The 72,089-nt window shown below is 39.7% G+C and overlaps 2 protein-coding genes across 3 annotated transcripts in view; both read left to right on the forward strand.

Annotated features, from left to right (window-relative positions):
* The first annotated feature begins 8,288 nt into the window (after nt 1–8,288).
* LOC131900566 (zinc finger protein 431-like) lies at nt 8,289–38,914 on the forward strand. Its single transcript, XM_059251840.1, has 4 exons — nt 8,289–8,377; nt 35,088–35,214; nt 35,406–35,466; nt 36,205–38,914. Exons 1-4 carry the CDS (start codon nt 8,375–8,377, stop codon nt 37,844–37,846), a joined length of 1,833 nt encoding a protein of 610 aa, XP_059107823.1. The 5' UTR covers nt 8,289–8,374; the 3' UTR covers nt 37,847–38,914.
* A 25,371-nt stretch (nt 38,915–64,285) lies between these two features.
* Nucleotides 64,286–72,089, forward strand: part of LOC131900624 (zinc finger protein 431-like) — an 18,368-nt gene continuing 10,564 nt past the window's right edge. For both annotated transcript variants that reach the window (XM_059251925.1, XM_059251926.1), the window contains exon 1: nt 64,286–64,374. In XM_059251925.1, the coding sequence (XP_059107908.1) occupies nt 64,315–64,374 (60 nt within the window). In that variant the 5' untranslated portion in view covers nt 64,286–64,314. The remainder of the gene's footprint in view (nt 64,375–72,089) is intronic.

The following is a 72,089-nucleotide window of genomic DNA, read 5'->3' on the forward strand; positions in this document are numbered from 1 at the left end:
TTTTTTTCTTCCTGGGCTTTTATTCCTAACCCTCCCTTAAGCCCAGTGGTACATTGGCAGGGGCGCTGGGTATGTGTGTGTGTGTGTGTGTGTGTGTGTGTGTGTGTGTGTGTATTCCAGTCTTTTAATTTATCCTAATGACTCTAATTGGATTCAAGGAACCTATGACAGTGAAGGTTCTTTGCTGTCCAATGAAGAGTGTTTAAATTTAATTTCATCTTATGATATAAAATAGAAGGACTTCCTATTTCTTTTGGGCATGAAGTTCATTGTTTAAAATTTTATTTAGTGGAAAGTTATCTATTATTCATAATGGAACAAAAAATGAAGAGAAGAAAACCATGTTCATTTTAGTAGCTAAAGGGTTTAAAGGAAATATTACTAGAGATCTTTTCATTCCACCTTATTTTCTCCCTTGCCTCACTCCTATTGTCTCAGAGGTAAGTGAATAGATATATCGGAAACAACGTTGGGGACCAGTGGTGCAAGTTCTTGTTATACTTCTGATGATAGTGTCATTGGTTGGAGCCTTGTAGTTTCTGCTCACACCAAATTGCAAGGCAAAGAATTCAGATGGTTCTGTAATAATAATACCATCACCACCCATAGTAATGGTTCTGAGGTGTTAGTATGGCAAGAGCCAGGATGTTCCCCACCTCTCCTCATTTAAAATAAGGAGCTATGCAAAAATATCTATGGAAACTAGCATTGGGTAACATTTTGGCTTGGAAGGAGAATCTATGAAGAAATATTTCTAACAATGAAACTATGTTCCCTTGCACACACACAAAAAAAATGTAGCTCATAATACTCTGGCATGTTTTCATCTTCCTTATTTATTTATGATTGGGAAAACTACTTGAAATCAATCTTAAGGATATATATCTTGTTGCAATTTTTCTTTATATACATGTTTAAATGTTAGTACTCCTACCATTTTGAGCTCCCAGAGCATTTTTATGCTTTGAGCCCAAATTGGTGTTTGAATGGCTGTACAGATGGATCAAGCCTGAGAAGAACCTTTCTCCATGTTTATGCTTCATCATGTATTGGATTAAATGAAGAAAAAGTAGTCCTTTATCAAAGCATGCGAAATGTACATTAAATTCAAAGATGGCATTCTAATTTAGAAAAAGAAATTATGGACCAATCAAAGACATATAGATAGTATATTGCATACTGAAATCACTGATATAGAATCTGCTGTGGTTATGTTAGGTGATGAAACTGTTAACTTACAAAGACAATTATCATTAAGATGTGATTGGATTGTGACTCAGTTCTGTTACTCATGTGCATTGGCATGGGACCTTGTTCCCTTGGGACAAGGATAGAAAACATTTATTAAATCTTGGTAATATGACTCAAGAAATGAAATAATCACATATTGGCAGAACATTGCATGGACTACCATGGATAGTATATTGGCTGTGCATATTGAAGGGTATTGCTAATGGGTTGGGGAAGTTAAATCCATTTCATCAACTTAAGTTTCAAGCCCTTCCTATCTATAATGTTTATATTGATTGTTTGCTTGCCTTTGTTATTTTTAACAGTCTGCAACAATACCTCTCAACATCAAGAAATGACTCCACATCGAGCAGCTCTATTCAACATAACTTTATAAAATTTGGCTATTCAAAAAGGGGGAAATGAAGGAGATTTGCTGAACTGACACCAGCCCAGGACAATGCACTGGCCAGAAGTTCCTTGAAAACAAGAGGATGTATTTAGAGTTATGGCAGAATACTGCCTTTACAGTCCAACAAATATTCTCTTGGCCAGAATTCAGGTTCTTCACAATTATCTCTGGGAGAAAGTGCAATCAGACATACAAAATTCTGTTCTTTGTCCAGCAAGAAAGAAGTGAACATTAGAGATTAGAGAGGGTGTCACTGCAGGTGTCAGGGAAGCCAACCACAGGAAGAGATGAGAGTGAAAACCTGGCTCAGATTGGCTTGTCAACCTGGATCAGACTCTGGGGAATCTAGTACCAGGTGTGGTAATTTGAATGCAATGGCCCCCAATAAGCTCATAGGGAGGTGAACTATTAGGTGTGGCTGTGTTGGAGTAGGTATGGCCTTGTTAGAGGAAGTGTTTCACCATAGAGTCAGGCTTTGAGGTCTCATATATGCTCAAGCCATGCCCAGTGTCTCAGACCACCTCCTGTTGTCTGGAAGTCTAGATGTAAGGACTCATCTCCTACTCTAGCACCATGTGTGCCCGCATACTGCTTTGCTTCTCTCCATGATCTTAATGGACTAAACCTCTGCAGTGTAAGGGAGGCACCGCAGTTAAATGTTTCTCTTTATATGACTTGCTGTCATCTTAGTGTCCCTTCACAGCAATGAAACCCTAACTAAGACACCAGGCATTTTATTTTAGCCTTATTTAAATATAATAGAACTTGGAAAAGTGTCTCCAGGTAATAATGATTCCACAATCATTCCAATTCCAGTGTACAATGAACCTTAAGGTGTGACTACATAGAAACTCTTTTCCAAGTCCATGTGACCATGAGGGTGAATTCTATAGCTAAAAGTCCCAGAATCAAATGTGGTCTCTGAATGATAGTATAGAGGTCAGCAGGCCATAAAGTACCCTAAGGATGGGTAATGGTCTAGGAAGGGAAGAGTCTGGAATAATCATTCTGGGAAATTAGGGTAAGATCTGTCTCTATGGAAAGCAAAAGTGTCACCAGGTCATTAACAAAATCCACTCTCAGCTTTCTGGACTGAATGCAGGTATTTGATCTCCTCACCTCCATTGAGGGGACACCCCTGCATGATTAACATTCCTGGTTCTCTTAGTGCTTCTCTGTGAATACAAGGCCCTAGTGCATTCTACATCTCCCCATTTCTAAGATTTTAATAGAAAAATAGGCCACAATAGGAGCAGAGATTTGCTGAGTGAAATGGGTGTCATATGACTTATTGCACATAAACATTTATAACCCACAGGAAGGGAAGCGTAAGTAGTGCTCCCCTCCCCCCCAAAAAAGGGTCGATCCAAGATCTGTTGCTTACCATAGAGAAGGTTGTAAACAGAAGTGAAATTGCAATAAGGAAAGATATAATCACATTTGAGTTATAACAATGTGATAGAAAAACACCATTAACAGGAATATCAGGGAAGCCCTATATATATACATAGGGGAGGATTGTATATTGTCCCGTGTTATTTGTGCACAGTACTTATGGGTGACTCTTATGCCAAATAAATTTCTTTTAGGAGTCCTTGTCAGGTGCATCCTAACTGGAGCCATTTGGGACTTTGTTCATATTTTGGAAAGACATAAGCATTACCTTGCCCTGATGTTAATTCCTTTGTTTTGTCTCTAGATCTTTCCATCTAACATATTCTTTAGACGCTGTCTCCTTTAGGAGACAAAATGGTTTTGTGCAGTAGCAGAAGCATTATGCAGCATAGTGTGGGAGATTTTGATGGGTATCTACACACCCTTTTCATTTTAAGTTTTTGTCATTTAAGTATTTGATGATATAGTCCTCAATAGTTTGACCTTCTGGATTGTAAGTGATTTCAGTAACATGATTAATATTTCATAAGCAGCAAAATTCTCTAAAGTATTTGCTGCTATAAGCAGAGCTATTGTCAGTTTTTATTTGTTGTGGTAATCCTAAAAAGGGGAAAGTATAATAAACGACCAATGGCATCTGAAGTTGTTTCACCTCTGTGAGCAGAAGCAATGATCATATTTGGAAAGGTATCAGTTGTTATGTGAACATAAACAACCAAATTCTAAGATATGGGTAATATCTTTTTGCCAAATGGTGTTGTATTTTCGCCCCTGAGGATTAATTCTGCCAGCAGATGACAGCAGAGTAAAAGAACAAGAAGGATGGGGCATGATAATTTGCTGAGCTTGCTCACAAGCCAAGGAAAATTTTACCTGTAAAGGTTTTGCTTTTTGATGAGGAAGTTCATTAGATTCTTGAGTGGCCTAGAAAAAAAAGGCTAGAGTTGAGGAAAAGGGCAGACAATTGGTTTGAGCATTGGTGGGTGTTAATGAACCTGGCAAATTAGAATGAGCACGAATATTAGTTATGCAAAAATGCTGAGTTCATTTTTGTATAGATATCTAAAGGGACAGAAATAATTGTGAAGTCACACTAGTAATGTGGTAGATCTTGCAGTTTCTAATAGAGGAACTGATTGAGTACAATATGCAGAGTCCGTTAAAATATTCAATGGTTGGGAGATATCTAATAAAAGCTGGTTGATTACAGCAAGTTCAGACAGTTGAACTGTACAACCAGGGTATACGATTTTTTTTTTTGTGTGTGTGTGAAGCATGTGGAATTTCCTTTTTTTTTTTTTAAGGTGTAGCCTTTTTTCTTTTTCTTTTCTTTTCTTTTTTCTTTCTTTCTTTTTTTTTTTAAAGATTTATTTATTTATTATGTATACAGCATATATGACTGCAGGCCAGAAGAGGGCACCAGATCTCATTACAGATGGTTGTGAGCCACCATGTGGTTGCTGGGAATTGAATTCAGGATCTCTGGAAGAGCAGTCAGTGGAATTTCCATGTAACATGTATGCTCCATGTATTCTTAAAGAGCCATCTATAAAAGCATTGACAGCACTCTCTATAAGATTTTTAGGGGCTGGAGAGAGATGCCCAAAGGTTAAGAGCACTGGCATTTCTTCCAGAGGTCTTGAGTTCAATTCCCAGCAACCACATGGTGGCTCACACCCGTTCATAATGAGATCTGGTGCCCTCTTCTGGTCTGCAGGTGTATATGCAGACAGAACACTGTATTCATAATAAATAAATAAATCTTAAGAAAAAAGTTTTTAGATGTAGCTTTAGGCAATACCCATGGATTATCTTTAAAAATGTCTTAAAAGGGATCTTTTAGATAATGATTAGCTTTGGATCCCAAATAACATGCTAATACAGCCTGCCAATTATTATCTGCATGAAACAAATAATCAACTTGCATTTTTTTTTCATTGTACAAGAATTTTTGCAGGCTCTTTATCCATAAGTTTTTTAAGACATACCCTTCTCATCATTATTAAGTCTATAATTTCTTATAAATAAGGAGCTGCAAATCACCATGGAGAATCAAGATAGTCAAATTAATTTCTTTCCTTAAGTTTGTAATATTATTCACACAATGGGCTTTCGATATTCTTAGGTTCCAGGAGAAGCTTCAGTAACTGAAGAGGCTTTGATAATTATAAGTGCTGGCAGATTTAATAAGCCTATTCAAGACACTTGAAAGATTCATCCTTATAGTTCTGATGTTCTAGAACTACTTCTAGTATCAAAATCTGCATTAGCCTCGATTCCCTAGATACCCTAGAGTGAAAAAACTTATAGAATGAATACATGCACACAGAGAGAGAGAGAGAGAGAGAGAGAGAGAGAGAGAGAGAGAGAGAGAGAGAGAGAGAAGGGGGGCAGTATTTGAATGACCAAACAAAAGTACAAGTCATTCAACAATGGCTGGCTGTGAGTGGAAAGTCCAAGAATCCAGAAGTTGCTCAGTCCATGACTGTCTATGTCTCTTATGGTCTTCAGTAAACACTTCAATCTGGAAGAAGTACTCTAATGCCAGTGAAGGAACTGAATTGCTACCAAGCAGGTGAAGAGCGAAAGCTTCCTTCCTCCTTGTCCTTATATAGGCTTCCCGCAGAAGGTGTGGCCCATAATAAGGTGTGTCTTCTGAGTTCAGGAAGCAGATTAAAGGCTTATGTTTTTCTACCTCAAAGATTCAGATTAGGAGTGGGTCTACATACTTCAAATCAAGCAGAAACCCCTCACAGGTGAGCCCTCCATTTTTGTATTTTAGTTCATTCCAAATGTATTCACTTGAACAACCAATAATAGCCCTCACAGGGAGATAAGACACAGGGACTGAGTCAGGATTCACTCAGTGGATATACAATGTTGAACATGGGGTCATGCTTTGAACAATAAGGGTGTTTTTCTCTGTGAGCATCTCCCAGCTCCTGATCTTTTACAGCTTATTTACATAATACCCACCATTTCTGTTTTCTCCTAGGCTTTTCTTATACATGCCATTTGTTGCATGGTGTCCAGGTGGAAAAGGTCTCCATTCATTCTCTGCCAACTGACATTTCTTGTTTTTTTCTTTTTTTCTATGTTGTTTGTTTTTGTTCTAAGATGGGTTCTGATGTAACCCAGGGTGTACTCAACTCTTCTTTGTAGCTGAGGATGACATCAAATTCCACAGCCTCCCACTGCTGCCTTCTGAGTGCTGAGATGGAAGGTATCAGCCATCATGCCTGGTTTATGCCATACTGAGAATGGAACCCATGGCTTTGCACATCCTAGCCAAGCAGTCTACCAACTAAGCCTCCGCCCCAGTCCCTGTATTCTTTATATGTTAATCTTGATGCCTCTCTCTGCATATCCCTCTGTTCCTCACCCAATGTTAATGTACCACACTTGGCCAGGAAGAGGATTATGAAAAAATTGTCATTGACATTCTAAGTTCATTTTAGGAAATACATAATTGAAAATATCTAGAAGTAGTCCTACCTCAGGCTATTAGTCCATTTTTTTTGTTGTTGTTTTTGTTTTGTTTTCGAGACAGGGTTTCTCTGTGTAGCTTTGGAGCCTGTCCTGGAACTCACTCTGTAGCCAGGCTGGCCTCGAACTCACAGAGATCCGCCTGGCTCTGCCTCCCGAGTGCTGGGATTAATGGCGTGTGCCACCACCGTCCGGGCCTTTTTTTTTTTTTAAAGGAGATCAAAACTTGGCATCAGGACTCCTGCCTGTAATATCACAATGTAGAACAATAAGGCAAGACGATTCCATGAAGTACAACCCAGTCAGTAGTACATTGCAAATTCAGGTTTATTTATTTATTTATTTATTTATTTATTTATTTATTTATTTTTACTACAGTGTGATAACCTTCATACAAATAAATGAACAAGTGGGTAAAATGTAGAGTCCAGCCTTTCTGAATGATGAGCTCAGAATTTGTATCACTCTGGTGCATTGGGGTAGGTGTGTCAGGACTATTGGTACTAACTGGAGTAAGAGCATTGTCATGACTGAACACAGGGCTAGAAACTTGACAGTTTGACATTCATGTATGTATATGTGTTTTTATTCTGGGTGGGCACATGTGTGCACACATGCAGCAGGTTGGGAAATGGCTCTGTATGCAACAATGCACATGTGGAGTTCAGAGGAAAGTGTGCTTGAGTTGGTACTGTATTCAAGTGCCTTTAAGCAATCTTCCTGGCACAGGCGTTGAAACTTCAAAATTCATGAGCAATGAGTTTGTGTGAAAAATATTAAGGTCAGTGATTCATCATGGTATTTTTTTAAACCTTATTAAAATATAATTGACACAAGTGAAAGTCCCCATTTTAAACTGTTTTGTTCACCATTGACACTACTTTATATAGCCACCACTGCTCTAATTCCAAAAGTGTTGGATTGTGTGAGACTCTATCTTTTAAAACAAAAGTTTGGAGGTTGTGTTGACACACTCCTGTGACCCCACTAGAGGCAATGGAACGGGGGGGGGGGGGGGGAGACAAGGAGCAGGTGAATGAGGTGGACTAAAGTCTCATTCAATAGCCAACTCTATTCGTAGCCCCAGACAACTTAATCGGAGGGTTAAGAAAGTTTACATGAGTAAAGTTCTCATGAGTTCAAGCTGTATACAATCAACAGGACAGTCCAGACACGGAAAACATGTTTTTCCATAGTGGCATATACATTTAATTAAATAATAGAAACAAGCACTAGTGAGTAATTGAAAGTAAAAGCACTCCAATCCTTACACAGAAAGTTGGGAAAGTGTTCCTGTTTTGGAAAGCAATATGCAGCTGAGAGAGGTGTGAGCAATCCTAGTCCTGCCTTATTGAAATTGCTAATACCTCGTGAATATACATCAGGTGGTTTAAATTTGATGTGGGTGGTCTGGGGCACCTTTCAACTTTGAGGCAGGAGAATCACTCCACTGCACATTGAGTAATGATCTGTATGTGCTAGATTTGTATATGCCCAGAAGGAAGAAAGGGAAGTGCCCAGTATGGGCAAGAATACCGCGGGGAAGACTTTGCAGTCCAGATGCAAGTTTTGCCGCAACGCTAATCTCTGCAGGTCTGGGATAGTTCTGTGCTTAGGGTGGGAACCACTGTGCTGTGTCTTTTGACTGCACTCTGTCCCAAAGGGAGCTGCTCCTGTCACTCAGGCCTCATTAGCAAATCAGCACCTATAGAGCCACCCTCCAGTCAGTGTGGGGAGGGCATTTCCGGCCCGCCATGCTGCAGGCTCGGGAGGTTCTTGTGAATCCGTGTGCTGCGCTGTCACCCACTACCGAGAGCTGTGAAGAGAACCGACAAGCTCGGAATCTACGCCATGGTGAGTGAAGGGATGCTGCCTTTACGAGTGGAGGATCGGTGGGATCCCAGGTCTGTGGAAACCGGAGCCTCGTGAGGTCCCGTGAGTTCTGCGAGGTCCCTGCTGTCCCTACAACTCCCAGGTCCTGGTGCCTCTGAATAACTTCCATCCGAGGTCTGCAGCTGCATAGGACATGATGGGGAGTGGGGCTCGGAGGAGGAAGGATGACTGTGGCTAGAAACATCCTTGTTGAAACCACCAGGAAATAGCAGGCATGTGCTGTGTTTATTCTTGTCAGGGAAGTGAATTTTGCTGAACTTGGAGAGCCCTGGTTTCTGCAGTATGTTCTAGAAGTTCTGCACTTGACACGGAACATTCAGGTGTAGGATCCGTCTGCAGTTAATTCTATGCAGGGAGTAAAAAATCTGTCATTAACACATTTGCATGTGGATGTCAGGATGGTCCAGTCACGTGTTCCAGTAAGGCCAGACTTACTGGGTTTCCTGGCCTCATGTGTCAAAATTGACTGTATATTGTGGTTTTTTTTTTTTTTTCCTAACTTTTCTATTAGATTTTGTCGATCTCTTTATTCTTTCCCAGACAGTAGTACAGTGTTTATCGCAGGTGTATGAGAAAATTTGAAGTCCTATGGTGTCACTGTATGTGCTATTTATTCAGTCTTGTGTTGATCTTTTTTTTTTTTATTCATGATTACCTTTTGTTATCGATTTTATGTACTTTTTAGTATAAATCGTTAGACTTTGTGTTAGACTTTTATTGAATCTTTAACTCATATTCTGTACTGGTATGATATTGAGTCCACAATCCTGGAATTTCTCTCCTTTTATTGAGTTTCCTGATTCTTATTAACTACAAAAAGGCATTTGCTAGATCAATAGCTCCATACCAAGAAACAGGAGAGGTGTTTATCTGCTCACAGAAGGACAGCACAAGTGGTACAGCAGCTGCTATCAAGATCGCTACCTGGTTGACTGTTCCATAGTCAGCTGTCATTCTCCATGATCCGTTGTCTTCTGCACTGGTAGATAGGAGAGTTAAAGGAGATTGTGCTGGGAACCACACTCCTGCATCTTTTCCTTGATGTTGCCACTAATTTCTGCAACTGGTTTTGATTCATTCATTTTCTTGTCAGAAGCAACTCTAAAGGCTTCCACTTAGCTTATGCAATCATAATAGCCCTTACACAACAGGTCAGGGAACCAGTGTGAGAATTCTGCCAACTTCTAAATATGTCTATCCCAAGTATACATTTTAGGACTGGGAAAATACCAACAGGATGAGTGTGGGGACCCACTAGTCCAGGGTTTCTCAACCTTGCTAATGCTGTGACCCTTATGTTATAGTGACCTCATATCAGAAAATAATTTTTGTTGTGGCTTCAAAGTGTAATTTTGCTAATGTTATGAATCATAATGTAAGTAGCTGATATCCAGGATGGTCTTAGGCGACCCCTGTGAAATGGTCATCTGGCCCCCAAAGGGTTGCAACTCACAGGTTGAGAACCAGTGCATCAGACCTTCTATGGGTCAGACTTCAGCCAAAATGCCATTAATTACCTGACCATAAGCCACTCCTTTAACTGCAGAGCAGCAATGTTTCTTGGGGTCTCCTAGAATCAACATTAATTCAATGGATCCCGGAAGGTCTGATTGTTTCCTTTGCCCCAGTGTAAAGTTGCTCTCTTGAAGGGTCATAGGTCCCTCTGCAAAAAATTGGAGTAGGCTAATAACAGTAAAATTTTTTTTATTATTATTATTATTTTTGTTTGGTTTTTCGAGACAGGGTTTCTCTGTGTAGCTTTGTGCCTTTCCTGGAACTCACTTGGTAGCCCAGGCTGGCCTCGAACTCACAGAGATCCGCCTGGCTCTGCCTCCCGAGTGCTGGGATTAAAGGCGTGCGCCACCACCGCCCGGCTAACAGTAAAATTTTAAGTATTTTTTATCAAGGTCCTTCCTCAGGGAAGCTGGCCATCCCTTCATACAAAGGGTTTAGGGTCTCCAAACTGGCTCAACCTGGAAGCTGATTCATGGGCCAAGATTCCATTTTGCCCCAATCAAATGTTGCCTTTCTTTCAATTGTTTGAGAATTTTACTGCCTATATAGATCAAACAAAAGCTCAGTAGGCTTCTTGTCTATTTCATGCCTGGAAACATCATGATCGATTAGCCAGTACCAAAGGTCCATATTAGTTATGTCACCATGAAATTTACTTTGCCTCTGCTGACTATTAGGGGCTAGACCATTATGGACATTACTTTGTCTGTCCTGCCCATTACAGTAACTATGATCACCTTGCCTTTGGAGATTCAGTGCTGCCACCTGGGCCTTGCTACCTTGGCGCCCAGTTAAACCCATTGCATTTAACTCATGAGCTGAGCAATAACATCTACAACCTAAGTTCTGGCACAAGAAAAAGGATGACGACAAAACTCTTCAAATGTGCAGGTGCTCTGCTCAACAATTGGCATCTTATAGGATCAGCGAAGGGCTTGTCTTCTGGGCCTTCCCATTGTGGAGAATTAGGTTTCACACAGCATACTCACTCTAGCATTGCAGTTTGCCTGAGCTCTACAATCCCTTCATCAACACTAAGCCCCAGGATATCAGAAGTCTCTAACTCCTTTTCAGTAGGCTATCTTTTGACAAATGTTTCAGCCAACCATTTAATCAAACTTTTGTCACTTTTTAAAGAAAACTGCACAAGCTTCCATATTAAACCTAGAATCTCCTCTCATCTCACATTAATAAACTCTACCTGATAAGTTTTATGTCCCTTCCACCATTATCTAATACCTTTAAAATCCATTTCCACACATATTCCCCAAACTTCTGCTTGAATGAATTAGTGAACTCATTAAGCTCTTTAGTGGTATAATACTTTTCCTTATGGAATACTCCTTCTAACTCCCCTCTAGAAACCTGCTTTGCCTTAAGTCTGGTTAGACTTACAAGAGGTCTTGTACAATGACAGGAAGCACTGCCTCCTTCAGGCCCTATATCCCAAGGTCATGGGTGGAGCAAATACACTAAATTTTGCCACTCAGAATTGGTAAATCAGGGTAATCAAATGTGTTTATCTCCTTAAGTTTGTAATATAGTTCACACCATGAGCTTTCAGTACTCTCTAGGCTCCAAGGAGAGGTTTCAGTAACTGGAGAGGCTTCAGTAATAGTAGATGTTGGCAAACTGAAAAGCTTATTCCAGATACTTAAAATATTCATCCTTACACTTTTGTTGTTCTAGAACAGTAGTTCTCAGCCTGTGGGTTGTGACCACTTTTACATACTTCTATCTCCAAATATATTTATTTTATAACAGTCAAAATTATAGTTTTGAAGTAACAACAAAAGTAATTTTATAGATGAGTGGTCACTACAATGTGAAGTATTAAAGGGTTGCAGCATTATGATGGTTGAGAATTATCATTCTAGAACTAGTTCTGGTGCCAAAATATGTATTAGTCAGAGCTCTCTAGAGGAACAAAACTTATGTAATGAATATATGTATACTTATATATAACATATACATATATAATAATACTTAAAATATATTTCATATATATATTTATATATATAACTTATTAGAAATTCTTACAGGCTACACTTCCAGCTAATCCAACAATGGCTGTCTGTAAACAGAAAGTCTCCAAGAATACAATATTTGCTCAGTTCATAAAGCTCTATATATCGGTTGGTTTTCAGTATAGACTGGAGTTCTAAAGAAGTAGGCTTTAATTCATGTGAAGAAATTGACTTGCTAGCAAGGCAAACATAAGCAGGCAGATAGCAAAAACTTCCTTTATTTTTATATCAGCTTCCAGCAGATGTTGCCCTGTCTTTAGATGGGATTAACAGTTCCATCCCCAGAATGACAAATTCAAAATTTGTCTTCCTACCTCAAAGATAAAGATGAGTGTATCTACCTATTTCAAATTAGGCAAAAAACCCTCACAGGTGTGCCCTCCATTTTTGGAATTTATTAATTCCAGATGTAGTCAAGTTGATAACCAAGAATAGCCATCACAGGGAGGTAGGTCATGGGGGCCAGGACAGGATCTACTCAGCCTACTCAGTGTTGGACTCAGGGCCTCATGCTTTGCACAGTAAGCGTGATTTTCCCTGTGAGCCTGCTCTCCCCCCAGCTCTGGTCCTTTATAGGTTATTTACATAATGCCTGTCATCTCCCATTTATCTTGGGGATTTTTTTACATGTGTGGTTTGTTACATGGTGTAACATGTCCTGGTGGGGAAAGATTACCAGTCTTTCTCTTCCAACTGGTTTTTCTTCTTTGTTTGTTCTGAGACAGGTCTGAGGTAACCCAGGGTGGCCTCAAACTCAGGATAACCTCAAATTTCAAAGCCTCCCACTGCTGTTTCCTCTTGTTGGGATGGCAGGCATGAGCTGCCATACCTAGTTTATGTCATTCTGGGGATGGAACTGTTAATCCCATCTAAAGACAGAAAAGACTGTTACCCAGCTTATTTGGTCTAATTAAGTAAGCTGTATTTTCTGTTAGACAGGGCTATCTCCCTAAAGCTGGCTTTGAGAAAATAGCATCAAACACAGGAGAAGGAGTTCAGAAAACTGCAAGACCAGGGGGTGTGGAGTCCTTGATTGGGGAATTTCCAGGGGCATTTCTTTACTTAGGAACTTGGCTGAACATTCCAAAATTATTTGATAGAACATTTTGTCAGGATACAATCAAGGTGTCAGCCAAAGTCCATAGAGTGAGGAGCATGTCAAGTTCCAGACACAGGTTAAAGCTTGGTCAACTGGAAAGTTGCTGCTAACACATTAACTTATGCTGACCTTATAACAAAGATGCTTCCATTCTTAAGATGGAGTCAGGCTGGTCTCTCAGAAACGAGGATGCTGTGCATCCTAGGCCAGCAGTCTACCACAGGGCCTCAGCCCCCACCCATGGCTTATATTAAATGTTAGCCTTGATGCCTGTCTCTGCATATCCCTCTGTTGCTGAAACAATGTTAATGTGCATCACTTGGCCATCAAGGGGTTCATGCCAAAATTGATATTGGCTATCTGGGGTCTTTTAGGAAATACATAATGATAAAATCTATTAGTTTGTTTCAAGAGATGGAAACTGCACATTTTGGTTCAAGCCTGTAATCTTACCACTTAGAACACCGAGGCAGGATGATTCTATGAGATCCAACCAGTCAGGAGTATATTGGAAATTCAGGACACTTTAGATTACACTGTGATGTCCTTTGTAAAAATAAATGAACAAATGGATAAAAGGAAAAGAGTCCAGACTTTCTGAACATTGAGTTCAGAATTCATCTTGGTGCGTTGGGGTTGATGTGTCAGGAATGTTAGTATTAACGACAGTAATTAGTACAGGGGTAAGAATTTTATATATTTATATTTATTAATTTATTCTAGGTGGGCATATATGTGTACACACATGTTGCAGGGTGGGAAATAGCTGTACATGCAACAGTGCACATATAGAGGTCAGAGGAGAGTGTCCATGAGTTGGTACGCTATGAATTACAAGAGTTGAACTCAGTTCATTAGTCTTGGCTGCAAGTATCTTTAAGGAATCTTGTTGGCACAGGAATTGTACTTTTAAGTTTCTTCTTTTCTTGGGATTTATAAGCAAAGAGTTTCAGTGAAATGAAATAGTAACATCAGAGATTCATTATGGAATTTTTGCCTTATTAGATACAATTCACACAAGTTAAAAACCACCAGTTTAAACTGTTTGGTTCACCATTGACACCTCCTTATTATAGTGTCAATTATGTAGCCACCACTGCCCTAATTCCTATGAGACCCTATGTTAAAAAAAAATTAGTTGCAGGTGGTGGTGGCATATACTTAAGTCCCAGCATTTAGGAGGTAGAGGTAGATGAATGTCTATAATTTCAAGGACATCTTGTCCTACATAGTATTTTCCAGGCCAGCCCACATGGAATAGTGGGGCTTTATCTAAAAAATAAATAAGTTTGTCGGGTGGTGATGGCACATGCCTTTAATCACAGCACTTGGGAGGCAGAGCCAGGAGGATCTCTGTGAGTTCGAGGCCAGCCTGGTCTACAAAGTAAGTTCCAGAAAAGGCGCAAAGCTACACAGAGAAACCCTGTCTCAAAAAACCAAAAAATAAATAAATAAATAAATAAATAAATAAATAAATAAATAAATAAATAAATAAGTTAAACTAATTAATTAATTGAGGGAAAAAGTTAAATCTAAAGGTGTATAATATATATTTTGTTTTTCAAACTTCTCGCATCAGGGCCTCACAGAATTAATTGGCTTTGAAGTTTCAGGGGCCAGATTGTACTCAATTTTAGAATTATATATCTATGCATACCATCTTAAATGTAGTAAATTTGTGCTCATATTGTATGGTTTCAGGCTGGCCTCTTTTGTCTCAATATATTTTGGAAATCTAAATTAATGCTTACAGCAGTGTGATTGCCAGTTGCTTAGACAAGACTGTGCATACCATTCTTTGCTGTAGAAACTAAGTCACAGAAGGCTGCTGTTGTTGACTATGTGGACCTATGTAATGCTTTTTCACTGGAATAAACTGTGCTGTGCTCTTTTGAATGTCATGTTCTTCCTTTTTGTAAAACCATCAAATACTTCCAAACCTCTCACTAGGCTATCAAGTTGTGTCCATAGGTGTTCACATGACAGTATGGAGAGTCATGGGAACAGCATCACCTCTGAAGGAAAGGTCATAAGACACAGAAGGTGGACAGGAAACTTCCTCTCATGGTAGGATGGTGGAAGGATATAGTTTTCTGTGTGTGTGTGTGTGTGTGTGTGTGTGTGTGTGTGTGTTTACATGCACATGCTACTCTGCAAGCATGGAGGTCAGAGGACACTTCCAGGAACCCACTCTTTCCTACCTTGTGGATAATGGGCATGGAACCTAGGTCCTCAGGTTTGGCTTAGGCATTTTTACTCTGAACCATCTTGTTAACCTTCCCTAATGGTTGTTATTGAATAGCATTATATTGTTTGTGAATTTTCTCAAGTTCATGTATTTGACATAAGTATATAAACTGATAAAGAATGTAATAATGGAAACAGTAGTTAAGCTCTATGTGTAATGGCAGTGACAGTGTGGTGACATGGGCAGTGAATGTATCCACCAGAGTCAGGTAAAAGCAGACATTGGACTCACAGGATGGCTCACCAGGTAAAGACACTTGCCACCAAGCCTGATGACATGAGTTTTATGTCCTGGCCTCATTTGCTGAAGAAGAGAATCAGTTCCTGTGAGCTCTCCCCCGATCACACCCTGTGCACTGTGCTGTGTGCAGGTGTGCACATCCCCACACAAGCAAACTCGTAAGTACAAAAAGAAAATAACTCCTGCAAGTTATCCCCTGACATTGAGGCATATGCCCCGAGAGGCAGGTGTGCACCCACATACACAATAAATTAACATAATTTTAAAACAAGAAGATAAACAGACAAGGTAGCACTATTATATAAGCTACAGTACACCCACAGTGAGGTCAGACAGTAGAGAAAAACTTTCAGGGGAGTCTGCGATCCTGGTGCCTGGTTTTACAGGAGATTTCTGTGCAGGCCTCCAGGCAGTGTTTCAGTGTCACAGTGTGCTGGTTGTTCAGATTTTATCCAGCAGAAAACCTGTAAGAAGCTCCTATCCAGATTGCTAGGGGGACATCATATCATTTTGCTAAAAAAATAAATAAATAAGTAAATAAGTTTTTTGTTTGTTTGTTTGTTTTTTTCTTTTGTTTTGAGACATGGGCTCTCTACATAGGCCTGGCTTTCCTGGAACTCATTATATAGATCAGAGCAGCCTTGAACTTACAGAGAATCTTCTGACCCTTCTTCTGCCTCTGGAGTGCTGGGATTAAAGGCATGGACTAACACACCCACACTGAAAAAGAAGTTTTATGGTGTGAATTGTCTCTATATTCTTTTTTAGTTTTTAAAAATTTCATGTGCATTGATTTTTTTGTTGTTGCCTGTATACTGGTCTGGGTACTGTGTCCATGCTCATTGGCCAGGGAGGCCTGAATGGGAGTCAAATACCCTAAACTAGAGTTACACAACAGTTGATAGCTGCCATGTGGGTCCTGGGCATAGAACCTGTGTGCTCTAGAAGGGCATTCTGTGCTGTAAACTACTGAGCTATTCCTGCAGCCCATGTTGTCCATTCTTGACTATGTTTCCTGTCCAGTGCAGCCTAGGTCACTAGGGGTCAGACTGGTGTTGGTTACTCAAGAGACAGACAGTTAACGGGGCTATTTAGAATGACCTCTTTCTGGTGCTGCATTGAAGTCACTATCGTCTTCCTCTGAGCCAGTCTGCTCAGAGGCGAATCAGCCTTGTTCTGAGGTTAGAATAGCACAGCAGAGGTGTTTGTGTCAGAATGGAATCCACAGTTCTGAGATATGAGTTTTCTGTGACATTTTTTCTGCCGAGAGACCAGCTCTTAGCAGGTCAGGTACTGAATAGGAAGTGTGGAGTTGGTGGTGGCTAATCACACAATAGACTTCTCTAAGAGAGCAAAACTGAATTCTCTGGCACTGGCAAAAAAGAGAATACACACACACACACACACACACACACACACACACATCTTCAACACATCACGGTCTGACTTTATTTTTTCCCCATAGCTTATTTCCTTCAATAAAATATTTCAAGTAATAAAGTTACAGTGCAATTACATTCTATCTTTCTTCAAGTGAATGATAACAATGAGTAGAAATTAAAGACAACATATTTCCTAATACCCTTACATGATTAAATGTTTTAGATATTATAGGTGAAAAACAAATCTTCCAAAGGACCCATATACATTCATGTCTTAGCACATACATTCAAGTCTAAGCAACTTGTTACATACACATTAGCATAGTGTAAGCAAGTGCAGTGGTATTCTCAGCCAATTCTTTTACTGGTAGGCTGCATTTTGTGGTTACCTAGAAAGACTCGATCATTGTATTATCTCAAAAAGTAATCTTATAAAACATCTTAAAAGAATCACAGGTCTAAACCTTTATATATAAAAAACAGTCATCTCCACTTTAAGTCCTCAGAGGGTACACCTACTCATCAACTTTTTTTATTAAATCATATCAGGAAGTCAAAGGCAAAAATGGGTACAAGAGATTAACCATCACCCTTGATCACCACCCCATCTTTAACAAGAAAGGCATGCCAGCTAGTAATAACCAGGCTGCCTTTGTTCTTTTTTTTTTTTTTTTAAAGATTTATTTATTTATTATGTATACAGTGTTCTGTCTGCATATACACCTGCAGGCCAGAAGAGGGCACCAGATTTCACTATGGATGGTTGTGAGCCACCATATGGTTGCTGGGAACTGAACTCAGGACCTCTGGAAGAACAGCCAGTGCTCTTAACCGCTGAGCCATCTCTCCAGCCCCTGCCTTTGTTCTTGTTCCTTGACTTCAACAAGTCTTTGCTCAACTAACAAAAGTGTGCCTATGTAAACTTTAAATTGTTCCCTGAGATTTTCTACACCAAAGCCTTAAACAAAAGCATCTTCTTTTAAAAAGATTTTTTTTATGTATACAGTGTTCTGGCATGTATGCCTACACACCAGAAGAGGGCGCCAGATCTCATTATAGATGGTTGTCAATCACCATGTGGTTGCTGGGAATTGAACTCAGGACCTCTGGAAGAGCAGCCAGTGCTCTTAACCTCTGAGCCATCTCTCCAGCCCCCGCCCCCCCCAAAAAAAAACCATTTTAACCTCACTGTACTAACAATCTACATCTCTAAATTCTTTCTAAGGGTGGTAGTTGAATTCATTCTGCTCCAGCAGCAATGCTTAGAAAAAGTCAGTCACTACTATTTTAAGTACCAGTAACACTGCCCAGTGAGGGGCTAGAAGCCTGCTTAGAGTTCTCCTACAACTCATCAATTATAGGGGATGTGATGACCATGAGGGCAAGAAGCAGAGCTATGCTCAATAATGGCATGAGGTCCTCAGGACACGTAATCCTCTAGGCTCTGCCTCTCCAAGGGCCACCCAGCATGTCTATGCAAACCAATGGGCCATTTTCCATGAGTTCCAAAGCTGCTTGCTCTTTCTCTCATATGACCCCTGACAGTTTTATGTATTTGTGTTCTCTGCCCTTAGTATTTATGGGAATTTTGGCGTTGGTACATCTATTATCGGATCGTATATTTTAATTAACAGCTAGTATTGGCTTCTAAGCAATCTACTTTCACAGTATCATTTACTTGATTTCAGCTAAGACCATTGTAGATGTTGAACATTCTAGAAGCAGTTTTGTCTATAATTTTTATATTTCATATATGTTGCTGCATGACTTTGAGCCAGGATTACCCTCAGTGTTTCTGCTTTTACATTGTAGCCATGTTCAGAAGTGGACCTGTTAACTGAGCAGACTTAGGAATAGGCAGACATCTACATAAATGTGTCCCCTCAGTAAAATCCCCATGCTTTCTTTGCTGAAGAAAAGTATAGCTTTAACAATCAGTGCTGTGCTCTCCTCACCCGCTGAAGGTAAGCAGTCTTTCTTAGCTCTTGTGTCTTGACTGTGTTTGTTTTGTCTCCACACTCAGGAAGATGGGAACCAATGATGTTGCCTAACAGTAGTGCTTATAAACACCACCTCCATTTCTAACTGTTCATGGTCTACTTTTCATTATTATTCACTTGTCAACAGATTTAGGGAGTCAAACATCTGTGAGTTTGAGGGCATCTTGATCTACATAGTGAGTTCCCGGACAGCTAGTGCTTCACAGTGACAGCCTGTCTCAAAAACACACAAACAAACAAAAAACCTTAAGAAAGGGATATCTGTGTACTCTTTTTTGAGTCAAGGTCTCTCTGTGTGATATATGTGATGAAATTCAACTTGAGTTTCTTACAAAAACAGTATCTTCTCTTAAAAGCTGAGCCATCTCTTCAGCCAAAAATCCAAGTACTAAATTAATCAACAGGTTTATTTTGTCAAACATCTAAAAGTTGATTCTTTTATCAATATAAAAGCATTCAAATAATTATGAGGATCATCTATATGAAAAAAATTAATTCCCATGATACATTATTAACCTTCAGGGATTACATTCAAGAGAATAGTCTCCTTAGAACAAAGAGTTTCTGTTTGTCATCTCCATTCCTCAAACATCATTTTTTAGTTTTGAGACCAGGTCTCATTGTGTAGTCCTCGCTGGCCTTGAACTCAAATGATCCATCTGCCTCTGCTCTCGAGGGTTAGAGGTAAAGGCATAGTTCACCATACCTGGCCATATTTATACCATTTATGTAATGGTTACATAAAATATGACAAGATGATAGATTACTAAGAAGAAAACTGCATTCTAGAGCTCAAGAAAATACACTATTTTCATAGCATGTTTCTTTTTAACATTGTAAGGGCTTTTCCCATAGCTTTCATTTCAGTTTCTGTTAAGCTTTATTTGTTTATTTTATTTTTATTTGTGCATATATGTGCATGCTTTCCTAGTTCTCTCAGAGGCCAGAGAAGGGGGTCAGATCCCTTGGAGTTGGAGTTATAGGCATGTGACAAAACCATCTTGTATGTTGGGAACCAGCCAAAGGTCCTGTGCAAGATGTAAGAGCAGCACATAATTTTAACAGGTGAACCTTCTCTGCAGCCACTGCAGGTTTCTGAAGCTGATGAGCCAGTACCCTTGGAATATGGTTTTACCTAGCTTTTCTTTTCTAATAATGAACTTGCCAACCAAAGAGCACCCACTCAATGCACCCTCAAAAACAGCAAGAGTCACTATAGAATTCTTGGTCATGGTCATCATGGCTATATTCATGTTCACAAGTAAGATGGTGTAAATAAACATAAACTTATGTTTTGAAATTGCCAGATGTTTGGTGTGCTGGAATTTGAAGATATTTGACCCCAGCCAATGTCATCTTGGAAGGGAAAGCCATTTTCAACCACCCATCACCTTCTGCTTTCTGGTCTTTTTAGCAGTTGTTTACAACTTGTGACAATAGTATCACATGCAACTTAGGCCCATTCATGAGCTATAACTGTCCAGCCATTATATAATCACCATTAGCATGTGACTCCACCTTCTGTTTTCCAAGTTCTGATAGAAATGAGTAGCCATTTTTAGCCTGTATTCAAATAGCTGTAGTTTTTTTCCCTCTCAAGATATTATACAAGGACTCTTCATTTCCATTTTGCCTTCTAGAATTTTAAATAGATAGGTTAGTGTGTAATTAGGTATTAAATATTTTTGTTTTGCTGATATAGCACTGGAAATATCAAGTGCAGCTCATGAGTTTGAGAAAGAATTGAGTCCTGGCTTGCCTAGTTTGTAAAGTTACCATTTTCATAGCTTCTCATGAGTCCTTATCAGGAAATTAAATCAGACCTTAATTATCAGTTCTTAAATCAGGGAATTTAAGATTAGATACATTATCAAATTCCTCACCTCATGCTTCAGGGTTATTTTCAATAAATGGGGAATACATCTGTAAAGGGGGTTCCAGTAAGAGTGCTGAGGAAACTGTCACCAGGTTAGTTGTCAGTGGCACTAGTTTTATTTGACCTATGCTAGTATCTCTTTAGTTGTAATATTTGTTAGTATATTCTGTTCATTGATTGTCAGGGACAAGGACAGAATCTCTAGTTAGTGGAAAAATACAGATCCCCGATAAGACAGGGAACTAGAACATCTTACGGTTAGGTTGCCTAGCAACAGGACATTGAGTCAGAGCCCTTGACCTTTTCACCCTGTCAACATCCTGCATAAACATCCTACACAAACATCCTGTTAGCTTGCCTCACCCTATGCAGATAACAGCTTCTTGCTCCCCCCATCCTGCAGGAACTATATAAACCCTCCTGGAGAAAAATAAAGTTGCACCTTGATCAGAATCTTGACTTGGTGTATTTCTTTTGTGTCTCCTGTCCCTACATTCCGTCCTTAGGGTGGTCGAGTACCCGTTGAAGCCCTGCTGGCTGGGGCAATTGATCATGTGGCTCTGCTCTCAGGAAAGCAAAATGATATAGAGGGAGGAACTATAGGTGCAAATACAGGCATATCCTGGTGGTCGGCCTACCTGGCACAGTGCAATTCTAAGTAACAAGCATGGCCCACCATGCTCCTGAATATTCTCTAAAGTCAGAATATTAAATTATAAAGTCGCATAGGTAGCCAGTAGCTTGCCTACTGATGTGTCTGCACACTCCGTGTGTCCTTTTATATGCTAATTCTATACAGAGACCTTGGTGGGTTATATGAGCCTTCACTTTTTTTTTCTTTTATTAAATTTTCTATTCATTTTACATACCTACCACAGACCCCCCCTCTCCTCCCTCCTCCCACTGCCCAGCCTTCCCCTTCCCACTTTCTCCGAGGAAAGGTTTCCCATGGGGAGTCAGCAGAGCCTGGTACATTCAGTTGAGGCAGGTCTAAGACCCTCCTCCCTGCATCAAGGCTGTGAAAGGTGTCCCACCATGGCACTGGGCTCTAAAAAGCCAGTTCATGCACCAGGGATGGATCCTGATCCCACTGCCTGGGGACGCCCCCAGACAGTTCAAGCTAAACAACTGTCTCCCCTATCCAGAGGGCCTAGTCCTGTACTGTGGGGGTCCACAGTTCATGAGTACATTTTCCTATCATGATCTCTATGTCTCTTGCTCATAGAATCCCTCCCCTTTCTCATCAATTGGACTCCTGGAGCTTAGCCTGGTGCTTGGCCATGGATCTCTGCATCTGCTTCCATCAGTCACTGGATGAGGGCTTTATGATGACAGTTAGGGTATTCAGCCATCTGGTCACCAGATTAGGCCAGTTCAGGTACCCTCTTGACTATTGCAGGTAGTCTAAGGTGGGATCATCCTTGTGGATTCCTGGGAACTTCCCTAGCACTTTGTTTCTTCCTATTCCCAAGGTGTCTTCATTTATCATGGTATATCTTTCCTTCTTTTCCCACTCTGTCCTTGTTCCAGCTTGAACCTCCCATTCCCCTATGTACTCATTTCCCATGCCTTGCCCTCCATTACCGCCTGCACCTCCAGTTTGCTCATGTAGAACTCATTTATTTTTCCTTTGCTGGGCGATCTGTGTATCCTTCCAAGGATTATCCCTGCTAGCTAGCCTCCCTGAAGCTTTGGTTTGCAGTCTGGTTATCCTTTGCTTTACATCTAGTATCCACTTATGAGTAAGTACTTACCATGTTTGTCCTTTTGAGTCTGAGTTACCTCACCCAGGATGATATTTTTTCTAGTTCCATCCATTTGCCTGCAAATTTCATGATGTCGTTGTTTTTCTCTGCTGAGTAGTACTCCATTGTGTATATGTACCACATTTTTTTTAATCCATTCTTCAGTTGAGGGGTATCTAGGTTTTTTCCAGGTTTTAGCTATTATGAATTATGCTGCTATGAACATAGCTGAGCATGTGTCCTTGTGGTATGATTGAGCATTCCTTGAGTATATGCTCAAGAGCAATGTAGCTGGGTCTTGAGGAAGATAGATTCCCAATTTTCTGAGAAACCACCGTACTGGTTTCCAAAGTGGCTGTAAAAGTTTTCATTCCTACCAATAGTGGAGGAGTGTTCACCTTGCACCATATCCTCTCCAACATAAGCTATCTTCAGTGTTTTTTATTGTAGCCATTCTGACAGATGTAAGATGGTATCTCAGAGTTGTTTTGATTTGCATTTCCCTGATGACTAAGAATGTTGAGCAATTCCTTATATGTCTTTAGACCATTTGAAATTCTTCTGTTGAGAATTATCTTTTTAGCTCTGTAGCCCATTTATTAATTGAATTGTTAGGTATTTTGATGTCAAGTTTCTTGAGTTCTTTATATATTCTGGAGATCAGCCCTCTGTCAGATGTGGTGTAGGTGAAGATCTTTTCCCATTCTATAGGCTGTCATTTTGTCTTATTGACTGTGTCCTTTGCCCTACAAAAGCTTCTCAATTTCAAGAGGTTCCATTTTTTAATTGTTGCTCTCAGTGTCTGTGCTATTGGTCTTATATTTAGGAAGTGATCTCCTGTGCCAATGCATTCAAGAGTACTTCCAACTTTCTCTTCTATCAGGTTCAGTGTAACTGGATTTATGTTGAAGTCTTTGATCCACTTGGACTTGAGTTTTGTGCATGGTGACGGATATTGATCTATTTGCAGTCTTTTACATGTTGACATCCAGTCATGCCAGCACCACTTGTTGAAGATACTTTCTTTTTTCCATTGTACAGTTTTGGCTTCTTTGTCAAAGATCAGGTGTGCATACATGTGCAGATTAATGTTAGGTTCTTCAATTTGATTCCATTGGTCCACATGTCGGTTTTTATTCCAGTACCAAGCTGTTTTTATTACTATAGCTCTATAGTAGAGCTTGAGTTCAGGGATGGTGATGCCTCCAGAGGTGGCTTTATGGTACAGGATTGTTTTAGCTATCCTGGATTTTTTGTTTTTCCATATGAAGTTGATTATTGTTCTTTCTAAGTCTATGAAGAATTATGTTGGGATTTTGATGGGGATTGCATTGAATTTGTGGGTTGCTTTTGGTAAGATTGCCATTTTACTACATTAATCCTACTTATCCATGAGCATGGGAGATCTTTCCGTTTTCTGATATCTTCTTTGACTTCTTTCTTCAGAGATTTAAAGTTCTTATCATGCAGGTCCTTCATTTGTTTAGTTAGTGTTATCCCAAGGTATTTTATATTATTTGTAGCTATTGTAAAGGGTGGTGTTTCTCTGATTTCTTTCTCAGTCCATTTATCATTTGTCTATAGGAGGGCTACTGATTTTTTTTTTTAGTTAAGCGTGTATCCTGCCACATTACTGAAGGTGTTTATCAGCTGTAGGAGTTCCCTGGTAGAATTTTTGGGGTCACTTCTGTGCACTATCATATCGTCTGCAAATAGTGAAAGTTTGACTTCTTCCTGTCCAATTTCTATCTCTTTGATCTCCTTTGGTTGTTTATTGCTTAGCTAGAACTTCAAGTACTATGTTGAATAAATAAGGTGAGACTAGACAGCCTTGTCTTGTTCCTGATTTTAGTGGAATTGCCTTGATTTTCTCTCCATTTAATTTGATATTGGCTGTTGGCTTGCTGTAAATTACCTTTATTATGTTTAGGTATGTTCCTTGTATTCCTGATCTCTCTAGGACCTTTATTATGAAGGAGTGTTAGATTTTGTCAAAGACTTTTTCATCATCTAATGAAATGATCATGTGTTTTTTTTTTCTTTCAGTTTGTTTATATGGTGTATTACATTTTGACAGATTTTCATATGTTGAACCATCCTTGCATTCCTGGGATGAAGCGTACTTGGTCATAGTGGATAATTTTTTTATATGTTCTTGTATCCGGTTTGCCAATATTTTATTGAGTACTTTTCCATCAATGTTTATGAAGGGAGATTGGTCTATAATTCTCTTTCTTTTTTGCACCTTTGTGTGGTTTGGTTATCAGGGTAAGTGTAGCCTCATAAAAAGAGTTTGGTAATGTTCCTTCTGTTTCTATTGTGTGGAACGATTTGAAGAGTATTGGAATTAGCTCTTTTTTGAAAATCTGGTAGAATTCTGCATTGAAACTATCTGGTCCTTGGCTGTTTCAGGTTGGGAGACTTTTAATGACTTTCTATTTCCATAGGGGTTATTGGTCTATTTAAATAGTTTATCTTTCTTGATTTAACTTTGGTATGTGGTATCTATCCAGAAAATTGTCCATTTCTTTCAGATTTTCCAGTTTTGTGGCATACAGGGTTTTGAAGTATGACCTGATGATTCTCTGGAGTTCCTCATTGTTGTTACATCTCCCTGTTCATTTCTGACTTTGTTAATTTGGATGCTCTCTCTTTGTCTTTTGGTTAACTTTGTTAAGGGCTTGTCTATCTTGTTGATTTCTTTCAAAGAACCAACTCTTTGTTTCATTGATTCTTTGTATTGTTCTCTTTGTTTCTATTTCATTGATTTCAGCCTTCAATTTGATTATTTCCTGGTGTCTATTCCTCCTGGGTGAGTTTTCTTCTTTTTGTTCTAGAGCTTTCGGGTGTGCTGTTTAGTCACTAGTGTGAGGTTTCTCCATTTTCTTTATGTGGGCATTTAGTGCTATGAATTTTCCTCTTAGCACTGCTTTCATAGTGTCCCATAAGTTTGAGTATATTGTACATTCATTTTCACTGAATTCTAGGAAATATTTTATTTCTTTCTTTATTTCTTTCTTGACTCATTGGTGGTTCATTTGGGCATTATTCAGTTTCCATGAGATTGTAGGTTTTCTGTAATTTTTGTTGTTGTTGAAATCTAACTTTAAGCCATGGCTGTCCGATAAAATACAGGAGGTTATTCTAATTTTTTTTTGTATCTGTTGAGATTTGCTTTGTGAGCCAGCATGTGGTCAATTTTAGAGAAGTTTCCATGGGATGCTGGAAGAAGGTATATTCTTTTGTGTTAGGGTGGAATGTTCTGTAGATATCTATTAAGTCCATTTGAGTCATAACTTCTGTTAGGTCCCTTATTTCTCTGTTAAGTTTCAGTCTGGCAGATCTATCCAGTGGTGAGAGTGGGCTGTTGGAATCTACTGCTACTAGTGTGTGGGGTTTGCTGTGCGATTTAAGCTTTAGCAATGTTTCTTTTACAAATGTGGGTGCCCTTGTATTTGAGGCATAAATGTTCAGAATTGAAGCTTCATCTTATTGGATTTTCCCTGTGATAAATATGTGATGTCCTTCCCAATCTCTTTCAATTGATTTTGGTTTAAAGTCTATTTTATTAGATATTAGGATAGCTACACCAGCTTGCTTCTTAAGTCCATTTGATTGGAAAGTCTTTTCCCAGCCTTTTACTCTGAGGTAGTGTCTGTTTTTGAAGTTGAGGTATGTTTTTTGTATTCAGCAGAAGGATGGATCTTGTTTTTGTGTCCATTCTGTTAGCCTGTGTCTTTTTATAGGCAAATTGAGTCCATTAATATTAAGGGGTATTAATGACCAGTGATTGGGGGAAGGGGCCCAAGAATTATTTCTTATTTAGAAGTAATCTGGAAACTATTTCTATGAGTTTCCCCTCTCCCCTCCACCCTATTCCCTTCTTTATGTTTTTTTTTTTTCTTCTTATGCTGGGGTTAAACTGAGAGCTCTGACTTATCATTAATGTTAAGGGGGAAGGTATCAAATTAGACCAGAGACTAAAAACACTGAATTCTTAGCTTTAAAAATCTAGAGTCTTGATCAAGAAATACAGAAGGGAATTTCAGAAAGAACTGAGGCAGAAAGTAAGGTTTCTGTATGGTTTCATTAGGTGTTAAGCACCCAGACCTTCTGTAGCTGGAGAAGAGCTATTTTTTGGGACTATGACCTCTTTCCACCAAGCTGAACTCCCAAGGTCTAGCAAGCCTTCACTTTTCAACCCAAGCTAATGTGCTAATCAATCATAGTTGGTACGCTTCCTCTGAATCAGTAGTTGTGCACATGCCATAAAGTAGATACTCCTCTGTGAGTTCTTCTATGGAATAGTTCTTCTCCCAGCCTTTACTGACGAGCATTATCTTCTTGTTGGGAGATGCCCAGGTAATGACTATAACAGCAACTTATTACCCAAAATATGTGACAAACTCACCCACATCATGATCCATGTGCACAAGGGCATACATTTACATGCACAATAAATAAATGTAATTAAATATTTAAGAAACAATCAAGCCTAAAAAAGTTCTAATTTTTTTTTCCTTCAGGAAGGGTCTTACTAACTCTTGCTCACTTGCCTGGAACTTGCTGTGTAGAATAGGTTCACCTCTGCCTCCACAGTGCTAATATTAAAAGTATATGGCACTGTGCCCTGCCTCAGCATTTATTTAAATATCACTACCTGTAAAATGAAGCTTGGTAGGGGAAAAAATTCAAGGCTAACCTCAGCGATTTACTAAACTTGAGGCCAACCTGGGCTACTTCAGACAGTATCCTCCCAAAACAAAATAGCTGTGTGTGCTGGTGCATAACTCTAATGCCAGGACTCAGAAGGCAGAGGTAGAAGGATGGAAGCAAGTTCAACCTGGTGTTTGCATAGTGTTCCAGACCAGTTAGGTCTATATGAGGAAACCTTGTCTGTAGCTGAAGTTTTCTCCAGTGCCACCCAGGCCACTCAGACCCAAATAAACACACAGAGGCTTATATTAATTAAAACTATATGCCTAATAGCTCAAGCTTCTTGCTAGCTAGATCTTACATCTTAAACTAACCCATTTCTATAAATCTATACCTTGTCACATGGCTCATGGCTTACCGGTATCTTTATATCTTGCTTTTCATGGTGGCGGCTGGCAGCGTCTCCTAATTCAGCCTTCTGTTTCCCAGTATTCTCTTCTCTACTTGTCTCACCTATACTTCCTGCCTGGCTACTGACCAATCAGCATTTTATTTATGAACCAACCAGAGCAACACATTCACAGCATACAGAGCGATATCCACAGCACTTGTCCCTGACACCAAAACAAAAAATGATGTCATAACCAATGAAAAAAAGAATACCTGCAAGTGGGTAAGGTGCTTGCTTCTGAGCCTGACAACTTGAATTCAATCTCCAGGATTGAAAAACTAATGATGTAAAAACTGACTCTTACAAGCTGTTCTCTGACTTCCTTATGTGTACAACACTTAACTCATTATGCATGGAATACAGAGTGCAGGGGATGTAGGTCAGGGGTTGTAGTGATATTTTGTTTGTTCTCTCACAAATAAAGCTTGTCTGGACATGAGTATGTGGTGACACACACCTTTAATTCCAGCACATGAGACAAGGACACAGGAAGTGATATGGCTGGGCTGAGAGAGGAAGTGATAAGATGGGGTGGAGACAGGAGCTCAGCCCTTTCAGGCTGAGGATTTGGGGGAAGTAAGAGGTCTTTCAAGTGACTGGCTCCTTTACTGATCTTTTAGCATTCATTGTAGTATCTGGCTCTAGGTTTTTAATTATTAAGACCAATTAGGATTCATTCTACATCTGGTGCCCAACTTGTGGGGCATGAATTTACAAAAAAAGCTGCTTGCCTGTGGCTTTGAGCCACTGGCACAGGCTGGAGCTGCACAAGGATGGAGTCACTACCCTGCCTGCTAAATTTCTGTTGTGGCCTTTCTGCAGCAAACTCCATAGCTTTGGGGCTCCAAAAACCACAGGATTTGGCCACTTTCCCACATTCACCTGTGCAGATGGCTGGCTCTTTGACTTCTTCTCTCCCAGTGGTTGTGGGCTCTCCCAGGACCCCCTCCTGGGGATGCTACCACACTACGTAGCTGCTTTGAAATCTGCTCAGGCTTCTACTCTTCTACACAGAAGCAGTAAGCTTCACATCTGAATTGTTATCATTGGCAGATTTGGTGAGACAATTGGGAATTCTAAAAGGGAGGAATTAGCTAAAAGAGAGGTTTTTTTCCCACAATAAAAAATGCAAACACTATTACAATGGAGAGTGTTAGGTCTCTGCATGATTACATGGTGCATGGTTTGAAAATGGAAAAATTAAATGAGAGGATAATTAATTTAGATGGGATTTATGTAATGTCAATTACAAATATTGTCTGTTTGATCATTTTTGTTTTATCATTAAAAACATTGGTTAATATGAGTGCCAGGGTAAAAGTTTTAGAAAAACTTATTAAAACAGATCATAGAGATATTCAGAGCCAGACAGAGGAATTTAAAGGAGAATCAATCTCACCATTGCATTATAAGGTTACAGAGGAACAGCCAACCTTAATTTATCCAGTAACACTACAGGAACTGCCAAATGTAGACATTCTTGAGGCTGTGTAAGAGCTGAATGGACTCCTGTGTAAATGTTAGATTTGAGGAGATTCAAGGAAGCAATAGTCTCATATGACATGCATTCACCTTTTGTGATGCAGATGTTAAATTTGTGGTCAACTTGTAATAGAATTATCCCTCAAGACTGGAGAGATTTGGTTACAGCAGTTTTGGAGGCTAGTCTTCAATTATAATGGGGGACCTGGTAGAAAGATGAGGCTCAGGGCATTGAACAACAAAGTAGGGCTAGAAGTATGGAAATCTCCTAAGAGCAACTTCTTGGAGAGAGATTATGCTAATGTAGGAAAGTGATCTCTATATGATGACCACACCCTGGCTTTATGCTATGCAGCAGCCTTGAAAGCTTGGGACAGAATTGGAGAAGTAGGAAAGAAATTGATTCATTTACTAAAGTTATACAGGACTGAAAAGAAACCTTCACTGATTTTTTTACAAAGATAGACCTTAGCATTAAATAGAATGATACCAAATTCAGAAGATAGAAAAAAAATAATTTGAATCTCTGGCTTTTGAAAATGCCAATGTGCAATGCAAAAGTGCAATTAGGCCATTAAAGGCAAGATCAGCACCCTAAGAGAAATAGATCCAAGTTACAGTCAATATTGAATTTCATAACCATGATGATGCTTGGGTAGGAGAGGTGATTTTCAAAGGTTTGAAGAAAAATCAAAATGTCAAGTCCTGTGGGATGGGCTGTATGTCAAATGTGTTGCTCTGATTGGTCAATAAATAAAACACTGATTGGCCAGTATCCAGGCAGGAAGTGTAGGCGGGACTAACAGAAAGGAGAATTGAGAGAACAGGAAGGCGGAGGGAGACACTGTCAGCCACTGCCATGACAAGCAAGCAGCATGTGAAGATGCCAGTAAGCCACGAGCCACATGGCAAGGTATAGATTTATGGAAATGGGTTAATTTAAGATATAAGAACAGTTAGCAAGAAGCCTGCCATGGCCATACAGTTTGTATATAATATAAGCATTTGTGTGTTTACTTTATAAGTGGGCTGTCGGACTGCCGGGGCTTGGCGGGACCTGGAGAGAAAACTCCAGCTACAGTCAAGTGTTTCAATTGTGGTAAACAAGGTTACCTAAAAAGGGATTGTAAACAGGGGATTCCTAGAAACAATGTTTTTTCTAAAAATAATCCCAACAGAGCACCCCTCCCTTCTGGAGTGTGTAGAAGATGTAGCAAAGGCAGGTATTAGACTAATGAATGTAGATCAACAAGGGACTGTCAAGGTAACCTTTTGCCATCGGGAAACTCCTTTAGGGGCCTCCCACAGGCCCCATGTCAAATTCAGTTCAGTCATTTCCAGTTATCATGGAGAAAACTCCTTCCTAGAGCAATTCAAGTACCTAATGCCTATTGTAAGAAGCCATATTTCTCTGGATGATAGAACAGCTATAGAAGAGAGAACAAAGATTTCAGGAGAAACCATAAAGAAATATTTTGACAAACATCTATAAATTAACAAAGACCAAAATTGAAAATATAAATAAATGACATTGTCATTGAAGGTCTTGTAGACATAGGTATGGATGTAACAAAATTGCACCAGAAGCTTGGCATCCAAATTGGCCTCTTCAGAAGGTAAATGTTCAGCTTTTAGGGTTTAGAATGTTATCTCAGGTAAAACAGAGACCAAGATGGGTTGAATGTATAGGCCAAGAACGACAGAGAGGAAAATTAAAGCCATATGTGACCAATATAGCAATGAATTTATGGGGGCGTGATTTGTTACAGCAATGGAATACTCAGATTAACATTCCTCCAATCTGAGAAACAAATCATCAATTATTGTATGTTTCTGGGGAAAATATGTGAAGGTATTATAAAGAACAATCACTGACCATTCCTGTTGTACAAGAACAGGGCACAACATCTGCTGATCTTTCAAAGGCACCAACAGCCATACCTTTAAAATGGTTAACAGACAAACCTGAATGGGTTGAACAATGACCTTTAACATCAGAGAAACTGCAGGCCTTAGAATAGCTAATACAATAGTAGCAAAATGGTCAGCATGTTGAAGAATCAATCAGCTCTTGGAATTCTTCTGTATTTGTTATTAAAATGAAATCTGGAGCCAGGTGATAGGGGCACACTTGGTAGTCAGAGGTAGGTGAATCTCTGTGAGTTTGAGGCCTGCCTGGGCTACAGAGTTCCAGGAAAGGCGCACAAAGCTACACAGAGAAACCCTGTCTCGAAAAACCAAAAGAAAAAAATCTGGAAAAATTTTTAATAAAAGTTTTTAATAAGGTGATTCAGCCAATGGTCTCTCTACAGTCTGTAATTCCTTTGCTTTCTCTGTTACATAAAGAATGGCCTCTATAGTTATTAATTTAAAAGATTGTTTCTTCACTATACCTTTATAAGAAAAATTTGCCATCATGGTGCCTACTTATAATAATTCTCAGCCTGTTAAGAGATATCAATGGAATATTCTCCCACAGGGAATGTTAAATAGCCCTATCCTGTGCCAATATTTTATGTCGGCCATTGGAAATGATTCATAAGCAATTTCCTCAATCTATAGTTTACCATTACATGGACAACATCTTACTAGCTGATTCAAATGTAGATATTTTGGAAAGAATGTTTGACAAGGTAAAGAAAATTTTATTGTCTTGGGGATTATAAATTGCTCTTGAAAAAATACAAAGATTAAATTCTATTAATTATTTAGGATATAAAATAAGTCTACAAAAAATTAGACCCCAAAAGATGCAGATTAGGAGAGATCAATTGCAGACTCTTAATGACTTTCAAAGATTGCTAGGAAATATTTCCCATCTTCAGCCCACAATTGGAGTAGAAAAATCAAGAAATAATTAATTTATTCAAAACCTTAAATGTTAATAAGGACTTAACAGTCCAAGAGAATTATCAACTGAAGCTCAAAGAGAATTGGCTTTGGTGGAAAAGAAATTACAGGATGTGCACATGGATTGTTTGGATCCAGAGCTTGATTGCATTCTGGTTATTTTATCCTCTAAGCATTCTCCTACTGGAATATTAATGCCAAGGGAAGATATTATCTTAAAATGGATCTTTTTACCACATAAACAGTGAAAAATTAAAAACTTATATAGAATAGTCTCTCAGTTGATTCTACAAGGAAAATTGAGACTTCATGAATCCCAGTCACTGGATGTTGAGTTAGTTTTACTGTTGGAGTGAGTTTTTGCTTTGTTCAGGTTGTGACTGCCCTGCTTCTTCTCTCTTGTAGGGAGAAGGTATTTAATTTCAATTTTTTTTTACAATAGCCATAGTTGAAAGACTTTTTAATGTGTTTAAATTTGTAAAAATTATGGAGTATTTATTAAAGTTATTTATGTTTTTATTGTGAGTTCTTATAAACAAATAAGAAAGAAATGGGCCGGGCAGTGGTGGCACACACTTAATCTCAGCACTTGGGGGGCAGAGTCAGGCTGATCTCTGTGAGTTCAAGGCCAGTGTGGTCTACAGAATGAGATCCAAGACAGGCACCAAAACTACACAGAGAAACCCTGTCTTCAAAAACAACAACAAAGAAAGAAAGAAAGAAAGAAAGAAAGAAAGAAAGAAAGAAAGAAAGAAAGGAATGGTGTGACTTAATAGTTTGTGTGCCAAGTTGATAAGTAGTCAGTTGTACTGGCTAATCTTATGTCAACTTCACACACAAACTGAAGTTATCTGAAAGAAGGGAAACTCTACTGAGAAAATGCCTCCACAAGATCCAGCTGCAAGGCATTTTTTTAGTGATTGATTGGGAAGGGTCCTAGGTTCTATAAGAAAGCAGGCTGAGCAAGCCAGTAATTAGCACCCCTCTATGGTGCACTTTATGTACTTTGGCTACTTCCACTGCCTCTGTGCAGCTATTCATGGCAAGTGTCTCAAAGCTTGGGTAACTCGACATCTAGTGGTCTTAAAATGCAACCCACTCTTCATTTTCACACATACAATGAACTATCACAGTCTCCTCACTGGGTCCTTGACTCTGCCAAACAAATGGTGCAAGAAAGCTGAACTGAGACAGAGGAAGAATCCATGACCTTTAAGTTTTCTATCTTCTTTCAAGAAAATGTGACACATAGGTAGTGGAAGTAGCAAAAGTGCACAATGTGTGAGAAGTTGCAGAGAGAAAGAGCCATCTAAGCCCTTTGAAACTGAAGCCCCAGGTGCCTGACACAGACCTACAGAGTATGGTGTTTGCCCTGCAGGTTTTCAGTCTTGCTGTGGTCCAATCTGTCCTTACTTCTTTGAAAAGAAAATGTTTATTCTGTACCTTTGTGTGTTCTGTAGATATAATTTGCTTTTTGATTTTCACAAGATATCACAATCAAGGGACTGCCTTGAGTGTCAGAGGAAACTTTCTACATTTTAACTTTGTTGGGACTGGTACAGAATATGGGGGTATTTGAGGTTAGAATAAATGCACTTTGCATTATGGGTTAAGTGTGAGGCTGTCATGTCCTATGTCAAAATGTGGTGAGTTGAATGAAAAATCTCCCAAGTACAAAGATGTATTGGAGACTTTGTCTCTGGTTTGTGGTTTTTATCGAGGTGCATATGGTACCTTTAGGATGAGGGTCCTTTCTAGAGTAGGTTAGTCTCTGGGGATGGGTGTTGAGTGTTTATACTCCAACCACACTTGTCTTCTTTCTGTGATTTAAAGTTAGCAACCCTCTTCCTTCTCATGCATGGACACTGTTACCATTATAACAGGACCCATCCCTAATAACCTAAGGTAAATAGAAGCAATTGCATTTCCTTTCTAAACCACTATTCTGCTGTGATACTTTTATTTCTATAGTTTTCGCTGATGGAATTAAGTTTATACATGTGAAGCATTTGCTTTTGTGCTGAGCTTTACCCACTTCTTTACTTTTTAACTTTGGCAGAAAGTATCATTTTTTTTCCACCAAGATGGCATACATTCATGACATTAATACTGATCTTCTGAATGATTGCATTGCAGGTGTGTAACATTCTCCATATCTTTATGTATGCTTTAATTTGGTTTCATTTTTGAAATGTGTGCATGAATCTTTTGCCTATTTATATATGCATGTGTACCATGTGTGTGCCTGGTGTTCACTGAAGTCTGAAGAGAGCACTGAATTCTCTTGAACTGGAGTTACAAATTGTTAGGACATCCAAGTGAGTTCTGGGGATTGATACAGGTCCTCTGCAAAAGCAATAAGTGATCTCAACTGTTGATCCATCTTTATACTCAACTGAGTTTGTTTGCTTGTTTTATTTTTTAGCATCAGCTTTACTTCACTGTTTTTGAGAACCCTTTTAATCTGTCAGTCAGTAACTTATTAAAAATGCATTCCTTCATATGAACATTATGAAGCCTTAGAGTTTAAATGAGGTACTCCAATTTTCTGAAAGGAAAGTACATTTCTGGAGGGAATGTATAAATCATTGGTGGAGTTTAGAGTGAGCCCCTGCATGTTCTCAGTTTTTTTCTTTGTTTGAAGCAGTGTCTCAGTATGTAACTTGGCTGTCCTTTAAAACTCTACATAGACTCAGCCAGCTGAAAATCAGAGATTTGCCTGTCTTTTTCTCCTGAGTTTGGGGATTAAAGATGTGCATCACCATGTCCATATTGTCTATCCTTCTTTGATGGTGGTAATTTTGATACAATTTTTTTGATGTTTACTCAATACTTTTGCTCTGTTTGCATGTTTCTTTCTATTTGTAATTCAACATTTCTCTTGCAATGCCATATACTATTGAGAGGGCCCAGAAATGAGACTCATGTCCTCCTTTTCTGTTTCCTTCTAAAATAACTTGGTGATTGCACTTGAAATTCTGTGATATGAAATAAATTTGTTGAATGTGCAGAATTATGTAAACGTATGCTCAATGAAGTGTACATTTACAATGCATTCAGTCTTACCATCTTTATCACATATTTGTATGGTAAATTTTAGGATGCAGTGACCTATGGGGATGTGCAAGTGAACTTCAATGAGGAAGAGTGGGCTTTGCTGGATCCTTCCCAGAAGAGTCTTTACAAAGATGTGATGTTGGAAACCTATGAGAACCTCACTGCTATAGGTACGAATGTAAGTTTTCCTTCACTTTGTAGCTTAAGGGGACAAATCTTTCTTGGAGATTAGTGTTCTGTTGTGATTTTGACTGTGAAAGAGGAATAATGTTGTGAATCAGGAATGGTTCTAAGGTTCACTGAAGATAACTCAAATCTTGCATAATTCTCAATAATATATATTTCTGATGTTATATTTTAGGCTTCAAATGGGAAGACCAGAATATTGAAGATCATTGTCAAAGTTCTAGAAGACATGAAAGGTAATTTTCTTGTGCAAGGTGATATGTTTGTGCCTCTGAACAAATTTCAATATGTCCTGCTATTTAATGAAAACTAACAGTGTAAATTACACAGCCTTGTGATGAATATTAAATTCTTCCAACATCAGATACCTCAGTTTCAGGTAGCTGATGTGTGTTTGCATGCTGTCCCTCTAAGAAACAAGACAAGGAAACAATGCCTTAACAGATGTTACCATATTAATCATAGCTCCCTGAGATCCATGTCAAGTAGAACTATTCATCCATTTAGTTTCATTCCTTTTTTTTTTTAATCACTCTGGCAAAATGAGTATTCTTTTTTTTTTAATGCCAAATGCCATTTATTGAAGGAGGGAGGAGGTCTTAAATACAGGCTTACAGCACAATGGGAGAACCCCGGAGGGCAGAAGTTTACTACTGATGTTTTACAGTCTTGTATCTAAGCTGTTAATGCCCAATATGCAGGATACACCATTCAAGTATTGTAAAGACATTCACATTGGTTATGGGATTAGGATATGTCCAAGTCCTTCTATAAGCAAATTGTCCCTTAATTAAGCTAACATTACTCATATACTTGAATAGACTTACCATAATTTAATGATAGGAGCAGCTTATGAGACTTAAGAATGTGGTAAAGAAATCTTAATCCCTATACCACATCTTTATGAGGAACAAAAAGTTAAACTATGTGAATGCAACGGGAAAACATTTTGTTTGTTATTCTTCCTTTAATAGGTACATCATTTGTCACCCTGGATACAAGCCATGTGAGCTTAATGGATATGGAAAGAAGCACTGTACCTCTGTCTCTCCCAGAAAAAACTATGTAGTAGCTCCCACAATGGGAAGACATGGTGATGATAATACAAGTGTAGAATTATTTGGATTTCACACTTCAGTGGGAATACATCAACACACTTACACCGGAGAAAAGCCTTATGAGTTTAAGAAATATGAAAATTCTTCTGTCTGTCCTGGTTCACATTGCACATATAATGTGACTCATGTTATAGGAAAATGTTATGAATGCTACCAGTGTGGTAAGGCTCTGAGTTCTTCTAGTTCTCTTCAAAGAGGTGAAAAAACTCATATGGGAAAAGGATTCTATAAATGTGAGCAATGTCCCAAAGGCTTTAACCATCGTAAGTATCTTCAAACACACAAAAGAACCCATAATGAAGAGGAACCCTATGAATGTAAACAAGATGATAAAACATTTAGAGCCGATTCTTTGCAATTATACCAAAGAACTCCTTTAAAAATAAAACCTTATGAATATAATCTAGGTGGTAAAGATTTAGCATGTCACAGTTATCTTCAAGTACCTAGAACTCATACTAGAAAGAAACAGTATAAGTGTCAGCAATGTGGAAAAGCCTTTGTATGTCCCAGTTATATTCAAATACATGAAAGAATTCACACTGGAGAGAAACCCTATGAATGTAAACAATGTGGAAAAACCTTTGCATGTCCCAGTTATCTTCAAATACATGAAAGAAGACATACTGGAGAGAAACCCTATGAATGTAATCAATGTGGTAAAAGCTTTGCAAGTACTGGTGATCTTCAAAGGCATGGAAGAAGTCATACTGGGGAGAAACCCTATGTATGTAATCAATGTGGTAAAGCCTTTTCAGATCCCAGTAATTTTAAACAACATGAAAGAATTCACACTGGAGAGAAACCCTATGAATGTAATCAATGTGGTAAAGCTTTTGCAAGTAATGGTGATCTTCAAAGGCATGAAAGAAGTCATACTGGAGAGAAACCCTATGTATGCAGTCAGTGTGGTAAAGCTTTTGCACGTAACAGTCATCTTCAAAGGCATGAAAGAAGTCATACAGGAGAGAAACCCTATGGATGTAGTCAATGTGGTAAGGCCTTTTCATATCGCATTAATCTTCAAAGACATGAACGAAGTCATACTGGAGAAAAACCCTATGTATGTAGTCAGTGTGGCAAATCTTTTTCATCTGGTAGTGCTCTTCAAATGCATAAACGAACACATACTGGAGAGAAACCCTATGTATGTAATCAGTGTGGTAAAGCCTTTTCATGTTGCAGTTATCTTCAAATGCATGAAAGAAATCATACTGGAGAGAAACCCTATGAATGTAATCAATGCGGTATAGCTTTTTCATCTCGCAGTAATCTCCAAAGGCATGAAAGAAGTCATACTGGAGAGAAGCCCTATGAGTGTAGTCAATGTGGTAAAGCATTTGCACATAAATATCATCTTCACAGTCATGAACGAGGTCATACTGGAGAGAAACCTTACGAATGTAATCAGTGTGGTAAAGCTTTTGCACGTAACAGTCATCTACAAAATCATGAAAGAATACATATTAGAGACAAATCTAGTCAATGTAATAAATGAGGTAAAGCTTTGCACACCAGGCAAAGACTCCATGATTTTGGAGATGCCAGTACCATGAGATGCCCACCAAGACCATCAGCTGTGTTGAACTGGAACCATTCAGAGCCTAGAAGAGAACTTGTGTGTACTGCAGATGGCATAGCCAGAGAAGTGACCCAAGCCCTTTATAGTAGTGCCAAAGACTGTGAGTGAATCCCAGTCACTGGGTGTTGAGTTAGTTTTACTGTTGGAGTGAGGTTTTGCTTTTTTTCAGATTGTGACTGCCCTGCTTCTCTCTTGCAGGAGAAGGTATTTAATTTCGATTTTTTTTTACAACAGCCATAATTGAAAGACTTTTTAATGTGTTTGAATTTGTAAAAATTGTAGAGTGTTTATTAAAGTTATGTTTTTAATGTGAGTTCTTCTAAACAAATAAGAAAGGAGTGGTTGTGACTTAATAGTTTGTATGCCAAGTTGATAAGTAGTCAGTTGTACTGGCTAATCTTATGTCAACTTCACACACAAACTGGAGTTATCTGAAAGAAGGGAAACTCAACTGAGAAAATGCCTCCACAAGATCCAGCTGTAAGGCATTTTTTTGGTGATTGATTGGGAAGGGTCCTAGGTTCTATAAGAAAGCTGGCTGAGCAAGCCAGTAATTAGCACCCCTTCATGGCATCTGCATCAGCTCCTGCCTCACAGTTCCTGCCCCATTTAGGTTTCTGTCCTGACTTCCTTTAATGATGAACAGAAATAAAGGCTTTCCTCCCCAGCTTGCTTTTTGGTCATGATGTTTCACTGCTGAAATGCTAAGACATTCTGTCTCAAAACATCCAAGAAAAGGAGAATGTGGACAGATGGCTCAGAAATTAAAAACACTGGCTATTCTTCCAGTAGACACTGTTTCAATTCCCAGAACCAACATGGAAGTTCACAACTGTCTTTAAGTCCTGTTCCATGGTATCCAACACCCTCACACAGACATATATACAAACAAAGCATATATGCATGTAAAATAAAAATAAATTAATTATAAAAAATAATATATCACATTATGGAACTTTCCCTAACAATCTGGACTCATCTCTACTCAACTAAATCTTTTGTTGTCTTTTTTTGTTTTGTTTTTTGTTTTTGTTTTTTTTTTGTTTTTCGAGACAGGGTTTCTCTGTGTAGCTTTGCGCCTTTCCTGGAGCTCACTTGGTAGCCCAGGCTGGCCTCGAACTCACAGAGATCTGCCTGGCTCTGCCTCCCGAGTGCTGGAATTAAAGGCGTGCGCCACCACCGCCCGGCTTGTTGTCTTTATTTACATGAAGAGAACTGTGTTAACAATTGCAATAAGAAGCAATGTTTAGAGTCCATTCAAAGAAGAATAGAAATCCATTCAATCCTTCAATGACCAAATATCAGGGAATTTCATCACCTCCAAGTGATAGAGGACAGAAAGAGTAATGGCATATCTTCATCTTCTACAGTTTAATGACATATTTGGCAGTTGGGGATTTGACTCAGTTGCACCGCTGCTGTTGGGTACCCAAGTTTGGTTCCTAGCATCCACATCAGACAGCTCAAAACTACTTACAAAGCCTTGTCCTGGATGTCTGTTTACACTCTTCTGGCTTCCTTGGGCACCAGGTATGCAAATGATGTGGATGTGTGTGTGTGACTCCATATTTTTAAAATAGCTTTCTTTGTATATGGGTTTTTTTTCTAAAATCAAAATAAATTTAATTTAGGTGTATGTATTGTCAGAACGTGGTCCTGGAAAGGAGTCATTTGAGGGGAATTCTGAATGTTTTTTCTTAACACTGCAATAAAGCAAAACAATAATCTTGTAACCTCAGATTCTTCAAACCATGGGATTGTTCTTGGAATATGCTCCCAGGTGTAGCAGATAAGTGAGTTGACTTCAGATTACTTCGCATTGATGCTGCTGTTATTCAATTAAATGTGTGAACTATCCTTTAGATGCCTGTATGGGAAAACATGTTTTTGTCCCATACAATGTATACACCTTGAACTCATGAGAACTCCACTCATGTGTCCTTTCTTAACCCACAAAGTATAAATTGTCTGAGGCACTGAATAAAGTTGGCTATTGTATGATACTTTAGTCCTCCTCAGTTACTGACTCCATTCTGCCAGGGCCCACCACCTCTAGAGTGGTGAAAAGTAGCACTTGAACAGAAACCAGAAGTCAGCTACAAGTTAGGAGATTGATGACCCTCAGAGAAGGAGGTGAGTGAGAATGATGGTACAGAAACAAGGGAAGGCTTTGGCTTGTGTTGAGCTACTTCATTTTTTTTTTTAAAGTAAAGAGCAGCACTGTATTAAAATCACAAATATTATATTCCTTGCAAATTGATTATTATTATAACTCCTGATTTACAGAATAAGAAATTTTAGATGAAGTATGGGACAGAGCCCAAACTATTGAAAGGGCATATAAACAGGGAAACATTCCCTGTTCAATTTTAAGTCCTTTGGTTATTATCAAACTAACTAAGGAAGATAGGGAGGATATTAATCATGAAGGAGTGATAGCAAATTCCTTGAATGAATATAAACTTTATGATCCAACTTTAAAATTGGTAAAAGAGGCAAAAAGGTGATTTTCCTTGTTAAGGCAAAATCAAAAGTTAAAATAGCATCACCTATATGTATACTGAGGACAGCTCATTCAACTCTCTCACCATACCCCCCCTTTACATACTTATCCTCTATTTTCCAAAAATGACCCTGAGGCATTGGGTAAGTAATTTACTAACAAATCTAATCTTGAATTGTCTCCATTTTTATGAAGATTTAGGAGAGCCTATGAAAACGTTGACTTCATTTACAAATTCCTTCTGGGTCTCATGAGGTATGATTGACATTTCTAATGCAACTTCAATGAAATCAAAATGTTTCACAGCTAATTATGCACTAATCAATCCATTTAAAACACTAGAAGGAGAGATGGCATTGGACTGACCTCACATATTCTCTTGAGAGGCAAAAAAATAACTACAACAATTTGAATCCAGAACAAAAAGGCATTTGTATATCCTGTGGATCCTTTGTTTCCTTCAAAAGTACTTATTTACTCCACTAAATTGTCAGCTACAGATATTTTACACAAGTATAAGTCTTTGGAATGGATTTATTTACAACATAAGAAGTAGAAAATGCTACCAGCTTTCCTTACTCTTCTTGCACAATTAGTAAATCGGCAGCATCTGTTACCCACAAGTATATGGATTTGATTGTTGCTGTATTATATTATCCTTAGCTACCAATCAGTATTTAAGTGTGTTACATTTACAGATTACTATGGCAAGATAGGGGGTTTCTCATATGACCTGAATTTGTGATTACAAAAATTGTCCAATCTTTTCCCATTCCACAGGCAGAAACTTTTTCTATTGATGGCTCATTCAATGATTGGGAAGGATTCATAGTCCATATAGCACCCAACAATCTCCCCTCCCTTGGGTTCCATATACTGGACCACTAACTCTGGCAGAAGAGTTCTGCTTTACTAGAGGCCATGCTAGTAACCCCTTCCTGGGGCTTAATATCCTAGCCAAAAATTTTGTCAGAAAACTTATGCTTTATTGGAGGTCATGCATTACTAGGAACCCCAGAGGCCACATAGGTACTTGGAACCCCAGAGGCAACATTGGCACCCAAGGCCCCAGATGTCATGCAAGATGGAAAAACCCTAGTGGAGACACCCTACTGGACCTGAAGACTTGCTGGTCACCAGAACCACAGGCTACTCAGGCCAGGAGACCAGAGAGGAAACAGAAACCAAGGGGAAAACATCCAAAAAAAATACCCATCTAATCAAATCAGAAATCAACACCTAAACTGATAATAACTGCAAACCCATATAACTAGAGGCAGCTTAACAAAATTAAAAATAGCCAGGGTGATATGGTACCATCAAAGTCCAGCTACCCTACCACAGCAAGCTCTGAATATTCCAATACAATTGAAGAACAAGAAAATGACCTTAAATACAATCTTAAGAAGATGATAGAGACCCTTAAAGAAGATATTAATACATCCCTTGAAGAAATCCAGGAAAATGCAAACAGGTGATGAAAATGAATAAAACTGTTCAAGACTTGAAAATGGAAATAGAATTAAAGAAAACACAAACTGAGGGAATATTGGAGATGGAAAATATAGGTAAGTGGATGTAACTACTGACATAATCATCACCAACAGAATACAAGAGGTAGAAGAGAGAATCTCAGACATAGAAGATATTGATATATCAGCCAAAGAAAATGTTAAATATAAAACATTTTTAACATAAAACATCCAGGAAATCTAGAATACTATGAAAAGACCAAACCTAAAAAATAGGAATAGACATAGGAGAAGAATCCCAGCTCAAAGGCCCAAAAAATATTTCAAAAAAATCATAGAAGAAAATTTCCCTAACCTAAAGGAAAGATGCTATAGATGTACAGGAAGCTTACAGAACACCAAATAGATTGGATGAGAAAAGGAAGTCCCCTAACATGTCATAATCAAAACACTAAATGTACAGAACAAGGAAAAAATATTAAAGGCTTTGAGAGAAAAAGGCCAAGTAACACATGTTCTCTGAAGAGATCCATGGAGCAAGCACCACAGCCTCCATCCAAAAACCTTTCTAGTTTGATGTTGTAGCCCAGAGCCCCTGGCTGTTTAGGAGGGACTTGAGAGCTCCAATAGGGGTCTCTTTACAGTGAGGGAGGAAATTTCCCACAGCAGTAGAAGGTGCGATAGACAACAGAGACCATGGCTCTATTTCCTGATGGTCCAGCCCCTATATGGAAACACTCAGCAAGCCTGAACAAAAGTATGTGCCACACTACCATATAGACAGACTCACAAACAAGACAAACAACAAGAAGAAAGGGGGGAAGAGGTCCCAGTTCTTACCTGCCAAAGGGACTGAATGCACACAACATAGAAGGACCTACTCACCGATGTACACTACTCAAGGGGGTGCTCAACCAGTGCTGCATATGAGGAAAGGGAGACAAACAGGTCCCTGTTTGGGCACCAGATGTGGCAGGGTCCTGTGGTGTTCCCTTTCGGGAAGGGGGCGATTAGATGCAGAGTCAACAACACAGACTCTGAGAGGAAAATGAAACTACAAGGTCAGTTTATTCAGGAAGAGGCAAGCCTTATATACCCTCCCCACCATGCCCTGGGGGAAGATCTGATGAATACGCATCTGCTAGTGTGACACGGCTGCCTCTCATTGGTCTAGGTCATCTCAAATCATGTCTCAGCTGCTGTTGCTAAGGCCCTTAGGCAGACCCAGGTAGGCTCTTAGGGAATATCTTATTACTGGTTTGGGCCAGCTGGCCCTCAGGACTCTTAGGGCTGAGTCCATCCTACAGCCAACAAAGGAACAAAAGGCAAACAAACAAACAAACAAACAAACAAAATACTTCATTACAAGGGATTATGTGTGTGTATTTTGAGGCAGAGTCTCTTTCAATTGTCTGGGCTGCCCTTGAACTCACACTACAGTTCTCAAACTACTGATCCTCCTGCCTCAGCCTCCTAAATAGCTGGATTGTAGGCTTGTACCACCGAGTGAAGAAGCTAGGACAGAGAGGCTTAATTACCTGTCCAGGGACACAGAGCTCTTGGCAGAGCTGCATGGTAGGACCAGAATGTTCCTGTGCTCAGGTGGGAATTGAAAGCCTTCCCTGAGGTAGAATGCCATAAGCTCAGCTTGGTTGGGTGGGGAGAGCTGCACAACCCTAGCCTCTTGGGGGGTCTAAGTGTCCCTAGAGCCTCAGGTGGATTGGACAACAGGTGCAGCGTGAGTTATTGTTAATGAAGAGCAAGAGGCACATGACCAAGGCCCAGGTGGCAACGGCCAAACTGCAGTCTGGGGGTTTTGTACAGAGGCTGATGGGACATGCCAAGCCCAGAGGAAACTGATAAGGACAAAAAGCAGGGTTCCCTCCTTTTACTGTAAAGAACTGAAGAACCTATGAGCTGGCAAGGTCTTGTGAAAGAAGCCTATTTCTCACATAGGAAACTGAGACATAGAGAAGTAAGAGAGCCTCAACTAGAGCCACTCTGGGTGTTGATGCTCCAACTGGTCATTGTAACTGGTAAGAAGTGTGGCACTTTTATTGCTCTCTCTAATTATCTCCATTTAAAGTAACAGGAATAAAAGTAAATCCAGGCACACAAGGTCACATAGCCACTAAATGGACATAAGCCAGGATTTGAATCCAAATCTCCCATCTGTAACTTTTAAAAGATTTTTAAATTATATGTATTTCTTCAGCTAGGGGTTGTGATATGCATGTGTGGAAGTCAGAGGATGACTTGCCTGCATCTGTTTTCTCTGTCAACAACATGAGTCCCAGGAATTGAACTCAAGTGGGGGGGCTTGACCCTAAGTGCCTTAACCCCCTGAGAAACTCATTGTCCCCTAATTGTATCTTTTTTGTGGGCTCTTTGTGTGCATGTGTGGAGGTCACAGGTCAACCTTGGGCATCCTATACGACTGAAATCCAAGTAGGGTTGCTGGGTAACTGGGCAGGGGCAGTCTGTTCCAGACTCTAGCATTCACTCAGATTGGCCAACAGAGACCCTAAGAGCAGGGGAGGCTAAGTGTTTTTCTATGAAGGACCAAAAAGACAAAGTATTTGCTTACCTGTGGATCAGACAGTGTCTAGTTTCTGTTTGCTCTTAGCAAACAGGGCCATGTGCCAATATAACTTTATGGATAAACATCAAATGTGATTTTAAATCCCTTCAAGGGTCACAAAATAAATCTTCCCTTGGATTCTTTCATTCTCAAAAATTTAAAAATAAGAGGAATGTCTTCATCCTCTGGGGTAAACAATACATGTTCTTAGTTAGCTCATTCCCTGTCCTCAATCTGTCCATGTAACAAGCTGCCTGGTGAAGAGGTTCCTGGTCTATGTTTGGCTCTTGGTGGCTGCTCATCGAATCCAGGTCACCTGTAGATTGCAGAACTGTTCAGAGAAATCTTTATGCTGATGGAGGCCCTGAAGGCACAGCAGGCTGCCCTGGACAGCTCTGAGGAGAAGGATGTGCTGAGTGGCCAAGTGACACTGTCACTGCAGAGGATGATTCTGTGCATGAGAGTGTGGGTGATAGGAGCCAGAGCTAAAGAAGACAGGGTACAGTGATAGTAGGATCCAGGCTGGAAAAGGCACCTCAGTTACCTCCCTGTCTCAGGCATCAGTGACCACTGACTATGATGTTTTGACTCAGGTTCAGAGGTGTGGTGTGGGTGTGTCTTGCTGTAGATGAGCCACACCACTCCTACCCTCCACTTCCCTTTCCATTCACTTCCTCCTCTCTCCTTGCCTTCTCATTCCCTCCTCATCCTTCTTTTCAAAGAAGGACTTCTGTGGCCCAGACTGACCTCAAACTGATGGTACAACAAGGATGATCTTGAACCTCTGATCCCTTTGACTTCTCCTCCCCTGTTCTCATGGGAGAAGTCCTGGGAGAATGGTGCTGTAGTGGCTTTTATATAGCAACCATCTCATGTATGCCATTCAGGTGAGCACCATATCTCCTAGTTCCATCATGATGCCCATTCTCATTCAATATTCCTCTCCACAACACCTCTGCCACTCCTACAAACCAAACAACCATTAAGACTTCTCTAAACACACACCTGCAAAAATGGCAGCCTTGCAGACACACATATCACACATGCCCTACACTCATAAATATACATGTCATACTTAGATACATACTGCAAACATATACTCCCATATTTCTCAAAAGGTACAGTTAGAGTCAGCAAGTCAGACAAGCCAATATGTAGCTTGCTACTGACCTAAGTTTGCTACCCACATGATGGAAGGAGAGAACCAGTTCTCAAGTTCTCCCCTGACTGCTGCCTATGCACTGAGGCATGTGTGAACCTTACTGCAGATACATACACACACAAATAAAATGTGATAAAAAATACATTTTATCCTTATTAAGAAATTTTTATTCATTTTACATACTAACCACAGATCCCCTTCTCATCACTCCTCCCACTCCCCCCAGCCTTTCCCCGAAACCATCCCCCACCTCCTTCTCCAAAAAGGTAAGGCCTCCCATGGGAAGTCAGCAAAACATAGTACATTCTGTTGAGGCAGGTCCAAGCCCCTCCCCCTGCATCAAGGCTGTGCAAAGTGTCCCATCATAGGTAGTGGGCTCCAAAAGGCCAGCTCATGTACCAGGGATGGATCCTGATTCTACTGCCAGGTGGCCCCTTAAGCAGATCATGCTACACAACTGTCTCACTTATGCAGAGGACCTAGTCCAGTCCCATGGAGGCTCCACAGCTGTTGGTCTAAAATTCATGAGTTCCCACTAGCTTGGTTCAGTTGTCTCTGTAGGTTTCCCCATCATGATCTTGATGCCCCTTGCTCATAGAATCCCTCTTTCCTCTCTTTGACTGGACTCCTGGAGCTCAGCCTGGTGCTTGGCTGTGGATCTCTGCATCTGCTTCCATCAGTTACTTGATGAAGGCTCTATGATGACAGTTAAGGTATTCACTAATCTGACTACTGGAGTCAGCCAGCTCAGGCACCCTCTCTACTATTGCTAGTAGTCTAAGCTGGGGTCATCCTTGTGGATTTCTGGAAACTTCCCTAGCACCAGGTTTTTCCCTATCCCCATGATATCTCCCTTTACCATGGTATCTTTTTTATTGCTCTCCCACTCTGTCACTCCCCTAGCTTGAGCATCCTCTTTGTTTATGTTCTGATCCCCCATCCCCTACCTTCCATTACCCCCCTCATCCCCAGTTTACTCATGGAGATCTCATCTATTTACCCTTCCCATGGTGATCAGTGTGTTCATCTTAGGGTCCTCCTTGTTAGTTCGCTTCTCTGGAGCTGTGGGTTGTAGTCTGGTCATCCTTTGCTTTACATCTAGTATTCACTTATGAGTGAGTACATCATGTTTGTTCTTCTGAGTCTGGGTTACCTCACTCACAAATGGTGCTGGCATAACTGGATGTCAACATGTAGAAGACTGCAAATAGATCTGTATCTATCACCATGCACAAACTCAAGTCCAAGTGGATCAAAGACCTCAACATAAATCCAGTTACACTAAACCTGATAGAAGAGAAAGCAGGAAGTAGTCTTGAGTGCATTGGCACAGGAGACAACTTCCTAAATATAACATCAATAGCACAGACACTAAGAACAACAATTGATAAATGGGACCTCCTGAAGCTGAGAAGCTTCTGTAAGGCAAAGGACATGGTCAATAAGACCAAATGACAGCCTGCAGAATGGAAAAAGATCTTCACCATCTCCACATATGACAGAGGGCTGATCTACAAAATATATAAAGAACTCAAGAAACTAAACATCAAAATATTAAACAATTCCATTAAAAATGGGCTACAGTGCTGAACAAAGAATTCTCAACAGAAGAATTTCAAATGGCTGAAAGACATTTATAGACTTGCTCAACATCTTTAATCATCAGAGAAATGCAAATCAAAATGAGGTACCATCTTACACCTGTCAGAATGGCTAAGATAAAAAAATACTAATAACCACTTATGTTGGAGAGGATGTGTAACAAGGGGAACACTCCTCCACTGTTGGTAGGAGTGCAAACTTGTACAGCCACTTTGGAAATCAATATGGCAGTTTCTCAGAAAATTGGGAATCAATCTTCCTCAAGATCCTGCTATACCACTCTTGGGCATATACCAAGGAATGCTAATCCCTCCTTAGTAACAGCACTCCATTATGAGTAAGTATTAAAACATATGGGCCTATGGGGGTCCATTCTCTTTCAAATAACACAGTATCATCTTTTCTATCTTACTTTTTACATAGATCACTACTGTAATCTGTATTTCCTTCTGTTCCTCAATGTCTCCCAGCCATTAAGAATTATACTCAATTTTTCAGAAATGGTTATTTCTTTATTTGTTTTCAGAACAAGATGTCTGGTAAGTGTCTTAGTTTGGTTTTTTATTGCTGTGATGAAACACCACAACCACACATTAATTGGGAAGAAAACAGTTAATTTGGCTTACACTTCCATATCACTCTTCATCATCAAAGGAATTCAGAACAGGAGCTGACACGGGGCAGGAACCTGGAGGAAGAAGTTGATGCAGAGGCCATGAATGAGTGCTGCTTACTCCATGGTTCTCCATGGCTAGCCTAGCCTGTTTTATATACAACCTAGGTCCACTGGCCCTTGTATTGGACCCACTTACAATAAGCTGGGCTCTCCCCCATCAATCACTAATTAGAAAAATGCTTTACACTCCAGCTTACAACCTGATCTTGTAGAGACATTTCCTCAATTGGGGTTCTTCTTCTCAGATGATTCCAGCCTATATCAAGTTGACAACAAAAAGTCCAGCACATTATCAGACTTTCATTGTACAGTGTCAGTAAGTATTGCTTTGAACACCAAGAATTGCCTGTGTCATCCAGTGCTGGGAATACAGTTATGCAGGTCAGCAAGAAGGAGAATAAGACAAGTGAATGAGAGTCCTAATAGAGCCTAGTGTTTTAGTGGGAAGTTGCAAATGCATAGGGACCTCTGTAAGAATCAGAGTCTATTGTCCACTTGCAAGGTGGTATACCCATAGCAGAGAAAGGGTGGTTGCAGGAAGGAGGTTCAAAGGTCTAAATTTGTTTATATTTGGTATTTCCATTGATTAGTTAGATAATCAACTTTAGGTGATCAAAATGTCCAGATAAATAATTTTGGGATGTCCAAAGACCAGGACTGTAAAGAATTTGGACAAACAAGTGAATTTCCATCTAGAAACCTAATCACTGTTGTTGCACTAGTTCAAATAGAACAAAAGTGCTGACCTAATTGGTGTGACTCAGAATAACTGGCTTGTTATTTTTCTGGCTGAAAAATGTACATGTAGAGAGGAAAGGTGTGATTAATCTTTGGTGTGCTCCAATAAAAGTTATTAGTTTTTGAGTACATGGGACCATAAAGCTTGATTTAATGCTTAATTAAGCTTCCTATTGCTGTGAACAGATACCACTCCATGACTACGGAAACTCTTTTTTTTTTCTAAAAAAAAAAAAAAGATTTATTTGTTATGTATAGTGTTCTGTATGCATGTATGCCTGCACACCAGAAGAGGTCTCTACATCTCATTACAGATGATTGTAAGCCACCATGTGGTTGCTGGCAATTGAACTCAAGACCTCTCAAAGAGCAGCCTGTGCTCTTAACCTCTAAGCCATCTCTCCAGACCATGGAAACTCTTATAAAGGAATACATTTAATTGAGGCTAGCTTACAGTTTCAGGGATTCGGTCCATTATCACTCATACCAGGGAGCATGGTGGCATGCAGACAGACATAATGCTGGCTACATCATGATCTCAAGGCAACCAGAAGTAAACTGAGACACTAGGTATAACTTGAACGTATATGAAACCTCAAAACTCTCCTCCACAGTGACATACTTCCTTCAACAATGCCTACCCACTCCAACAAAGTCACACATCCTAATAACATCTCTCTGTATGATTATGTGGCCAATTACATTCAAACCAACATATTTTGCTCTGTAGTCCCCATAAGCTTGTAACAATATCATAATGCAAAATGCATTTAGTCCAACTTCAAAAGTCCCCACAGTTTATCAGTCTCAACAATGTAATAAAGTCCAAAGTTCAAAGTCCCTTCTGAGAGTCACGCAATCTCTTAACTGTAATCCCCTATAAAATTAAAATAAAAAAGCATATCACATACTTCCAACATATAATGTCACAGTATATACATCACCAGGTATCAACAATTTCAATAAGGTACACCTAGAATTGCCCACACCTCTCTTAGCTGCACAATTTTAGTCAAAACTTTAATAGTTTTCCAGCCTTCTGTGGTGGCCCTGGCTCATCATACCAGCAATATGAAGGTGAAAGCAGAACACTAAAATTTAAACCAGTTTCGTCTTATAAGGCCATGTCTGCCAGCCCTAACATGATGGCACTGTTTTTGCCTGCTTAGAAATGAACTTACCTAATTCAGTTATTAGGGTACTCAGATGAGAATGTTTACACAGGTCCCTGTGATAGCTAAAGAAACTTAATTTGTAGCCAGGTATGACTTAAGTGCCATTGACATTTTGCTCTGGCTCCTAGTAGCCTGCAGGTGGGATAACAATAGGATAATGGCTGTGAGGTATTAATAGCTCCCTTTGCTTCTGTAAAACTTCCTTATTGCTACAGGAAATGATTAATAGGTCTTTTTATTGTTGTCTAGAAGGAAAGGAAGAAACAAATGAAGGAAGTAAAATGCTGTGGGATGGTCTGTATGTCAAGTGTGTTGCTGATTGGTCAGTAAATAAATCACTGATTGGCCATTGGCTAGGCAGGAAGTATAGGCGGGACAAGGAAAAGAATTCTGGGAAGTGGAAGGCTGAGAGGGAGACACTGCCAGCCGCCATCAGGACAAGGAAGATGTAAAGTACCGGTAAGCCACAAGCCACGTGGCAAAGTAAAGATTAATAGAAATGGGCTAAATATAAGAGTAAGAGCTAGACAATAACAGGCCTGAGCTAATGGCCAAGCAGTTTAAATAATGTAAGAGTCTGTATGTTTATTTTATAAATGGGCTCTGGGACTGGCGGGACTTGATGGTGGGAGCTGGAGAAAAGTTCTCCAGCTACAAATGGCGTCCAACGTGGTGGCAAGAGTTTCCACCTAAAAACTTAGAAAAAAGATTCTAAAACGGAGCTAAAAACAGCTTCCTAATTGTCTCTCTCAAATGAGCGGCAGCTGCCGGTTTGAGCTACTGGCGGGTTCCTAGTGTGCACTCTCGACCTGCAGTATGGTAGGAATGAGGCCTCTGCAAGTAACACATTAAGCTATGTGGTGGATTTAGCCTTTGCTAGTACAAAACAAAACAAAAAAAAGTTTCTGGGCTACACGCTACTTTGGTAAAAGTGTAGACCCACTATTTCTGAGAGTTACGGCTCCCAGAGCTGGCGGAAAGCAGACCACCGCCATGTTGGGAAGCTGAAGTGGGCGGAGCCAGCAGCCACTGCGCCATTTCAGGCTTAGAAGGCTGCAGTTTAAAGCAATAGGCTCAAGCTAATATAAAAAAATAAGCCACGTAAAGATGGCTACCACACAGAGAATCTGGATTATGTTCTCTTTGATATTCGTAACTGCAGAAAAACATTTGATTGTAAAAGCTGTTGAGTTATGCCAAAATGTATATTTTAAAGGTACCTTGACTTCAAAATTTGGATATAAGGATATGTTGCTTTGGAAAAGAGTCTCTGCTTTTGTTTCCACAGAAAGCCAGAGACTATGGATTTGTTCCAGATTAAGATACATCAGGTTTGACCAGCCAAGACCCCCTGAAAGGTCTCCAGTGACACCATGGCCCAGATGATTCAACATCCAGAATGGTTTCAAGGCAACTGGCTCAGACGATACAGCCTCATGGACTACTCCATGATCCTAAAATTTTCTTTGTGTCCCCATAAGATACAGCGCCCCCCTCCAGCAGGAAGTAGTAAGAGAAGCTACGCCCAAATTCCCAAATATACCAAGCTGGCTTTAGAGATGGAATTGGCTCACTCCCCCTCTAAACTCAGACATATTGCTCAAAAAAAAATGGTTAAGAGATTCTTGTGTCCCAAATCAGAAGAGCCCTCTGGTGTGAGACAGAGAAAAACCAATATTTTTATTTAAAGCAGGTTGATTATAAATACAATCTCTTACTAAAAAAAAAAAGGGGGGGATGGTTTAGATATGATAGGATGAAAGGGTAGATTAATGAACCTACTTTTAAAGAGTAACAACTTGTTTAAAATGTTTTACATTGCTATAGATTTTAGTTTATTGATACAAATTTAAACTTAATTTTGTTATACTGTATATATATTTCTATTCTTGTTTGAGGTATTATGTTTATGTAACTCATTTAAAATTGTAATGGATAATTAAAAAATAGATTAATAGTTAGTCATCTATGATAATATTTGTAGCCATGTTAGTTAAGTCTTCTAGGTATACATAGATATATTTCAGATAGATAGGTAGTCTTCAAACACTTCAAAGACCTACAGAATATGGCATTTAAAATGTTTTAAAAATTTAGACTTTTTGGACAGTGAGACGTGTCTGCTCCTGACAGCACCGATTTACTTCAGAGAGGAGGATGGGCATCGAAGACATTCCATATGGAGTTTATCTTCACCTTGACAAAAATAGCCATTTGGGCAAGAAACTGTTCTTGCCTGGACTGCTTGATCAACTGGACATGCAGGACCCATAGAAAGGTGACCACTGAACTTTGCTTGACAAAATGGTCCTTCAGGTTCCTGCTTTGCAGAGAAAACTGCCAGACATTCTACAAGACACAGAAAAAAGTGAATAAGAGACTCTAGGCCTGTGGGCTGAAGACAGATGCCCCAACTTTACAAGAAAACTTTGGATGACTGTCCAGGCTCAGCTGTCTCTGTCTACCCTGCAAGACTCCCAAAAGTTACTTGCATCCTTCTCCCATTTCTCAGGCAGTATTATATCCTTCTGAGGTCTTTGATGTGGTTAAAGACTAGATACTTACAATTTTCCTTAGTTATAATAAAAGTTAAGTTAGATATAAAAACCTTAAACTTACAAATATAAGATAGATAGGATCTCTTCTTTAATATTGTAACTGTAATTCTTGCTTGATAATTGTTTTGTTATATGTAATTTTACTATGTTAAAATTAAAACCTTCCTTTTTAAGAAAAGAAAAGGGGAAGTGCTGTGGGATGGTCTGTATGTCAAGTGTGTTGCTGATTGGTCAGTAAATAAATCACTGATTGGCCATTGGCTAGGCAGGAAGTATAGGCGGGACAAGGAAAAGAATTCTGGGAAGTGGAAGGCTGAGAGGGAGACACTGCCAGCCGCCATCAGGACAAGGAAGATGTAAAGTACCGGTAAGCCACAAGCCACGTGGCAAAGTAAAGATTAATAGAAATGGGCTAAATATAAGAGTAAGAGCTAGACAATAACAGGCCTGAGCTAATGGCCAAGCAGTTTAAATAATGTAAGAGTCTGTATGTTTATTTTATAAATGGGCTCTGGGACTGGCGGGACTTGATGGTGGGAGCTGGAGAAAAATTCTCCAGCTACAGTAAAACGCTTTCCCTGTCCAGCTGTGGATTCCATGGATAGTTCTAATACTCACCTTTCTGATGTCTGCCTAAAATCTCCACCTTACTCCCTTCCACACACCATGTTGTCTTACCTCTAAGACTGCTTTCCTTCTGCTAGCAATAAGAATACATTTCTTTAATCTAAATTGGAATAGAGTCTAAGTCTTTGGTTTTTCCCTGTGGATTAGAACACCAAAATATTCTATGATAAAAAACAACAGAAATTAGGGTTCCCAAAGTAAAAGTGCTCAGGGTGAGAACCTGGGTTAAGAAGATAAACATACAAAGATTGGGATTAGGAGGTCTTGTATAAGCTTTTGGTTCATGTTTGACAGAACATAGTCCAGGAATGTAGTGAGGTGAGAATTCTGAGAGCTTGTGAGAACACGCCAAGAAAACCAGACAAAAATCTTGTGACCCCAGTTTATTAAGAAACACAGAATTGTCCTTAGAATGTGTTTTGTGCTTCTCTAAGGCGTAGTAGATAGGAGTGAATTTACTTCAAATTAATCATTCTTTCTTGATGTAGTTATTCAATTAAATGTTTATGCTTTTATGAAAAAACACTATCTTGCAACATATTGTCCTGGTGCTTCTATACTGCTTGAAGTCAGGATAAATTTGCTCATGTGACCTTTCTTAAATCTCAGAATATATATTTTCTGAGGAGGTGAATAAAGTCTGCATGTGACTTTAGTATGCCTCAACTATGGTTCCATTGTCCCAAGTACCACTGACTCTATAGATGTGATAAGGATTCACATCTGACCATGACTTCAGCCCCTCCCTGGGGGATTCTAGGGAGAGGATCTCATCTGACCATGCCCCAAACCCCTCATGGTGGATTCTAGGCAGAGGTGCCATCCCTAAAGCATGCCTCTAGCCACTCAGGGGGATATCTAAGGCAGGGTATCTACCCCTGAGCCACAACCCCATACCTTGGTTTCTGTACCTACTGCACTGCACTTGTGTTTGTTGCCATAATTGTGTTTTGGATCCAGAAAATAAGACTGGAGCCCTTGCCCAATCCCTGCCCTCACCTAATGTCAGTTATTTATCCCTCTTGCAGTGAGTTTATACTCCTGGGAGGATGGTTTTTAATATAGCATATAGGGAGTCATGTCAGATAATGAATGATGGGAATCAGAGGGCTAGTGGATAGGAAGCAGAGAGTGTAGGGTGATGGGATCATCTGGACATCATTGGTAAATTGCCAGGGTGTCTTAAAACAGAGTTGCTTCACTTGAAAGTTCCCTATAAGAAATCAATGCTAAATATCACAGCTAACAATAACATCAAGAGTTAAAGATAATGAAGTGAAAATATTAAATCATGAAAATGCTCGTCCTCAGAGTAAGTTAATGAAAGATATATTTCATGAAAGAACATCTATGTTCTTGACTACTTTGAATAGTAGCAGTTTTGGTGAAAATATTAGGATAATAAAAACTTATCAGAAACATCAGCATTGTTAAAGAACTCAGGGCAAATACAGCTTTAAAAAATTAAGAAGGAGGAAAATTGTATCAGAGTTTGGTGATGAGTGTAAAAATCAGCTAAAACAATGCTCTTGATATTAAGGTTCCATCTTGCAGTCTGGGGACAGTAGGAGTATAAGGAGACCTCCAGACTGCTGAAAAGTTTAAAATGTTTCAGCAATGTTTTCAGAACTGCTGAAAGCTGCAGGACTGGAACCCCACTCCAATTTAGACAACTATCTTCTCCTGTTGGGAAATTGACTGTTGAGTTGCCAGCTAAGCAATTCAGAAATAGAACACTCCTTACAAGGTTTTTCTTCTCTTTTCTTTCTTTTTGGGTTTGCTGTAAACTGACATAGCTCTTAATAAAGTTGCTATAAAACATCCAAAATGCTTAGCAACAGAAGTCACTAAATCCCAGAGTTAAGATAGAACCATTTAAGAATTAAACTCTTGTTTTTCAAGAACTTTCAGAATGATAAGCTCTGAACTTTAGAAACCATTTGCATACTTCCTGTATAGTTAAGAGAATCTAATAGAGATAGTGATGATAATTAAGGGTAAAAAGTAGAAAATTATTCTGCCTTGTTCAAAAATGTTAAATCTCTTCTAAGTGTTAAGAAATCTTTAGGTGTTTGCTAAGTTAGATATATGCTAATGGTAGCCCTGTAGAGTTTGCTTAATAGTTCTTATGAATATAAGTTTGTAAAATGGATCTATAGAATTTCTTTAAGACATGTAGAAAATGGCCATGATGTAAGTTTAAGAAGTAAAGATCTAAAGTAGTTCTATTATTAGCTTGTAAGAATTAAAGATGTAAGGTAGTCCTATAATAAGCTTGTAAGAAGTATATGCTATATGAGAGATGGCTCAGTGGTTAAGAGCACTGACTGTTCTTCCAGTGGTCCTAAATTCAATCCCAGCAACCACATGGTGGCTCACTACCATCTGTAATGAGATCTGGCACCCTCTTCTGGTCTGCAGATATACATGCAGACAGACTACTGTATACATAATAAGAAAATAAATCTTAAAAAAAGAAGTATATACTAATGGTAGCCCAGTAGAGTTTGCTTAATAGTTCTTATGAATATAAATTTGTAAAATAGATCTATATAATTTCTTTAAGACATGTAGTACATATAGTAATAGAATTTGCTTAATAGTATAAGTGTGTAAAATAAAACTATAAGTAAATGAGTATAAAAGTAATATTAATTTGTAATAGATCTATAGAAGAATAAGCTTGTAAGAAGTAAAGAAATGTCCATGATGTAAGTTTAAATAAGAATATAAGAAGACTATAAGTATATTTGCTATAGTACTATAGAGTTTCCTTAAAAAGTATAAAGCAAGATATGTTGAATGTGAGTTTGTGGATAAGTGTAAATGTTGAGTGTGAGTCTATGCTTGTTGTATACGGTGAAGGAATCTGAGACACAGAAGGTAGTATTCTAGCAGACTGGAAAGCTGGCAGTCTTAACAGTTTCAAAAGCTCCAGAAGCCACTAAGAAGCTAAGAATGGCAGACACCAGAACCAGCACAAGACATCCACAGCTGAGATCCATGGAAAATCAACACAACTCAGAAAAACCTGAGCTAACAGCAAAAATGGTGCAGTTTAAAATATTACTGTAACTAATAAGGTCTCTGGCTTGAGAATGAAAGTTGCAGAGACGCTTGTTTGAACTAAAATTGTTAACTGCAAAAAGTTTTGGCTGTGAAAAATCTCTTCTCATTTGGAAGTGAAAGTCTGATACAAAATTTACTGTTTTTGAATTTTTTGAACTTAAAAAAAATGAGATAAAAATGAGATAAAACTACAAAAAGGTTTTGGTTATGGATTTCTTCATATATGGAAGGCTGACACCAGAATTTATTATTTGAATTTTGGGACTTAAGAAATGAAATGAACAATAGTGATTTCATTGTAATGGGACAATTTTGAATTTACTTATAGTGATGACCTAGGAATTGTTTTCTGGAATTTTTTGTGTTAAAAATGGAACTGTTTAAATGAAGAAATTTACTGTTTCTACCTAGACTCAAGATGCAGTTTTGTGTATGCATATAACTGGTGATTCATGAATTGTTTTGTGTTAAAAATGGAATTGTTTTATGGAACTGTTTATGTAAAAATGAATTACTTATGGAACTGGTTTTGTGTTACAAATGGAACTGTTTAAACAGAAGAGTTTGGGTTTTCTAACTAGGGTTGAGATTTTGTTTAAAAAATTGTAAAGAAAAGGAAAGTAATATTTCTTGGTCTTTTTAATTTAAAAAATATTTTCTTGTTATTTGAGTGGATTAATGTTATGTTTTGTTAGTAAGAAATCCAAATGGGTATACTAAGAGATTACTTTAAAGTGTAAAGAGTTTTATTAAGAAACTGCTTTTGGATTTTTTTGCTAAAAGTTTTCAAAGTGTTAATGGTTAGATTGAGAATATTGCTTTTCAATATGGGTTTGTAGGAATTGTGTAAGTCTGGGTTTTCCTAACTAGGTTTGGAATTTTAAAAATTATAAAGAAAAAGAGGAGTTATGAGTTAATTAAGGTTGAATGTATATTTGAAGAAATTATGTTAACCTATTGATATTAATGCACCCTGGTTTGAATTTAAGGAAATATTTAAGTTTGATGTGAAAACATCAGAAGTTCTTCCTATGTTCTGTTAGCAAGTAATTCAAATTGCTCTGTTAAGAGTTTGGGTTGAGATGTAAGATTGAGAAAATTGTAATTATGTATAGTAATATTTATGTTAACTTGTTACTGGTAATGATGAAATAAGAAATTCTTTAAGTTTGCAATTGCATTAAGAGTTTTTGTTGAGAAAGGACTAGATGCAGCTAAAGACTGCTGTAGTCACCATGGACCCAATCCAAAAAGAAATGCCATCTTTGTCATCCTCTACTCCCATATTGGGAGGTATAACAGCTATGGGGATTGCTGTGAACTCTTAATAATGAGGTTTTTTATATATTAAGAAAGGGGGACCTGTGGGAGCCCATTTTCAGATTCCTAGTGGCTTTACCCAACAGGTCTGCATAGAGAGGATGATTACGACCTGAGTACAGGTGTCTGAGATGGTCTGCACTTGGCTATGCTGGGATGAGGTCTTTTGCTCCACCCCTTGGCGTTTCTATAAATACCTTAGGGCAGAGACAATCAGGGCCCATTGGAAGGCTCCAGGCCCTCTTGAGGATTTCTTGTATTTTCTGTTCATTTCCATTCTAAATCTTTCTATCTAATATTTCCTGCTGCTCTCACTCAAGAAAACTCTGGGGAACTGTGGAGTTGGTAGGTAGCTGCCCCTGCACCAATGTCACCTAAGACCCTGCCTCAAAACAGAGAGGAAGAGGGAAATGAAAGAAAGGAAAGGAGGGGGTGTTGAAAGGGAGCCCCATCCATAGCCAGACACACTCACATACCTCTGTACCTGAGTCAAAAACCCCATGTTCAGTGGACACTGATGACTGACACGGGAAGTGACCCTCAGGTGCACTGGCCAGTCTGGATCCTCCCATCCCTGTCTGCTTCCTGACTGCTCTGCCTGACCCTCCCATCACCTACCACCTGGTCCACAGAAGCCAGTACCTCAGTCAGCTGCTGTAAGGTTGTTAGGTGACCACACAGAGCTTTCTCCTTCACAAAGATTTCTGGGGAGGCCTGCTGTACCTTCAGACCTCCATTCAGCATGAAGATATCTTTGGACAGTTCTGTGATATAGTGGGGGAAAGCCCTCTGTGAGTGGCCACACTCATCCAGGCAGATACCAGGGATATGTATACCTCTCCTGGGAAGCTTGGTACAGGGTCACTGACTCAGGACAGTAGTCAAGCTGACTAGGAACTTTTACTCACATAGCCCAGGGGCTAAAAACATTCCTAATATGTTTGGAAGGACAATCCAAGGAAATGCATTAAACGATGCGTGACGCTATGCCTGTGGCTCTAGACCACTCATGTTTCTCTGGACATTTAGAATCCAAAAAGGCTTCTTTCCTCCCTTCCATGCTGAGCAGATAGCTTTATACCTCAAGGAAGGTTTTGGATACCCACTCTACCTGAGGAATTTTCTAGTCCTGCTATGTACCTCTGGCTACTAGCTGTGTGTCCCATGACAGGTAGTTAAGCCTCTTTGTGCCCTAGCTTCCTTACTTGGTAGTGCGTGCTTATGATCCAGGAACTTACAGGCTGGGGAGTTCATGGGCTACAGTGTGAATTCAAAGACAGCCCAGGCCGCTGAGAGAGATCTTGTCTCAACACACACACACACACACACACACACACACACACACACACACACACACACACCATTGTAATGAAGTTTTTGGTTTATTTACATGTTGTTTTGTTTCATTTTTGAGAGAGTCTCAATGTGCAGCCATGCATCACCAAGTCTGCTATATGAATGTTTTCAAGCTCAGATGAATCTCAGTGTATAGAATGATGGTCCAGTATGCATCAGGCCTCTGTGTAAACCAAGATTGTTCATGGAACTTGTTATCTGTGGAAATGGTAAGTAGAGGCAGGAGGGTGATGAGTTCAAGGTGGGCTGAATATGTAAGAGTGCGTGTGTAGAGGTGAGAGCAGAGTGTTCAGGAGTTGGTACCCTTTTTATTATAAGATTTGAACTCTAGTCATTAGGCTTGGCTGCAAGTACCTTTCAGCAGTCTTGGTGGCACAGAAATTGGCCTTTAACATTTCTTCTTTTCTTGGCATTTATAAGCAAAGGGTTTGGTTGAAATAAAGTAATAAAGTCAGAGATTCATTATAGTGATTTTACTTTATTGAGGGACAATGTCAACAAGGGAAAATCACCATTTTAGAATATTTGGTTCACCGTTGACATGGTCTTTTATAGCTATCACTGCTCCAATTGGAAAACAATGGAGTATGTGAAATCCTATCGTCAACATAAAAAAAGCTTGCAGGTTGTGATGGTATTCCCTGGTCTCTCCTCAATAGGCAGTGGGATCTAGGAGAATGGAGCCTGTAAATGAGGTGTGCAGAATTAATACAAGTCAGGCATGGTGTTGCAGGCCTATGGCGATATTTTATCCATGTCCCCCAATAAAGTTTATCTGAGGATCAGAGGAAAAAGCCAGCCACTATATTAAACATAGAAGTCAGGCAATGGTAGCACATGCCTTTAATCCTATCACTCAGGAGTGATCTGTCTGGAGCTCTGTGAGTTCAAGGACACACTGGGAATAGAGCCAGACATGGTGGCACACGCCTTAATTCCCAGCACTAACCATAAAGGTCTGGAGGTCTGGACAGACAGACAGGATGTGACAGAGCTGGGCTGGAGGAGGAAGTGATATAGCTGGGCAGAGAGGAAATGAGTTGGCAGAACAGAAAGGCATATAGGTGTGAGTATACAGGAAGTACGTCTCTTCGGAAGTGGAGAGTCGGTGAGGTGAGGTAGGCTTGTGGCTTGTCCTCTTTCTCTGATCTTTCAGCTTTAAGCCCAATTTTCTGGCTCCGTGTTTTTTATTAATAAGACCATATAACAATTTGTCTACACAGGCCTTTAATCTTAGCACTCTGCAGCAGAGGCAAACTGATCTTTATGCTTTTTAGGCTAGCCTGGTCTGCATAATGAGTTCCTGAGCAGCCAAATTCATAGAGTAAGACCCTGACAAAGGAAATTAAACAATAAAGGTGAAATGTAAAATTCATTTTCTTCATTTGTCTTACTTAATTTTTACTAATGACACAGAATTGAGAGAAAAATAAATCTGTAGACTCATAAGTTAACTGGGCAGTAAAATAAGTATAATTCAGTCATCAGAATATTTAGAGGCTGTATAGAAAATATGGAGTGATTAAGTACAAATATTTTGTCCTGTAGGGTTTAGTTGACTAAAATTATGTATTTACATTGATGGGCCTTTTCTACAGAATGATTATTTAAGAGACTGCAGATTTTTGGTGCATTGTTTTTGTCAAAGTTTCTTTTTACAAAAATGAAAATCATAGTATGTTTTCTACAGCTGGCCTGATGTATGGTTGTCCCCAAAACTAACAGATTTTCTTTGTTTTTTTTCTCAGTTTCATAGCAAGCCTGACTAGTGCCCCAGAAATGAGTCCTCAACTTTCAAGAAGTTGGTCAGAGTTGAGGTCTGACTCAGTAGGTGGCTGGTTCCAGCACACGTTCAAGGTACCACACTTATCTTTCTAGCTGGAATGGTGGTTGCTCACTTCACTCTGCAGGCTTCCAGAGTGTTACAGAGGGCTTGAGGGCAGGGTTGGCTTGCCAGTCCAGACACTTACTCTAGCAGTGTTCTGAAGGAGTTCTATTTTGGTCAATGGTTGAACTACCACATAACTAACTATTTTGCTGGAATTTTTAGTTTTGGTGAATTTTTGTTTTTCTTGTTTTCACCTTTCTTTTTAAAAATTCTGAATTTGGGTCATTTAGACATGTGTGGACACACACGCCACAGCACATGTGTGAAGGTCAGAGAACAAATTGGAGATATGGATTCTCTCCTCAGTTGATCTCAGACTTCAGACTTGGTTGGAAGTGTCTTTACTCACTGAGCCAACCAGCTGGTTCCTGTCAGAGCACTCCCTTCTGACCCACCCATTTCAGTATATTGGTGTAGTTGCTCTGTTGTCATTTTTGGGTAGAGAAGACTGGGTACTCATTCTAGAGCTCTCCCATGCTTGGCAAGCATCTGTCCACTGAGGTTTAAACAAAAAGTTATTTTTGAGGCAGGGTCTGATTAAGTTGCCCAAGTTTTTTTGTTTTTTCTTGTTTTTTGTCAACTTAGCCTATAGTTATACCAGGCCTTAAACTTGTGATGCTCCTTCCTCAGCATTCCATGTGGTGGGATTCCAGGACTACACTACCACTCTCACCACTGCATTCATATGGGAAATCAACAATTTGAATCCGTCTCCTTTTAAAAGTAATATAACCAACCATATAACAAGGACAGTTTTTAAAATCAACTTTTGGTGTCAATACTTTCTTATTCCCTATTTTGTTGTCTTTGCCTTCAGTCTCCACTAGTCTTTCTTCCCATGCGTTAATCCCTTTGTTATCATTTTCCTATGTGTTTTTGTTTATTTAGGTTGGGGATGGGCTTTTTGGGAGCTTGGCCAACCCAAGGCTTTCTCAGATACCTTCATGAAGCTCCAAGGGAACAGTAGTTCTGTGTCTTTGTCCAAGGGCTGACTTGACAAGGTCTGGTCCCAGTGCTCGAGTGAGCATCTTGAAAGAGTCCAGGGAACCAAGCTCTTCAGCTGAGAGGCTATGGTTATCATTTTCATGGCCATTGTGAGCTCAGTCTGGAGTATCCTGTGTTCCTCTTGGCAGTATGGCTTAATTAGCTTTCCGCTGACTGTCCCATTCTCCCCCTACACATTGTGTATCAAAGCTGTACTTCTTAATACACTTTCTTAGCATGAGCCATCAGCATATGTAACACCTGATACCTCTCTCATCACCTCCTATTCAGTACCCAAATTTTTGGTGTTTTGTGTCATAGATTGTGCTGGTTTAAACTTTTGATGTCCTGCCTCCACCTCCCAAATGCTAACATGATGCACCAGTGCCACCACAGCAGGCTGGGAAAGTGTTCATGCTTGGCTAACAATGTGCAGCTGAGAGAAGTGTGTGCAATCCTAGGTGAGCTTTTTTGAAATTGCTCATGCCTGGTCAATGTCAATCGGGTGGTTTAAGTTTCACCTGAATGGGTTGGGCATCATTTCAGCTGTGAGCCATGGGAATCACTCCACTGCACTTAAGTAATAATCTGTGTATGCTAGAAACACTGTGAATGGAAAAAGAAAAAGAAATAAAAATTCAAAGACATGACTGGTTCCAGATTCAGGCATTGTACCTGCTTCTTGAAACCCCCAGAGACCACCCAGGGGCTGGTTTCCCATGCAAGCACATAAAGGTTCTTTTATTGCCAGGCAAATGGAGGGAAACGGGGCTGCGAGCCCAGGTGTAGAGAGTTTTTATAGGGAAAAACTGCAAGCTGGGAATTACATGCTTTGACAATTTGGGATTGGGTAGAAGGGATATGGCACAAGGTGATTTTTTTTTTTTTTTTTGAAACTGTTGGTCTAGACTTTGGGTGCAAAACCACATTTGAAACCATTGGGTTAAACTTTTGGCAGGGAACCACAATTTGTAGTGGCATTCCTGCTGAGCTCCTGGCTTGGCTCCAGAGAGCAGCACCTAGCCCTAATCCTTCCTTTGTTTAACCACACCTTTTGTTTAACCACACCTTTTGTTTCTCTTATCGCCCTATGTGAATCTTGTTTGAGAGTCAAGGATCAGAGAGTCCCCCAAGGATCAAAGGCCTATGCAAAACTTGGTCCAGGAAACCCAGAAAACCGTGGTACCTAATAAATCAAGTAATTTGCACCTGGCATTTGGTCTCTGGGAGCTCCTTTTGGTTTGCTTTGAAGGTACGGAGTTTAACTATCTAAACTGTAAAATGGAGTAAATAAATATGCCCTAGGCAAAGGATTAGTGCTTCAGTCCTTCGAGGCTGGACCCCCCTGCAGCCATAAAAGGCTAGATTCATTCTTAAGATGCCTCTGTGTCTTCATTTCATGGACCCGCATGAACCCACACACTCATGTACTAACACACAACTACAACAACTTGCTGAGCAGGACTATAGGGGCTGCTCAGCAGGATTATGTAGATATCTTTAAGGACCATAAACCACAGACAGGATGTCTATAGGGGCATACTGCCCTGTATCTGTTTGAGTTGTCATGGCACATTCCTGAGGTCCTTCCTGGAATTGAGTACAGCAGGTAGTCTAAGATGATGGCCCTACCCTAAGATGAAGTCTGTATTGCCTTCACAGCACCAGATTGAATGAAAAAAAAAAAAAAAAAAAAAAAAAAACCTAAAAAAAGGAAAGGACATGAGTGCTCCTAGGTATGGTAGAGGAGGAGAAAGTTTGTTGTTGATAAAAGGGAGATTATATTTTTGGTTGTGAGTCATATAAACCGGGCGGTGGTGGCACACGCCTTTAATCCCAGCACTTGGAAGGCAGAGCCAGGCATATCTCTGAGTTCGAGGCCAGCCTGGCCTACAGAGTGAGTTCCTGGAAAGGTGCAAAGCTACACAGAGAAACCGTCTCGGGAAAACACACACACACACACACACACACACACACACACACACACACACACACACAAATTTTTTTTAAAAAAGGGAGACTATAGGGAGAGAGGGATATCTGGGAAAGTCCAGAGTGGACATGAGCCTGAGCCATCTGAGAGGAGGAGTTAGGGGAGAGGGGAGAGGCAGACTAAAAGGTCACGAAGGAAAAGAACAGAAGGCAAAATTAATTAACTAATTAAAAAATACGGGATTATCAGAATGGTTGGATTATATAGGGAAGGGCGGCTCAGCCCCTGGGCTGGAGAACTCCAGGTAAGGGGGCGGGGCATGTCAGCCATATCCTGCCACAGGTAGGGACTGAGGGAGGCAGGGAGAACCTGGAAGCCAGTGTCTTTTATAGGTTAAATACACACCTCAACTTTTTGTACTAAGTTTGAGACTTAACACCCTGTGTCCAGGAGGAAGGACAAGAAGTGCTTGGTGTGTGCAGGGAAAGTGCAGGGACGTCTTTGCAGTCCAGGCTCAAGTTCTGTTGCAATGCCAATCTCCGCAGATCTCGGACAGTTCTGTGCCTGGGGTGAAAGCTAGGGCTGCCAATCATTGTGCTGGGTCTGTTCACAACACTCTGTCCCTAAGGGAGCTGCGCCTGTCACTCAGGCCTCACTAGCCAATCAGGGCTACCAAGCGGACTTGGAAGTCAGACTAAGGGAGGGCACTTCTGGTCTACCATGCTGGAGTCAAGGCGGCTATGGGCTCCGCTTCAGGGAGCTGTGAGGAGAGCAGCGGAACGTGTTCGGAATCCGCCATGGTGAGCGAGGGGCGCAGTCCCCGGGCCGGGAGGGACCTCGGGACCTGGGGTGGGGTCCTTCCGGGGCTGTGGGAACCAGAGGCCAGACTCGGCGCCCTGAGCGGTCACGTGAATACCCTGAGGTCCTTGCTGCTCTTGCAATTCCTGGGTCCTGCAGCCTAGGAATAACTTCCATTTGCGGATTGAGGCTGTGGCTGCAAAGAACACGGGGATGTGGAAACTGTGCGTGGATAGTTCCTAGTTGTGACGCACCAAGCGCTGCATGCGCCGCTGTCGTTATCGCCTTGAAAGGCAGGTTTGCTAAAGGAAACAACTCTTACTTTCTCTAGTGTCTTCTAGAAGTTCTGCACTTGGCGCTGAACATTCAAGTGTAGGGTCCGTCTGCAGTTAATTCTGTGCAGGGTGTAAAGTCTGTGTCAACACATTTGCATGTACATGCCAGGGTGGTCCAGTCACGTGTGTTAGTAAGGTTTCCAGGCCTCCTGTGTTCAAATCGAGATTTTTTTTATTGTGATTTTGTTTCTAAATTTTCTCTTATGTTCTATTGGTCTGTTTATTCTTTTCCAGACAGTACAATCTTTATTGCAGTTGTGTGCTGAGTTTTGAAGTCAGATGGTGTCACTGTGTGTGCTATTTACTCAATCTTGTGTTGGTCATTTTTTCATTCATGAGCTTTTGTCATCATTTTTATGTTGTTGATAGGAAAAATTGTTAGACTTTTTATTGGAGTGTTGCTGAATTTATAGCTCAGATTCTACACTGAAATAATATTTAGTTTTCTTGTCTACAATCATGGAATTTCTCTCCTTTGATCAAGTTTCTTGATTCCTTTAATTACAGAGGTATAATTTTGATACAGATATTTATCACATTTCTGTGTATTTTTTCTGGCTTATTTATCAATGTTGAAATATAAGAGATATGAGGGTACATGTTTTTAATTTTTTAATATTATATTTCTTCACTTGTATGAATGATTTCCTTGCATATATATGTATGTTCACCACGTGTGTGTTTTGTGCCCACAGAAGACAGAAGGAGGCATCAGATTCTCTATAATAGCATCTAGGGATGATTGTGTACCACCATGTTAGTGTTGGGAACCAAACCCAGGACTTCCATAACAGCAAAATATGGTGGTAACTGCTGAACCATCTTTCCAATCCTAAATTAACGGATTTTCAAAACTTTGTGTATGTGACAAGTATATACTGAAAAGCAAGTGTTTTTGGGGGTTAGGAGATGACTCAGTAGGTATACTGGTTAGGTTTGGTCAGCTTGACACAAGTTAGAGTCACACTGGTCTGTAGGCAAATCTATGGGGTATTTTCTTGATTTGTGGTTGATGTAATAGGGCCCATCCCACTGTGGTTAGTGCCACCCTGGGCAGGTGATCCCAAGTTGTATAAGGAAGCAAACTGAGCAATCCATGATAGTAAGAGGATGGTAGGCAGCATTTCTGCAGGTTTACAGCATATGTGTAATGCATAAGCCTATGGTGAATATGTTAGCAAATCTGTCCCTTGTCAGCTCCTCTTTGTGTGTAGGTAGAGCTAGAGACTTGTAATTGCTGAAGAAATTTTTCTCAGTTAATCTCTTAAGTGTGTGACATGGACTTCTCATTGTGATGGTACATTAATTCCAGAACAGTTGCACCTTCAAGCTTTCAGAAAAATATTTTAAGACAAGATTTGTTACATTGACTTTCTTTGCCTTGATCCCAGTGTTTAGGCCCAGAGGGCATTGACCCTGCTTTTCTCTGGACTCAACCTCCTCAATTCTTGATTAAAGGTTTGTAGCATCACACACTTCTAATACCACCCATTTGAGTCACAGAATGGGCTATCTGTTGCACTATTAGGAAAAGGATGCGTGTGTCCAACAATAGCTTCTCCTTTGAGAGCAGAATAGAAAGAATTGTTTATTGTTTACACTGCAGGGGAAAATAGGCTAGCAGTAGCTAGATTAGAGGTTGTTTAAGTTATTGACCTGTAGGTGTCTCTGTCATAAAAAAGGACATGATTGAGCAGGGTGAGTACCTTTCTGTGTACTTTCCCAGTATGCATTAATTCATACCATGTGAATGAAGGAAAACCAAATTGGTGGATGTACAGTTTGGGGAGATTACCTTAAACACTGAAATTTCCAATTGGGCAACTCTTTCGTGTTGGTAAGTGCAAACCTGTTTGTCTCACTTATTTCTAAGTTTGCTCTTATGTTATGTTGGTCTCTTCATTCTTTCCCAGATAATACATTCTTTTGTTGTTGTAGTTGTTGTTGTTATTTGTTTTTTGAGACAGGGTTTCTTTTTGTAGTTCAGGCTATCTTGGAACTAGCTCCATAGACCTGGCTGACCTTATACTCACAGAGATCCCCCTGCCACCAACCCCCAGGGACAGTACAGTCTTCATTGCTATTGCTTTTGAAGTTTAAAGTCATAGGATGTCACTGTGTGTAGTTTCTGTTCAATCATGTTGATATTTTTTTCATGTATGATGATCTTTTCCCATCTGATTCTATTAATTGGTAGAATAAATTTTTAGTTGTCTTCCTCCCCCACCAGACTAAGCTTGCACTCATGTTCTATTGATCCATTTATTGTTTCCCAGATAGTACAGTCTTTTTGAGGGGGGCGGGGGAGATTTCTGAACATGATTTCTTTGTGTAGTCCTGGCTGTTCAGTAATTCAGTTTGTAGACCAGGCTGGCCTTGAATTCACAGAGATCCAACTGTGCCTACATCCCAAGTGCTGGGATTAAAGGCATGTGCCACCAAGCCCAGGTTTTAACTGTTAGACTGTTTATTGGACTTTTTCTGAATCAGTAGTTCAATTCTGTATTGTCCTAATGTAATATTGACATAATAGCCAGGATAGCAGCAAACCACAGGGTTGCTTTCTACTGAAGGTTAGCACAACTCACTGGTAAGGTGAGCCTATTCTCCAGCAGGTACAAGTCCCAGTGGAATCCCCATTTTCCAAAGTTAAATGTGCATAGTTACACCCTTTAAAAACAAACAAACAAAACAACACTTTAATTAGGTTATAATGAATATAGGAGGAGATGTTACTGTTGGCCTAGGCAGGTAGGCCCCACACAGCTAAGAAACAGGAAAGAATTCCATGGCCACAACCAGAGACAGTTGAGTCCACACATTGTACTGTGGAAACCAGTTGCTGTCATCCAGGTATTTCACTTTTTCAGTTTCCAGACACAAGATATTGTTTGGCTCATTTTATCCTAATTGAGTATGGTCTGGGATGTAATGAGACAGATTTTTGACTCTCCATATTGGCTGGAATTGAAGACTTTCAGATTTCAACTTCTTAAAAAAGATAAATCAAATTTAAAACTTTAGTAACCTTGTGTGGCACCTCTACCCAGTTAGAAGTGCAGCTCCCAGATGGCATCATATACAGTAGGCACACATAACCACACCAAGAGACTGACTGCCTTCATTAGACCAGATCCAAGCTCTTCCGGGTACTATGAGGGAACTGGGTAGGGATGGAAACAAGAGATAATCCCATGTATTCAGAGAAAAGATATGGATTTAAAACTTAGTTTGTAGGCCTCAAATTGTTTAATCTGTTCTTAGATGGGGTAGGAAAATTATACTAAGCACGCTTGTTTCCCAACCAGAGGGGTTGGCTCTCCCTACTTGTAGGAAATATATTTTTCCTTTTGTTGCTCTCTTTTTTTAAATCTTTCCCTTTTCCTCTCTGTTACCCTTAGTATCTTTCACTCTCTTCCTTTAGAGCTTTCTTCTTAGGTTGTATTCCCCTCATGGTTTATAGTTGCTCTACAGCCTCAGGCTCCTGTCTTTGAATGCTTGGTGCCCAATCAATGGTACTAATTGTATAAAATTAGGAGATATGCCTTTGTGGGAGTAGGTATGTCTTGTTTGTATAAGTGTGTCACTGTAGGTGGACTTTGAGGTTTCAAAAGGTCAGTGCAAGGCAAGTGTTTCTTTCTGCCTAACTGCCTGTATCAGGATGTAGCACCCAGCCCTACACCTGCCTGTGGTGATGCTTTCTTTTGAGATAATAATCAACTAACCCTTTGTCACTATAATCAATCCCCAAATTAAAAGTCTTCCATTATAAGAGTTGCCTTGATCACAGTGCTTCTTCATAACAACAGAACAGTCACTAAGACATGTTGTTCATGTAATATTTTGGCATATCTTTCTGTGTTCTGTACATGTTCTGTGAAATCAAGTAAGGCTGAAAGAAAGAGTAATAGACTGATTTCTTGAGAAAACATTCAGTCTGTTGTACCGTTATTTCTAGAAACTCTTGCATTTCTTTATTTTTATCCTGACCCATTTTTCATTCGTCAGAGTGGTGTTCAGGTTCCATGAGTATCTGTTGAGGCTTGCTTTGTGTCTGAGTATATGGTCAATTATGGAGAAAGTTCCATGAGGTGCTTGTGGGTATTCTTTTGAGTAGACTGCTGAGACGTGGGTTTAAGCTAGTAGAAAGTCTTTATTAGCTAGATTAGACTTTGTGTTTTCAGTTTCAGCAGGTAGTGCTGAATATGTGCTGAGTTTTACAGCCTAATGACACTTCCATCATGGAATCAGTTGTGATAAGGTTTGGGGACTCTTTACAGTGTTGAGATTCATTTGTGTTTGGTTGAAATGTTCAATATATATCACTGAGGTCCATTTGGTTTATGATGTCTGGTAACTTCAGTATTTCTCTGTTTAGCTTATGTCTAGATGGCCTGTCCATGGTTGAGAGTGGGGTATAGACATCTCCCATTATCAGTGTGATGGTCAATATTCGACTTAAGCTGTAGTAGTGTTTCTTTTACATTGAGGGTGCCCTTGTGTTTGGTGAATAGATGTTAGATATTGAAACGTCATCATGGCAGATGAAAATGAAGTGTCCTTCCACATCTCTTTTGATGAGAGCCTCACGTGCATTTCATATAGGTATATTGGACAAACAATGAAGCCGCATTTTCCCCCACTGTGGGCTACGGATCAAACCCAAATGCTTCATACATTACATATGATAAACAAATAATCTGCCACTGAGTCGTCTTTTTTTTTTTTTTTACTTTCTTTTTATTTTTTTATTTTTTTATTTTTTTTTTTTTTTTTGGTTTTTTTTTTTGAGACAGGGTTTCTCTGTGTAGCTTTGCGCCTTTCCTGGAACTCACTTGGTAGCCCAGGCTGGCCTCGAACTCACAGAGATCCACCTGGCTCTGCCTCCCGAGTGCTGGGATTAAAGGCGTGCGCCACCACCGCCCGGCTTCTTTTTATTATTATTAAGAAATTTTCGGGCTGGAGAGATGGCTCAGAGGTTAAGAGCACCGACTGCTCTTCCAGAGGTCCTGAGTTCAATTCCCAGTACCCACATGGTGCCTCATAACCATCTGTAATGAGATCTGGCACCTTCTTCTGTATACATATAAATAAATCTTTTAAAAAAAAAGCAAAAAAAAAAAGAAATTTTTTATTCATTTTACGTACTAGCCACACATCCCCCTCTCCCTCCTCCTGCCCCTCAGCCTCCCCTCACCGAACCCACCCCGATTACCACCTCCTCCAAGTCAACGTCTCCCATGGGGAGTTAGCAGAGCCTGGTACATTCAGTTGAGGCAGGTCAAAGCCCCTCCTCCCTGCATCAAGGCTGCACAAGGTGTCCCACCATAGGCACTGGGCTTCAAAAACCCTGCTCATGCACCAGGGACGGATCCCAATTCCACTGCCTGGAGGGCCCCCAAACAGTTCAAGCTAAACATCTGCTCGCCTATCAAGAGGGCCTAGTCAAGTCCCATGGGGGCTCCACAGCTATTGGTCCACAGTTCATGGATTTCCACTAGTTTTGATGGATGTCTCTGTATGTTTTCCCATCATGATCTCAATGTCCCTTGCTCATAGAATCCCTTCTCTCTCTCATCAATTGTACTCCTGGAGCTTGGCCTGGCTGTGGATCTCTGCATCTGCTTCCATCAGTCACTGGATGAAGGCTCTATGGTGACAGTTAGGGTATTCACCAATCTGATTACCGGAGTAAGCCAGTACAGGCACCCTCTCAACTATTGCTAGCAGTATATAAGTTGGGGTCATCCTTGTGGATTCCTGAGAACTTCCCTAGCACTCTGTTTCTCCCTATTCCCATGATATCTTCATTTATCATGCTATCTCTTTCCTTGCTCTCCCACTCTATTGCTGTTCCAGCTCAAACTTCCCATTCCCTTATGTTCTCTTCCCCCATTCCTTGCCCTCCATTACCCTCCCTCACCCCCAGTTTGCTCATGTAGATTTCATCTATTTCTCCTTCCTGGCCTATCTATGTGTCCCTCTTAGGGTCCTCCTTGTTAGCTAGTTTCTCTGGAGCTGTGGGTTGTAGTCTGGTTATCCTTTGATTTACATCTAGTATCCACTTATTAATGAGTACATACCATGTTTGTCCTTCTGAGTCTGGATTACCTCACTCAGGATGATATTTTCTAGTTCCATCCATTTGCCTGCAAATTTCATGATGTCGTTTTTTCCTACTGAGTAGTACTCCATTATGTATATGTGCCATATTTTCTTTATCCATTCTTCAATTGAGGGGCATCTATATTGTTTCCAGGTTCTGGCTATTACGAGTAATGCTGCTATGAACATAGTTGAGCATGTGCCCTTGTGGTATGATTGAGCATTCCTTGGGTATATGCCCAAGAGTGGTATAGCTGGGTCTTGAGGTAGATTGATTCCCAATTTTCTGAGAAACTGCCATACTGGTTTCCAAAGTGGCTGTACAAGTTTGCACTCCCACCAACAGTGGAGGAGTGTTCTCCTTGCTCCACATGCTCTCCAACATAAGCTGTCTTCAGTGCTATTGATCATAGCCATTCTGACAGGTGTAAGATGGTATCTCAGAGTCATTTTGATTTGCATTTCCCTGATGACTAAGGATGTTGAGCAATTCCTTAAATTCCTTAAATGTCTTTCGGCCATTTGAGATTTTTCTGTTGAGAATTATCTGTTTAGCTCTCTAGCCCATTTTTTAATTGGATTGTTCAGTATTTTGCTGTCTAGTTTCTTGAATTCTTTATATATTTTGGAGATCAGCCCTCTGTCAGATGTGGGTTGTTGAAGATCTTTTCCCATTCTGTAGGCTGTCATTTTGTCTTATTGACCAGGTCCTTTGCCCTACAAAAGCTTCTGAGTTTCATGAGGTCCCATTTATTAATTGTTGCTCTCAGTGTCTGTGCTACTGGTGTTATATTTAGGAAGTGGTCTCCTGTGCTGATGTGTTCAAGACTACTTCCTACTTTCTCTTCTATCAGGTTCAGTGTAACTGGATTCATGTTGAAGTCTTTGATCCACTTGGACTTGAGTTTTGTACATGGCAATAGATAGGGCTCTTCTACATGTTGACTTCTAGTTATGCCAGCACCATTTGTTGAAGATGCTTTATTTTTTCCACTTTACAGTTTTGGTTTCTTTGTAAAAAATCAGGTGTTCATAGGTGTGTGGGTTTATGTCAGGGTCTTCAATTTGATTCCATTGGTCCACATGTCAGTTTTTATGCCAGTACCAAGCTGTTTTTATTACTATAGCTCTATAGTAGAGCTTGAGGTCAGGGATGGTGATGCCTCCAGAGGTAGCTTTATTGTACAGGATTATTTTAGCTATCCTAGGTTTTTTATTTTTCCATATGAATTTGAGTATTGTTCTTTCCAAGTCTATGGAAAATTATGTTGAGATTT

This window comes from Peromyscus eremicus, unplaced genomic scaffold (assembly GCF_949786415.1).
Source record: "Peromyscus eremicus unplaced genomic scaffold, PerEre_H2_v1 PerEre#2#chr22_unloc_1, whole genome shotgun sequence".
Classification (NCBI taxonomy): domain Eukaryota; kingdom Metazoa; phylum Chordata; class Mammalia; order Rodentia; family Cricetidae; genus Peromyscus; species Peromyscus eremicus.

Excerpts from the sequence above, each read along its gene's own strand:
- LOC131900566 (XM_059251840.1), top strand. Across the intron at positions 35,215-35,405 it reads TGAGAACCTCACTGCTATAG|GCTTCAAATGGGAAGACCAG; the intron begins GTACGAATGTAA and ends GTTATATTTTAG. Across the intron at positions 35,467-36,204 it reads AGTTCTAGAAGACATGAAAG|GTACATCATTTGTCACCCTG; the intron begins GTAATTTTCTTG and ends TTCCTTTAATAG.